At 57.5% G+C, this 69,162-nt stretch overlaps 2 protein-coding genes across 2 annotated transcripts; one reads left to right on the top strand and one right to left on the bottom strand.

Annotated features, from left to right (window-relative positions):
* The first annotated feature begins 1,299 nt into the window (after nucleotides 1–1,299).
* On the top strand, nucleotides 1,300–6,287 carry RGS4 (regulator of G protein signaling 4). Its single transcript, XM_079762103.1, has 5 exons — nucleotides 1,300–1,428; nucleotides 4,255–4,359; nucleotides 4,631–4,692; nucleotides 5,092–5,258; nucleotides 5,551–6,287. The coding sequence occupies exons 1-5, from the start codon at nucleotides 1,385–1,387 to the stop codon at nucleotides 5,788–5,790; spliced, it is 618 nt and encodes a 205-aa protein (XP_079618229.1). The 5' UTR covers nucleotides 1,300–1,384; the 3' UTR covers nucleotides 5,791–6,287.
* Nucleotides 6,288–25,807: 19,520 nt separating this feature from the next.
* RGS5 (regulator of G protein signaling 5) lies at nucleotides 25,808–60,352 on the bottom strand. The gene is made up of 5 exons (XM_079762210.1): nucleotides 60,218–60,352; nucleotides 45,188–45,298; nucleotides 37,258–37,319; nucleotides 32,363–32,529; nucleotides 25,808–30,608 (listed from the first exon to the last, which is right to left on the bottom strand). The coding sequence occupies exons 1-5, from the start codon at nucleotides 60,259–60,261 to the stop codon at nucleotides 30,447–30,449; spliced, it is 546 nt and encodes a 181-aa protein (XP_079618336.1). The 5' UTR covers nucleotides 60,262–60,352; the 3' UTR covers nucleotides 25,808–30,446.
* Nucleotides 60,353–69,162: the final 8,810 nt, after the last annotated feature.

The raw sequence follows: 69,162 nt of genomic DNA, 5'->3' as shown, positions 1-69,162 counted from the left end.
TGCCTTCACATCTCACTGGCACCCATCTCTTCTGCATCTTCTTCCCCTAATCACTAGATGTCTCCGCTTTTGTTTTGTCTTGTTAATCCTCACCTGAGGATATTTTTCCACTGGTTTTAGGGAGAGGAGAGGAGAGAGGAAAGACAGAGGGAAACATCAATGTGAGAGAAACACATTGATTGTTTGCCTCTGGCACAAGCCCCGACTAGGACCCTTGACTGGAATCTAACCCGGGACCCTCTGGCCCGCAGGCCGATGCTCTATCCCCTGTGCCAAACCGGCCGGCCAGGGCTGTCTCTATTTCTTACTCGCAAAGTGCAGCTCATGTGTCCTGTGCCCAGGAGCCTGTCTACTTCAGAAAGCTGCCGGGGCAGACACAGAGACGAACGTCTCCGCCCCTCACAGCTCTGTTGCGTGGGGCAGACCCGGGGGCATTGGGCTGCGACTGTTGAACAGCAGTCCATCCTGCTGTAGACAACCCCAGGTTGTCCGCGTGCTCAGAAGCACCTGGGGTCCAATCGCCTGTGCTCATTCTGAAGACTGTGCTATGCAAGGACACACACACTTTTCTCTCTTTGTCTTTCTCTCTCAATATTTTGAAATCCGGTTTGGAGACTTAGAATGCATAGACATTAGGATATAAGCCATTTACATTTGCTAATCTCCTCCCTCCTCAGGCTGCTGGAGGCAGAGAGGTTGTCACTGCTGGGCTGAATTCTGTCCTGAGCGAGAGTTCTAGAAGAGAATCCACAGCCAGGCGGAGCAGCTGGGGCCAGCCTGCAGCTGCCCTCCCAGCCCCGTGTGGCCACCTCTGCAGACCCCAGCCTGGAAACAGGGAGGTGAGAGCTGGGACCACGGCGTCCGCTACTTCTAATCCAAAAAAATGGAAGGTGAGTCAGCCCCAGCTAACCGGAGTCCTGCTGGGACTCTCCTTGTGGGGGCAACTGCCCTTGGCATTGTTTTTACAGAAAATGAGGGAACCCGACGATCTGCAGCAACACAGAGGTGCCCTTTTCCCTTTTCTAGAAATTCAGAGCCTCGGACGTGGGTAGAGGCATGGAGGAACTGTTTCCTGCGCATCTGCTGTGCAAGAGGCTTTCCTGCGGGTCCGCCCGCCCTGCGCGGTGGAAGCCGCGTCCCGCCTCCTAATCTCTGCGGAGGCTGCAGAGGCCCAAGCGGGGGTGTCACAGCAACGCTGATTGGCCGCAGCGGCATTGTTACAGCGCCGCTGATTGGCTGCCTGGCGGTGGCTGGGCTTTAAATGAGACCCGCAGGCTGAGGAGGGAGCCGGGGATCGGAAAGCATCTTCAGGACCAACGAGGCTAGAGCGCTGCGCACCCAGCCCCTCCCGTCTCCTTCCTGCCTGCGAACTCCAGCAGCCAAGATGTGCAAAGGGCTGGCAGGGCTGCCTGCTTCCTGCTTGAGGAGGTAAGACGACCAGCAGCCGACCCTGTCACACGTGCTGTTACACAGCCTGCTGTGGACCAGTTCTTTGGGGTTAGGATCCCTGTGGCCAGTGGGGCATCGCGCCCCGCTTTCCTCCAAGATGAGCTAGAAACGGTGACTGAAGAAGTGAGTGCTCCCCGATGTGGGCACCTCGGTGTTGCTGAGCTTGGCCTTGGTTTTGAGGACTGAACCTCTGGCCAGGTCAGCTGGCAGTAAGCAGGAGGTGAGGTGTTGGACGACCCGCTGGTCCACCGTATCTCAGCTGTGATGGATGCTGTGGAGCGTCGCGGGGCACCGGACTCACGGCCGCGGGGCTGGCAGAGGGCAGACACTCAGGGTCTTGTTTGGGGGAAGACACCCCAGGGTGCGGTGCGGCACCTCCTGGGCAGGCACTGTGCCGTGTGGGCTGAGGATCCGGCACCGCTGGGTTCCATAAGCAAAGGTGACAGTGCACTGCCCGCTGCGGACCACACCCCCGGAGTGCGGGTGGTCACACGTATTGGTCATCACAGGGCTCAGGGCTCTGCGGAAGGTCTCACCCTACAAACACGGTTTTACCAGGTAGTGTGTCTTTAAAAAGATGTAAGGAAATGTTTCCAGAGAATGCTTCTAGACTAGCCAGCTGAAGTAAAACGAAACCCCGTGTTACATGAGCTAATCTCATCGTGAAGGGCAGGAAGCGTCTGTAGACAAAGCATCCTCTCCTCATCTCCCTGCAAACGGCAGCACCTTAAGTTCAAGTTGGAAATCTCCCAGAAGGCACCGTGTTCTGTGCATCCCAGGAGCAGACTTTTCGGGGCTGGGCCACTCAGGAGGAAGGAGGTCCCTGCTCCTGGGCTCCTGGGGTTTGACGGGAAGCAGGAGGGTCTGGCAGAGAGTGGGATAAGTGACCCCCCCCCCCCAGTATGTCTGACCTCAATGGAGCAAGACTCCAAGCTTCACCAACTCCCGGAAAATTGTGCAAAGCACAGGGGTGGGAGGCAGGTATACCCGCAGAGGAAAGACTGCCTGAGCGCTGCCCCCCAGAACAGCCGGGGTGGGAGGGACGGGTAACCCCTGCCAGAGGGTGAGCTGCTGGTCTGTCCTCTCCGGGAGCCACAGACCAGCTAGTCCAGCACTTCATTCCAGCTCTGTGCCTGGGCTCAAGGTCACATTGGGGTGTGTGTGTGTGTGTGTTTGTGTGTGCGCGCGCAGGGTGGGGTGCGGGCAGAGCAAATGCAGGTGTCCTGGCTCCGGGGAGCCACGGAGTCCTCATGGCTTTTATCCTTGTGGTGGCATGTGTTGGAGGCCAGGCATGCGGCCACCTCTGCATGTGGTGATCGGTACCTGGCAGAGCTCAGCAGGTTGTTCTAGTGAATGCCGTCCACTTAGAGGGTCACCTTAGCCTCAGTCCCACAGCCTCCTCGACGACCTCTTCTGTCATTGCGGAGGAGCCTGCCCCGCGACCAGGTGGGGAGGCAGAGGAGGGAACAGTCCTGTGAGGGAGAGAGGCCACCGCTTAGGGGCAGCCCCAGAACAGCGAGAGTCCCGTTTCCTGGGGAAACGCACCTGGACACGCCACTGACAGCACGGCCGTGAAATGCAGCTCCTCATCCCGTGGCCTTGCTCTCCTCCCTCTGATAGGAACATCGAGCCATGCACTTGTTTTCAAATGACACTTCTCTTATAAAGCGAGTTCTGGGCTTTTATAATAAAGGAGACACAGCAAAGGGACAATCCATATAACAAAAGCCTAAGCGACCATTACAGCCGAATGACCAGAACGACCAGTTGCTATGATGTGCACTGACCACCAGGAGGCAGATGCTCAATGCAGGAGCTGCCCCCTGGTGGTCAGTGCGCTCCCACAGGGGGAGCCCTGCTCAGTCAATAGCCAGGCTCACGGCCGGTGAGCACAGCAGCGGTGGTGGGAGCCTCTCCCACCTCCATGGCAGCGCTAAGGAGCAGCGAGCTGAGCAGCAAGGGGCAGTGAGCAGGTGGGTGGTAAGGAACGAGGGGTCCTGGACTGCGAGAGTGATGTCTGCCTGTTGGCTTAGGCAGGCCTAAGCTGGCAGGTGGACATCCCCCAAGGGGTTCCGGACTATGAGAGGGCGCAGACCAGTCTGAGGGACCCCCCTCCTGCCCCAGTGCATGAGTTTCGTGCACCAGGCCTCTAGTTAAAGAATAAGAAGGTTGAGCTGGAAGGTCTGTCTCTGAGTCCTGTTCCTGTGACTTCGGCTGCCCCCCACCCCTGCCCATGTGACTCTCACTTGCCTCTTCGGGTTCTTTTGAACTCCCAGTGCCCTTTAGGGAGTAGAGTCCCTGCTGTGCAGAGAGCATAGGAAAGCGGTGCAGCTGAGGAGCTGGGGCTCACTGCCCAGCCTCTGCCAACCGCACACCTGGCGTGGCCCAGGCACGGGGTGCCAGCCCCCCTCCCTGGGCTGGAATCACAGGCCACCTTCCCCAGGTGCCTGTGCGTCCTGGGGCCAGCAGCCAGCGGTGGCAATAGCAACTGCTGTCCAGGAGGTGGCGCCACAGGAAGGGGCCCTGTCCGCCCCTGCAGCTTCCCAGTTCCTGCCTCTCCAAGATCAGCCAGGTTTTCAATGGGCTTCTGTTGAAGGTCACACCTTGTGCGACTGGTGAAAAGGCTGCTGGAGGGTCAGCCTCCCAGCACCTGGGAAGGAAGGGTCCTGCTATCTGGGTGCTCAGGGGCTCCTTGTCCTGGGAGTGTGCACACCTCCAGCTCCTCTTCCTAAGTGCGGCCGGCTCTTGCAGCCAGGCGTCTTCTAAGGGAGCCCAGGACCACTAATGCGTTCCCCTTCTGTGCAGCGCAAAAGGCATGAAGCACCGGCTGGGGGCGCTGCTGCAGAAGTCGGACTCCTGGGAGCACGGCTCCTCCCACAGCAGGAGAGACAAGCTGGTGGTCTGTCCGAGGTAAGGAAGGTTGGGGGGGGGGGCCGCCAGGGGCAGGAGGGCTTCGGGGGGGGTAGGGCGGAGGGGGAATCGCCTGCAGACAGGACGTGGTGGAACTGGGGAAGCCACGGCCCCAGTTAAGTAAGAATGTCCTGGGGGGGGGGGGGGGGGGCGGGGCGGTGCTCTAACCAACACCAGGCCGGCTCAGGCGGGAGGGAACTATCTGCACTGTATTTAGGTCTTACGTTCCCTCCCGGGTTTGGATGGTGGCATTGAAACTCTTCTTCTCTAGGGTGAGCCAAGAGGAAGTCAAAAAGTGGGCTGAATCGCTGGAAAACCTGATCAGCCATGAATGTGAGTCTGACCACCCCCTCTGGGTTGGGGTCACGGCGCCCTGGATACACGCATCTCACACACCATACGACAGACTCAGGGAGCCAGCCTGTTAGGCGTGTGACCCCGAGCTTGGTCATCTGCAGTGGGTGGTTCATGCAGACACCGTGGGGAAAGCGTAGAGGAAAAACCTCCAAATATTAAGATTTCTTGCAGAATCAACTTCAGTTTCTCTTTCCCAAACCCCATGAAGCAGGGTGTGCAGCTGGGATCCAATAGAAACAAACAGATTAGGGTTACCTGGCCCCAAGTGACCCCACAAAAGCGGGGTGTGGGGGTGGCTCGAACCCTGCCCTATTCCCTCCAGCGCCTGGGCTTCGTCCCCAGCGTGGTGACAGCTCGGCTCTTTCCCGGTCGCAGGCGGGCTGGCGGCGTTCAGGGCGTTCCTGCAGTCGGAGCACAGCGAGGAGAACATCGAGTTCTGGCTCCGCTGCGAGGAGTACAGGCTAACCAGGCCGCCCTCGCAGCTGCGCCCCAAGGCCACGGAGGTCTACGCGGAGTTCATCTCGGCCCAGGCGGCCCGGGAGGTGGGTGCTCGCAGCAGTCTGGTGGCGGCAGTTCCCTGGGGGTGGCTTCGGCCCTCGGCCCCGCAGATCCCAAAAGGAGGAGCCGTGGACTCACTTGCTATCAGCTTGACATCCCACGTGGGTCGGCTGAGCAAGGCCCTTTGTCCGATGGCAGCGGGTGTTCTGACGGACCTCCCAGCACGTGGGCGAGAGAAGACCCGCCCTGCTCACATGTGCGGGGGGTGGGGGTGGGGGGCCAGGTCTGCCCCCCGCCCTCCCGGTGCAGTGCTAACCGCCCGCCCCTGCCCCTCAGGTCAACCTGGACTCGGGCACCAGGGAGCAGACCCGCCGGAACCTGCTGGCGCCCACCGCCACCTGCTTTGACGAAGCCCAGAGGAAGATCTTCCACCTGATGGAGAAGGACTCCTACCGCCGCTTCCTCAAGTCTCGCTTCTACCTCGAGCTGGCCGACCCTGCTGGCCGTGTGTCTGAGAAGCAGAAAGGGGCCAAGCGCCCGGCGGACTGCCCCTCTCCGGCCCCCCGGTGCGCCTAACCCTCGTCCGGCGGACTGCCCCTCTCTGGCCCCCCGGTGCACCTAACCCTCGCCCAGTGGGCTGCCCCTCTTCGGCCCCCCGGTGCGCCTAACCCTCGCCCAGCGGGCTGCCCCTCTCCGGCCCCCCGGTGCGCCTAACCCTCGCCCAGTGGGCTGCCCCTCTCCGGCCCCCCGGTGCGCTTAACCCTCGTCCGGCGGACTGCCCCTCTCCAGCCCCCCGGTGCGCCTAACCCTCGCCCGGCGGACTGCCCCTCTCCGGCCCCCCGGTGCGCCTAACCCTCGCCCGGCGGACTGCCCCTCTCTGGCCCCCTAGTGTACCTAACCCTCGCCCGGCGGGCTGCAAGGCCGGACTGCTCCGGGGACCTGCGGCCACGGGCTGGTCGGCGGGCAGCGGGTGCCGCACCGCAGCCTGGGCCAGCACTGCCTGCCGTGCGCTCCCTGGATGTAGTGTCTGTCCGTGCTCATCCAGAAGGCGCCTCCCTCGCTGCCGCATTTCCCCAGGCCCTGCGGGCGGGCGGGCGGGCGGGCGGGCTGGCTGGAGAGGCTGCGACAGTTCTCCGCTCAGCGGTTTGGCCTCAGGGCGGCGGGCGGGTGGGTCCACGTCCTGTGACAGCCACAGGCTCCTGGGACTCTGAGCCAGGACCGCCTCCATAGCCAGGCGTTTAGGTGAGGTTCATCTATTGTGTACACGTGTGTGTGCATGTGTGTGTATACGTGTGTGCACGTGTGTGTGTGTGCACACACAGATACACACATGTCCCTGTAGGATGGGCGGAGGGGCCAGGCGCTCATCACCAGTGCGAGGTGCCACAGGCCTCGGCCCTAAGCCAGCCCTGGGAAGGCGACTTTCTAAAAGGGAACACGTTTCTGTAAACCGAAAAGCCCGGGCGTCGCTCCTGAGCCGCATCCTGGTCACGGCGCTGCGTGGGGCGGCCGCTCCTGGGCGCCGGGAGCCGATGAGGCGCAGGATGGAAGGGTCGTCATGGCCGGAACTGCTGCTGCCGCTCTCCGAGGCACAGGAGCGACTTGAAGAGCTGTTATTTACGACGGTGTTTTGTACGATGCGTTCGCTGCTCTGCATCACTCATGGAGGGGGCGGTCACCGAGAGGGTCATGAGCAGGAAGTCCTGTCCTCATCCTCCTGAAACCACTCCCGCGAGCACCCAGGTGCCCCTCCTGCCCGCCACACGCGTGAGCACCGTGTGCTGGGAATCCATGGGCTCGACGTGACGCGCCTTTGTGGTGCCCATGACTCCGTTGTATTAAAGACGCGTGTCTCCGTTGGACCCTCCTTGTCTCTGGCAGTTTCACTTGCGTGTCCCGGGTCCCCCATCAGCGTCCCCGCGTTGCACACACTTCAGGGGTTCTCTAGGCCCCGAGGGTGTGACGTAGACCCTGCGGCGGTCAGGTGGTGCCGGATCGCAGAAGCCGCCTCCCAGGCAGGTGTGGGCCTCGAGCGAGAAGGTAACGTCTAGGTGACATTTCCCGGTGTGCTTTCCAACTGCGTGTGGTTTTACTCCGTCAGCATTTCACGGAGAGCGCCTGGTCGTGACCTGCGGGCCAGCGCCCCGCTGTGCCTGCCCAGGTGTGCCCTGGGTGGGTGCTGCCCAGGAAACATGCATCTTTGTTTGTTTGTTTTTTATGTTTTCATTGATTTCAGAGAGGAAGGAAGAGAGAGAGGGCAACATCAATGATGAGAGAGAATGACCGATAGGCTGCCTCCGGCACATCCTCTACTGAGGATCAAGCTGGCAACCCGGGCTTGTGCCCTGACCAGGAATTGAACCAGGCACCTCCTGGTTCCTAGGTCCCCACTGAGCCACGCCGGCCGGCAACACACGCATCTTACTAACCAGGGTAAGCATGCTCTGCATGCGAGCGACCTGCGTGTGGACATCGGCGCCCGCAGGGGCCAGGAGGAGCGGAGGGCTGGGGTTCAGGAGAGGCAGCGCTCCCCTCTGCAGGCGGGGGAGGAGGCAGAGGGGCTGCAGAGCCCCAGGGGCGGATCCCTGATGCACGGAATGTTTGCCTTCAGGGTCCCGGGTCCCACATTTGACGCCACAAGCCCCCCTTCCTGAATTCTTGCTTCTCACCATGAGAGTCACACGTGGGTCAAGCACGCAGGGTCTGAAACCGGTTAGAGTAACAGACCTTTTACAGATCTGATGAGAGCGCTGGACCTTCTCCGGAGAAAAAGACACAAATAAACTCAAATCTCATAGTGTTGCGGGGAAACGTTCACAGTCCCAGCTCACCACAGGTGCGTGCCGCCCCTCCCCCACAGGGCGCCGGGTGCTCGGCTCGCTGGCCGCTCGGGGCAGACACCCTCTCCGGCCTCACAGGCCGCGCGGAGCCCTCCGCCCCGGCCCGGCCTCCTTCCTCGTGGTGTTTGGCCACAACATGAGTAACAAACACGGCTGACACTCCTCCTGAAGGCGACCAGAGACCACACTTAAAACGTTATCTCTACTGTTAACAGCACTGCACACGCCCCTTTCCTCCCAGTGACCCCTCCAGCCACCCCAGCCTTCACCCCCTATTGCCTATGTTCGTGGCTGTGCATATGTGCACACAAGGTCTTCCGTTCATCTCTCCCCTCCCCCACCCCTCCCCTCTGATAGGCCACAGTCTGTTCCATGCTTCTATGTCTCTGCATCTACTTTGTTCATCAGTTTATTTTGTTCATTAGATTCCACATATGGGTGAGACCATGTGGTACTTGTCTCTCTCTGACTGGCTTATTCCGCTTAACACAATGCTCTCCAGGTCCTTCCATGCTGTCTCAAAGGGTAAGAGATCCTTCTTTTTAAGAGCCGCATTATATTCCCTGGTGTAGCTGTCCCACAGCTTTTACCCCCTCACCTAGAAAGACAATGCTGCCCGCTGTGTGCCAGGTGGTGTCGCAGGCATAAATAACACCTTTAATTGCTATAATTGTCATACATAACACATTTACTTCCCACACTAGCCCTAAGCTGCAGAAGCCAATCACGGGCAATGCTTCTGCAAAGCCTCTGCTGATATTTCCAGAGGAGGAAACTGAGGCACAGAGGAGGGAGGGCTGTCCGCAGTTGCAGAGTTGGGATCTGAATGAAGCGGGTGCGCTCACCTAAACCCACAGGCAGGTGGGCGAGGGCAGGTCTCTGCAGACCCCTGTGGTCAGGATGGAGCCCAATGCCTTGGCCAGCTCGCCCTTCTCCTTTGGGGGCAGCTGTGGAGACCTGGCTCCAGGCTGTGCAGCCACCGAGGACCTCTGGACCCTCCCGAGAACCAAGTGAATGAGGGATGAAGGATGGCGAGCTAAGGCAGGTGACAGGTGCGTGTTTGTGGGGCTGCTTGTTGGCCCCAGGGTCGCACACACTCTGAGAACTGCACTCGCCCCTCCCCGCGCCAGGTTCTGCCTCCTGGGAGGGGCGATGAGAGAGCGTGGACTCAGGACTCACTGCGGTAAGAGCAGTTCACAAACAAAAACTGGACTTTGGGGGACACCCCTCCCCACAGCACCCCAGGCTGCTCTGGCCACTGCAGAGCTTCAATTTTTAAAGTTGGAAATGAGGCGATAGAGGAGAAAAGAGAAAAAAAGAAAGAAAAAAAAGACCTTCTACAAAATAGTCACAAAGATGTGAAGTCCAGCGCAGATAATAGAGTCACTAATCTATATATACAAAAGCCTAAGTGACCATTGCAACTGAACGGATGACCGAACAGCCTGCATGGGGTGACCAGGCCGGCGGGGGAGGGATTTGGGGGTGACCAGGCTGGCGTGGTGAGGTAGTGAGGGGTGACCAGGCTGGCAAAAGAGGGCAGTGAGGGGTGATCAGGCCAGTGGGGGAGGCAGTTGGGGGTGACCCGGCTGGCAGGGGGGGCAGTTAGGGGTGACCAGGCTGATGGGAGGGGGCAGTTGGGTGGGACCAGACCAGCACGGGGTGGGGGCAGTTAGGGGCGATCAGGCAGGCAGGCAGGTGAGCAGTTAGGAGTCAGTGGTCCTAGATTGTGAGAGGAATGTTCGACTGCTGGGGATCAGGCCTAAACCAGCAATCAGACATCCCCCAAGGGATCCCGGATTGGAGAGGATGCAGGCTGGGCTGAGGGGATCCCCCCCCCACACGAATTTCGTGCACTGGGCCTCTAGTATTGTAATAAGTATGGATGGTGCCAGGTGGGCACTGGAAATATCCCAGGGTGATCACTCTGTAAAGTATATGATTGTCTAACTACAGGGCTGTGCACCTGAAACTAATACAAAATAATAGCGATGTGAACTACCTCCACGGGAAAACCCTGCATCTGTCAGCCACAGTCAGACTTAGGGGCCAAAATGTCATCAGAGCAACGCCCGTCAGATAAACGCTCGCAGGCCCAGCCGAACTCAAACAGTCTGAAGCCACACGACTCCACTCGCTTGATTCAGAGATGAGTCAAAGCGGATGTGTGCGGAGGCTATTAACCTCTACATGAGGACCAACAGAACTGCTGCTTATCGCCATCGCCTGTTGTTTCGATGCCCATCGCTCTGTTTCCCCGGCATCTAGACGTCACCAACGATACGGCGTGAAAGGAGGGCACCGGGTGCTCTTTCATGCGGCCGAGGACAGAGGCGACACAGCGAGGGGACGGGGAGAGGCTCAGTGGACACAGAGGCTGACTCTTTAGACGGGTCGTGCACAGGGCAACGCAGGAGCTGGGTGGTGACGGCTGCATCCCAGGCTCCTCCATGGAGGTGAAAAGCGTGAAGAGGGACTGGGTTTCCAAGGAAACCAGAACTTAATGGCCGCATCTGACATTCACGCACATTGATTGCCGAGCCTACGCTGAGCGCTCTACATTATTTATTTAACTCTTAGAACAAATCTGAGCCAAATGCCTTAGTTCTGTCATGGTGGGCGGGGAAGGAGATAGGAGAGCTCAGAAATGTACCCAAGGTCACAAGCGAAAGGCGCGCAGAGCAGTCTGATCGGAGGCGGCTCCACGCACCCGCGGTCTCCCCAAGGAGCAGGTGTAGGAGGACGAGGAGGGGGACGGCTGCCAGGGGAGAGGAAGGGAGAAACAGAGGGGGGTGAAGAGGTAGCAGGAGCAGAGGAAGGAGAGGGAAGGTGAAGGCAGGAACATGGGGACAGGGGAAGGGGCAGAACGATGCGGCTGTGAGGAAGGACGGAAGCCCGGCTCCCTGGTCTGGGTGGGCCCCTCCCCGTGTCCCCGGCCTCGGTTCCCTCTGTCCCTCCTGAGCTGGGCAGGGGTGGTCTCTTGGGGACTCGTGACCAGGGATCTGGCGGCGAGGGTACAGGCTGGGCCAGGCTCCCTTTCAGAATCACATTCCGTCTCCTTTTCTTTCTGGGTCTAATTTGCCAGATCGGAACCATTCTCCAGAGCAAGCCCTTTTGTAAATTGTTTTCAATGCCGGAGGGACGACAAAAATAGCTCAGCTCTTCTTCGGTCCCAGGCATCCTGCGGAGGGGGACAGTCATCGGCCACTGCAGAGTCACACTGAGACAGGACCCCGGCTCGGGGACACAGGGCCCCGGTCACGTTGCTCCGCCTCTCCTCCGGGAGGGACCCAGGCGATGACCGCAGGGCCCGGGTGAAAGGGGACTGTCCCACAGGAGTCTGGTCCAGGCAGCAGCTTGTGCAAAGGAGCAGAGAGCTCGGCCGTGGGAAGGGGTGAGCAGTGACCTTCCAGGGTTGACTGGGGACATTGCTTCTGGAGAAAGTCAAACAAGAGCTTTGTTGATGTCTTTTATGCGTGTTATCTGCCGACCCCAGCTTCCTCCTCGCCATCTGGCCTCCGCTGTCTTCTCAGGACAGCGTACCCGCGACATGGCCGCGGAGGCAGTGGCTCAGGACAGGAAGCCGTTCCAGTCGTGTCAGAGCAGAGACAAGGCGCCCGGCCTCCTGCCACCTCCGTGCCCAGAGCCGCATCCTCCGCCGTGGGACTCTGTGTGCTTGCTGCCGCCTCGTCACTCCTCTCTCGCACCCTTGCAGTTTCAGAAAGAAACTGTCAGGCCACTTTGCAAATTCCAGGTCCAAGTGTCTTCGGTCCCATCTTGGGCGCCTGAGCCGACCTGGTCCCTCCGACGGGAGCTCCAGACGCACACGGGTTCTTTCTCAGCCACTGCACAAGCCAGCGGTGCCCGGACTCCTGGGGGCGCCTCTGCAAGCACCTCCCCCTCCGGCGGCCTGCACCCAGCGGCCCTCCGTAGTGGCCCTGCTTACTGCCCGGGCCTGACTTCTGGTCGCTCAGCCTCCGGACTGGGACCCTCTAATTCCCTCCTAATGACAGCCTTCACTCGAAGGCGCACGATTGATCCCTCCCTCTGCTGCTGGACACGGGCCTGCGCCAGGCTGGGAGACTGGGCTCTGGACTCTGGTGCTGAGCTCCCAGCAGCGTCTGGCCTCGCCCTCCAAGTCCTCCTTCCATGCGGCTCTGGGGCGACTGCCTCTGTATCACCCGCTCCGCCTCATCCGCTCCTTCACGGGCTGATCGCTGGCGCTGGAGACCTGCCCACGTGGGGAGCCTCCCGCGCTGGGCGTGGTTCAGACGCTGCTCCCGGCCTTGGCTCCTGCAGCTCTTCCCATTACAGCGCAGGTCCACTTTCCAGTAAATACCTGAACTGTTGTCTATTTTTTCCTTTTTTAAAATTTGCTTTTCACTTACACTTGACACACAGTATTATAGTAGTTTCAGGAGCACAACACCATAGTCAGACATTTCTATACCTTACCGGTGATCAGCCAGGTACCTGCACTGTTTTAATCCGTGGTTGGGCATCCGCAAATGCAGAGGGCTAACTGTACTGGCTTTCTTATCCCCTAATTGGCCCATTTTTTCTCCAAAATTCTAACTTTACAAACCTATAGAGGATTAAAACCAAGCGACATCCCTCCCTCCCTCCCTCCCTCCCTTCTTTCCTTCTTTTTCTCCTTGGTCTCTTTTTCTTTCTCCCTCTCTTCCTCACTTCCTTTGTTTTATTTATTTATTTATTTTTTTGCATTCAATGTCCTTGGATTCAGAAAGCAAACATTTATTGACCACCTGGTCTGATGCTGTATCAGCTTTTCCAGAAAAGACAATCACTGAGCAGCAGGGGCACACGGAGTCCTGCAGCCGGTGCTCGCGGGAGAAACATCTTCGTTAATGTCGCATTCCAAGTTCTCTGCATGTGAGCAAATATCTGGTACAAAGCACTTACTCAGGACCCTCGCCCATTGCTCAATCGGTTGGAGATCATCCAGCTATGCCAAGGTTGTGGGTTCAATCCCCAGACCAGGGCACACATACAAGAGTCAACCAATGCATGCATAAATAAGTGAAACAATAAACGGATGTCTCTCTCTCTCTCTCTCTCTCTCTCTCTCTCTCCATTCCTTTCTCTAAAACCAAGAAATAAAAAGCATTTGCTGAGCTCTCATCTTTATGCCTACCACCTCTCCTGAGCTCAAGGGGTTCACCACTCAGGTGCTCAATTCCAGTCGGAGGTGTGGTTGTCTTAAGGCAGTTTTAAGTGAGGGAGCAAGTGAGGGAGATGGGATTCATACCCAAAGCTCTGTCTCCGGAAGGGAGGCTTAGCCATGTATTGCTTCTGCCTCCTATTGGGTCAGTTATGCCTTGATTTCTTCTTTGCAGGTGGCTACACTTACCTGGGGAAGCTCGCTCCTCATAGCTGTGTCTGCAAAATACTGAGCTACATTTTAACATTTGGTAAGAATAGCCTTTAGTAAGAACCCAAACCCCTTGTCTTATCTAAGACTATGGGGTACCTAGAAGAAACTTTCTTGAGACTGCCTCAAAAGTCTTAACCTTTTTTTTTAGAGAAAGTAAACAAGAAATCAGGGACATACCAAAGATTGACACAAGCGGTGTGGAACTGACTCTTATTGAAGCTGAGCATGTTGGAGATAAAGTGAATGACTGAGAACAGGAGAGGCCATGAATATTTTCCTATAAGGGCGAGGCTTGTCATGGATTAGCTCTGAATAGCTTTATTAATCTGCGCATGAGTCCACATGTGTTATGTTTAATGTTATGCTGGCGATGTTCCCCAGAAATTATTGGACAGAGGGTCCTCCCCTCATCCCCAAGTACTCGGAGCAGCCTGCTCACATGCCCAGATGCTCACCTGCCCAGCTGATCACCTGCCTACCTGCTCACCTGCTCATCTGCTCACATGCTCAGCTGCTCACCTGCCTAGCTTCTCCCCTGCTCAGCTGCTCCCCTGCCCAGCTGCTCCCTGGCCTAGCTGTTCACCTGCCCAGCTGCTCACCTGCTCAGCTGCTCACCTGCTCAGCTGCTCACATGCTCAGCTGCTCACTTGCCCAGTTCCTCCCCTGCCCAGCTGCTCACATGCTCAGCTACTCCCCTGCCCAGCTGCTCACCTGCTCAGCTGCTCACCTGCCTAGCTTCTCCCCTGCTCAGCTGCTCCCCTGCCCAGCTGCTCCCTGGCCTACCTGTTCACCTGCCCAGCTGATCACCTGCTCAGCTGCTCACCTGCCCAGCTGCTCACCTGCTCAGCTGCTCACATGCTCAGCTGCTCACATGCTCAGCTGCTCACTTGCCCAGTTCCTCCCCTGCCCAGCTGCTCACATGCTCAGCTACTCCCCTGCCCAGCTGCTCACCTGCTCAGCTGCTTACCTGCTCAGCTGCTCACCTGCCCAGCTGCTCACATGCCCATGTTCTTTCATTTGTGACATTTTTCTTTGTCTCCACATTTTGGCTACTTCCCTGTGTCTGTTTCTATGTATTAGGTAGAGTTTCTATGTCTCCTGGAGTTGATAGAGCGGCCTTGTATAGTAGGTGTCCTATAGGGCCCAGTCGTTCAGCCTCCCCAGTCACCTGAGCTGGGCACTCTAGGTGTGCCCCTGTGTGGGCTGTGTGCACAGTCTTGTTGTAATTGAGCCTTGATTGCTGTTGGCATCACTGGGAGGAATTGACCTCCAAGCTAATTGGTTGTGAGGACCAGCTGCAACTACAGTGGGAGAATGCTGCTGTGCAGGAGACACACCTATGGAGCAGGACATGCTTCGATGGGGTTTTTCTGCTCACTGAGTCTTCCCCTTGAGTGTGTCACTTGTGGATGTGTACAGTTCTAATCTGTCCTGGTCTGATGCTGTTCACTGGGTGCACTGGCTCTGGGGCCTCCTGGGAGGTGCAAAGTCAGCCACTGCCTTAGAGCCACCTGTCAGGAGCTACAGAGCAATCTGAAGATGGCTGCTACTTGTGTTGGGCTTGGACGTGCCCAGAAGAGGCCAAGCTGTGAAGCAAGTCAGGCTGCTGCTAGTGCCAGGTCTTGGGCCTCTTATTGAGAGGTATGGCACACACTGATGCCAGCTGCTACTTGTTTGAGAGATTTTAGGAAAGTCTAAAAGCCTGAGGTAGGACAGGTCATTCATATGGAAAAGCCACTGCAAACAGCTTGGGTGGGGCTGCAAATTGGATGGGGCAGGATCTCAGGGAATCACCAGGGCAGAGTGAACAGTGTGGGCCAGGCTGATGGAAACTCAGATATGGCTGCCAGTCAGCTCTGTGATGGGGGAGAGGTCCCAGCACAGGAACAATGACCCCTGCAAACAGCCCTAAGTTCTTGCCCCAATGCCAGACAATCCAGTTCCTCCCCATATGTCCCTGGATCCCCCAAAGCTGCCACCCAGTATTGGAGCTCAGAGGGAGCAAGTCCAAGTAAGTTTATGTCCTGGCCCTTTAAGAGGAATTGCCTGGGGCTCCAGCAACCTCCATGTCACTCAGCCACAATCCCTGCTGTTTTTTATAGCCCAAAGTTATGGAAACTTCTCTTCCTAGCTCTAGAACCCTGAACTGGGGCCTGGTGTGGGGTTGGGGTCCCTTGCTTCTCATGGGAGGCCTCCTCAGCCATGATATCCCTCCTGATTAAAAAACCACATCACACACAGGTATTGGACCAGTCTGTTCCATGCCTCCACCTCTTCTACCAGTCTCTGTGTGCTTTCTTCTTTACTTCTCTAGTTGTAGGACTTTCATTCAGCCAGATTTCAGGCAGTTCTGGATGATGGTTGTTCTGAATTTTAGTTGTAATTTTGATGTGGTTGTGGGAGGCGGTGAGTACCAGTGTTCATCTACACCACCATCTTCCATTTGGCCATTCTTCACTTGAATGAACTTCTCCCAAAAATGGGACCATTCCAAATAATTTTCAGGCACATTGGGAAGTTACATCATTTTTTTTTTCAGGTGACAGGTTTTCCCCTTAATCAGCTCCTTTTCTCCCTCAAGTCTGCTGACTCTAAAGTGGGGGAAACTCACCCAGGAACATCGTCCTCATCAGCAAAAAATGGCTGGTCTTTCAACCTCCTGTCAGCAGGTGACAATGATGACGCCAGTATCTCACCACAAAGACCTAGGTGTACAGATCACCGGATGGCTCTATTTAAGACTTTGAGGCTTTAAAATGTGCCTTCTTCCCACCATCAGCATCAAGATGTATTGAGAGAGAAACAGAGTGGGGGTGGGAGGAGAGAAAGGAGCTCATTTCCCTTACAAGCTGCAATTGAAACTATGCTCCAATATGTCTCTTTTATTGCTTATAGTTCATCAGTTCTGAGTCAGACTGGGGTGGGGCCAGAGATGGAATGAAGATTAGCAGACCTTGTTTAATCACCAATGAGCTGTGTTTAGGAAAAATGCCTGCAACCTGGTCACTTAACCATGAGCAAATTATCCTCATTCAGTTCCTTAAATAAGGACAGAAAGTTCTGGACATTTATATCCACAAAATTATAATTCAAGTGGCGACAGTGTTCTAGAGGCCCCAGATGGAATGTTGATATCCTCATTCCAAAATAGAAAGAGCCCCTTGCCTGCAGCTTATAAAAAAAAGAAAAAATAATATATAACACAAGTCATATTTTCCAGAGACTGGTCACAATTTATAAAGAAAAATATACAGAAATGTGCAGGGAATAGAGTTTTAAAGAATTTTTCAACAATAGCTTTTCATACTGGAATGGAAGAAAGCAGTGAGCATGGAGGAGGGATCAGTGGGGGGGAAGGGGAATCTATAATACTTTCAACAATAAAGATAAATTTAAAAAAAAAGCAAGCAAGCAAGAACTGAGAGGGTGCCCTGAGAATTAAGGTGTCTTTGGCTGTGAAACCCTAGGAGAGCATTGGTGACATACTTACGTAAGGGGCTATTGATGGACCTGTAAGTGGTGGGTGCAGTGCTGGTGACTCAAGTAAAGACACTCTGGAGTCTAAGTACAAACCCAGAGGTGTTACTCCTAGAGTGGAGGCTAACACCATTCAATGCCCAGTAAACTTATGATGCCACAGGCCATCTTTCACTGCAATGAAGAAATAGTTCCTAAAAGAAAACCAGGCACCTCCTGATGGATGTGATTTTGATGCAAGTTGAAATACAATGTCACTCACATTTTACTACTGAGATCCTTGGTAACCTGCCAATGGAAAATATAGAGAATCCTATATAATAAAAGCCTAATATGCTAAGTGTCCAGTTAACCAGTCAGCCGTTCAACTAATCAAAGCGTAATATGCTAATGATATGCTAAAGTCACTCAACCACTCGCTATGATGTGCACGGACCACCAGGGGGCAGATGCTCCTACTGGTAAGTTAGCTTGCTGATCAGGACTGAGCGAGATGGGCTGGACATGCCCTGGAGCCCTCCCATAGTCCCTCCCTGGCTGGCCAACCTCCCACGTCTCTCCCCGGCCCTGATTGTGCACTGGTGGGGTCCCTCAGCCTGGCCTGCACCCTCTCACAATCCGGGACCCCTTGGGGGATATTGGAGAGCCAGTTTCGGCCTGATTCTTCAGGCCAGGCAGAGGGACACCACTGGTGCACGGATTTGTGCACTGGGCCTCTAGTAAGAGAATAAGAACTTACCCAGGCCTTTTGGACATGAGCAGACTGTCCATGATCCATTATCCTACCCTCATGCCATGTATTCCTGGTGGGACTGTCAGTCACGACAGTATGGCCCCTCCCCCCTCCAAGCAATCCTATCTAATAATAGACAAATATGCAAATTGACCGCACCTTCGCTACGCTCAATCCACGCCCACCAGCCAAGCCACGCCCACCAACCAATCAGGACAAATATGCAAATTACCCCAACAAAGATGGCGGTTAACTTGCATATCAAGACAGCATAGAAAGCCAAGAGCTGCAGAAGGGAGCAAAGCTGCAGAGAAGCAAGCAAGCCAGGGGGAGAAGAAGGGAGGAGCGGAGGCGGGGCCGGGGGAGAAGGGAGGAGCGGAGGCGGGGCCGGGGGAGAAGGAAGGAGAGCGGGCTGGCTGGCGGGCCGGGGGGGAGAAAAACTGGGGGGCTGGCGGAGAACACGGGGCGGGAGAGAAGGGAGGAGAGAAGGCTGGGCGGGGTAGAGTGCAGCAGGAAACCCAATTGCAGGATTTTTCCTGCAACAGGAACGCTAGTTTGACATAAGAAACTAGCAGCGCCAACCAGACTCAGGTCACCTGAATCCTGAGCCCAAACATGTTCGTGAGCTTCTACTGCTGAGACCTCTGAGTTGTCCATGGTCTAGAGCTTCTCTGAGGTTGATTGTTTAGCTCTCATTTCAATTCTAAAAGTGGAATTTTTGAGACATTCTCTTTGAGTTTCATTGGCTTTGCCAACGTTTATTTCTATCGTTTAAAACTAGAGGCCAGGACTGGAGGTCACATGGTCACTGGCAGGTGGAAATATCAGATCACTTTTTCAAACTCTCTTTATTTAAATTTCACGTATGTACTTCAGGCAACCTTCTGATTCCTAATCAAGTGTCCTTGTTTCTTGACCCATGGAGGCAGCTCTCCAGAGCATGGTTTCCATTTATTTCTGTATCAGTTAGCTTTTGCTGCAGGAAAAACCACGCCCAGGCTTGAAACCCGTGAGTTAAAACAATGACTACTTATTCTCACCTGGGCGCCTGTGCAAGGCTGAGCCATCTGCTCTCAGCCAGGCCCAGCTGGGCTAGTCCTCGGGCCACCTGTTGGGTCTAGGTCTCCACATACCGACCTTTATCAGCTTGGCCGGTAGGCCATCCAGGCCATGGTCCTCTCATGGAGATGGCAGAGTGCCAGCCAGCCAGCCTGATGGCACAAACACAGGTACGAGCTCGTGTACAAACTCATTTCTGGTCATCCCTCACACGTCATCCAGTACCATCCAACTGGCCAAAGCCATCCTGGGAAGTCTCCTTGGCCTATAGTCAAAGGGAGAAGGAAGCAAACATCGGCTATAAAATCATCTAAATTATCATTTCCACCTTTCATTTGTTATTTTAATGTTTCTTTCACATAATCCCACCCCAAGACACTCTGGCTGATTCCCCCCGCCCCCGCCCGCCGGCTGCGGTGACACCAGGCTCCTGGCAGCCATTAAACGTGTTACTGGTAGATGATCAAGTGCCGCCTTCCGTGTGGAGCCGCTCTGGATGCCCCGGGACCGAGGTGGTTCACGGATCTGTGTCCTCTGGAATTTCCTGCGCGTCTTTATCGAAACATTGATGGCTTCTTGTGCCTCCCACTCAGCGCTGAGCGCCTCACGGCCGGTGTGTCTCCTGCTGTGTGCTTCCTCATCACCCAGTCCCGAGCCGGACAAAGTGTGTGCTGACAGGGAGGAAGGCTGGAGGGAAAAGTGGGGAGGGAGGGAGGGAGAGGAAGGAGGGGCTGGGAGGGAACGTTGTTTATGTCCCTTGCTGTATGCCTTGCAAACATTTTTTTGAAAGGCAGAAAATATAAAACTTTTAAGAAAACATAAAACTGCTTAGAAAACTGTAAACACAAGTGAGCGTTTGGGTGCTGGCAACAAGCAGGATTCTTGATGGAAACCAGCGGCGAGCTGCCTGCTCTCTGCGATAAGCAGAAGTTTTACTCATCCTCCTTCAAATGAAACATCTGATTTTCCTGCTGAGATACCAAGTCCTGGTTCATCTAATTGTTTCTGTCAGATGGAGTAGAAACAAGCTGTTTTGTCTGCTCTGAGCTGCACTTCAAGTAAACGAACCAAGGGTCCGAGAGCCGAACAGTGCTGATCACTGCCCAGCCCACATTCCATGGCTCTGCCACCGACCTCTGACCTCCGACCTCTGACCTCGGGGCCAGGAATCCAGACCCAGGTCCTGCCAGTGCAGTGGCGCCAACAGAGCAGGCGGAGCTTGGGGAGGGCGAGCTGGGGATCGGAGGGCGCCTCTCCTGTGTTTATGGGTTCAGCGAGGGCGAAGGGGTGCCTTCTCCTGCATTGATGGGCTGCCACGCCGCGGGCTGAATTGTCCGGTGCTTAGTCATTCTGCTGTGCTTGCGGCCCTTTTGCACACACTGCCCAGTGCCACCTGAGCAACGTTAGGGTCTTAGAGGACAGCCGGTGACCACACGTTCGATGACAACACTCCCTTCAGGAGGCTGATAGATGGGATAGTGTTATGGCCTTTTTTTGTTGTTGTTCAGAGACTCATTTGTCTGACTATGCAGCATAATTCTTCTAGAACAATGCACTTCCGCATTTAGGGACTTCATCTTACACCTGAGATAGTCATTGGCTTGTGTTTGTCAGCTGTATAGGGACCACCGGTCACTGTAAACCTGTGTTACTTTCAGCAACACCTTTCCTGATTTCTAGGTACACGGCAGGGCCGCAGCTGGAGCGGGAGCTTGGCTCAGGGTCCGGCCTTAAGACAAAAGGTGGGTCAGCGTGAAGGGAGAGGGAGGTGAGCGATGGCCCACGCGTTGAAGATGGAAGTGACTCAGGAGAGGCGGGAAGTTCTCACAATAGATGCTAATGAGGTGGATGTTCGATGACATAAGACACAAGACAACATTTCCTAAGACAGTGACTACCTTCTAGAAGGTTCCCTGCAGTGGCGTTCCTCACAGCAAGTCCCACAAAGTTTAAGAAGCTGAAACCCTGCAGCATGTTCGGAAACCAAGGCGCTGCTGCTGTCGAATGGGGCTCCCCTCCTTGTGTGCGCTCATGGGGGGGTGGGGGGGGCGTTGGGGGGGGTGGTCCAGAGATGGGCAGTTTGGCCAGGGCCCCGGAGCTACCGTGAGAGCCACGCTCCGCTGGGAACTGGGGGACACCCCTCCCCCATGTCAGCCTGCATGGCACCAAGGGAAGTGAGGAGGCCAGGGCGCGGGACCCTGCGGGCACAGGTCCCCCACTGGGTGCCAGGCCCGCGGAGCGCAGGGCGGCTCCACTCCGCTCGCCTCCTCAGCGGCCTGCCAGGACCCAGGACCCGGTGAGCGCGGGGAGCCCACGAGGGCTGTGACCAGACAGGGCAAAGCATCTCCTGCACAGAAGCGGAGCCACAGAAGCGACGGTCACAAGTGGTGAGACGGGCCACCTGTCCTCAGAGACGTCCTGGGCTGGGGCGCGCCCTGCCCTGTGGCCCCTCAGGGTCTGGGAGGCTCGGGGTTGTCATTAAAGCCCGGAGTGACTGCTCCCACCGAGGCGGACCGCTTGTCACCCTGAGGCTGTAAGGCGCGGGCGGGGCTGGGCTGAACTATGCCTGCGGGGGAGAAAACCCAGCTCCTAAGCCCCAGGCCAGAGCCTCGCCCGCCCCGTGAGCTTTGGGGAAACACAGCACAGGACTGGCAGCGTGGGGAGTGCCCTGGCTGCCCCGGGCATAGTGCCTAGTGCTTCAAGAGTCCTGAGGCCGAGGGCCCCGGACAGGCCGTGGGTGAAGACACAGAACGGGGGGAGGTGTCTGAGGGGGTTCTGCATAGATTTGGGACAAAGTGAAAAGGGGGGGGGCACTCTGCTTGCAGAATTACAGAAAAACTGGTGGGAAGGACTCAACAGGAGAGAAAAAGGAAGATAAGAAAAGGACAGGAAGGAATTAATCCCCAGAATAACTGACACCATCTCACCCCAAATGGGGCGGTGCACCCCCGAGACAGAGCCACTAGGACCCCCATGGCTGAGAGGCCGAACGTGGGAGCGGCTGCAATCCTCGAGGGCAGGATTGAAGCTTTGCAGGCAGGTGCAGGGGTGAGGAGCCGGCAAACACCAATGCAGATACGAGGGCAGAGCGGCCGGGCTGGGGCACAAGGACGTGGAAGCGTAACCTCGCTGTGAGGCGAGTTCTAGTTCCCAGGGAAACGTGACGGCGGCCCCGCTGGCTGCGCCTGAGGTCACACAGCCTTACCAAGAAAGGTGAATTTACTGGGCTGACATCGGTTAACAAAGTTACACAGGTTTCAGGTGTACACGTCTGTAACACGTCACCTGTACACTGTGCTGTGTGTTCACCACCCAAGTCAAGTCTCCTTCCCTCACCATTTATCCCCCTTTATCCGCTCCTCTCTCCCTCACCCCTCCCTCCGGTAATCACCGCAGTGTTGTCTTGTCTATGAGTTTTTTTGGTTTTTGCTTAATCCCTTCACCCAGCCCACCACCCCTCCCCTCTGACAGCTGTCAGTCAGTCTGTGTGGACGAGTCTGCTCCTGTTTTGTCCGGCACCATTTTATTTATTTTTTATTTTTAAATATATTTTATTGATTTTTTTACAGAGAGGAAGAGAGAGGGATAGAGAGTTAGAAACATCGATGAGAGAGAAACATCGATCAGCTGCCTCTTGCACACCCCCCACTGGGGATGTGCCTGCACCAAGGTACATGCCCCTGACGGAATCGAACCTGGGACCTTTCAGTCCGCAGGCCGATGCTCTACCCACTGAGCCAAACCGGTTTCGGCTTGTCCGGCACCTTTTTAGAGGAAGGAGTCAGACGGAGGCTTTGTGAACAGGTCTGACCACAGGCTGGGCACCTCGGCCTGTCCACACCCGGCACCTCCTCTCACCGCCCAGCTAACCTGGAGCCAGCCCGTCAGCGTGGGCTCCCGGTGTGTGTGTGTGTGTGTGTGTGTGTGTGTGTGTGTGTGTGTGTGTTTAACAATAAAAGTTGTATTTTCCTATATATTACCCCCCCCACACACACACACACACACATACTGTCATCCACGGGTCTTCCATGAGGAGAGATCACCACTTCCTCAGCAGCCCAGGAAAGAGGCTTTGCTGCTTAGTTTGTTCGCAACACCCTGCAGAGTCCGGTCCATAATCGGAGAACCTGGGCCTGGAGACCGACCCTGGGCCCCTCCTGCCACACGCACTGCAACACTCGCCGCCTGGGCCTGTGAGCCTCGGGCCGGGTGCACATGAATATCCTCCTCCTGCCCCCCTGCCCCCCACGCCAGCGGAGGGGAGCGCCAGGAGGGCGATGCAGGGGTGCTGTGGGCAGAGGCAGACACGCAGCTGCTGGTGTTAGCTCATGGAGATGGAGGCCATTTGGTTTCTGGCTGACCAGTTAGCTGGCCAGGATTCGGTGTCAATTGGTTAAATTCTGTTCTAGACTCAGGACACAAAGATTCCGAGGAATAAGACATAGTGTTTGGGACAGTGGAATGGAAATAAAATAGATTCGTGCTCACTCCCCGGTGACACCTGAGGAAATGCTGACCTCCTCTGACCACACCCCTCTCAGCCAGACACGGCAGCAGGCACGTGGGCCCGACGGCGCTCTAAGAAAAGCGGCCGTATTTTGTAGGTATGAAGTCCATCGATCATCATCACTGCTGCGTGTCGTAGAAACTCTATGTGGCCCCGCTTTTGCAGGCGGGCAAACAGAGGCTCAGGTGAGCTCAGGGAGGGAGCCAGTGCGCGGGGAGTGATGGTTGCAAGCAGAAAAGCCATTCTCAGGCTCTGAAGCCCACTATTACCCACACGTGATTTTCTGAAGTCCGAAATAGCTCTTCAAACAGACATTGATTTGGTTTTTATCACAAAATGCCCTCATGTCTTTGAAGTCTCACCGGCTCCTCTTGTCTGTGTGAGGAGCTACGATCTGAATGAACCCTTTCATCTAGATTTCAAAAGCCCTTATCCTCACGGTGCAGGCGCTCCGCAGACAGCTGATAAACAGACAGAAGCTCCTCGGCGAGCTAAAAGCACACGCCCGCCGCTTCTCCTGCCTGTTCTCAATCATTCCCGAGGGGCGGCTGGGAGATCTGTCACGATAAGAGACCCCCAAATGCCATTAAGCCTCTTTAGAGGATGAAAGTGCAGTTTCAAAGGGTGAGATGAGCCCCCCCGCCCACCTCCTCCGGTGAAATACAGCGGTGTTGTCATGAGAAGTCACAGCAGCGAGGCCTGAAATCATCAGCAGTTCAGTTCTTTGCAGTGGTTAGCAAATAAATTCCGGGGTGCACAGGGATGGAGAGCCCGAGAGACGCCTGACCTACTTACAGGAAAGAGCAAAGGCACAGCCAAGGCCGAGGGGGCAGAGCCGCCCGGGCCGGGGAGCGGGGTGTGCCTGGCCGACCGAGGCCCACCGGCCTGCAGAGAGGGGCTGGGCGGGTCCTGGGTGCTCGCGAGCAGGGTGCCGCCATGCATCCCAGCTCTGTTTCCTCTCCGCCCCTCTCTGCTCAGCGTCAGTACACTTGGCAGCACAGAAGCTGTGGTTTCGTTTGCTGTTTAAAAAGCAGTCAAAATAAATAAGGGGGCACCAATCGAGTCAGCCTTGCTTGTTAAAGGCTCCGGGCACCCATTCCTCTTCAAGTGTCTGATGTTTTCCCGGAATCCTGCTTGGAAGCCAGGAGGGTTGGGCCTGCGAGGCAGGTGCCCATGTGGCAGCCAGCAGCCGCCAGGCGCCCCGGAGCTCCTGGACGGGGCCTGGTTTGGAACGTGACTCATTAACACGCACACGCCTGCCCGGCGGCCAGGGAGCCAGGCTGCCCCTCACCAGCGTGGCTTCCTAACGACGCTCCCGCCCCTGCTTTCATCGCGGGAACAGTTGTCACTGAGAAGGTAGGATCTGACCAAAAGGTAGAAAAGCCTGCGATGTGGTCCAGGAATTTGCCCGATGGGGCTGCGTCAGGTGCAGCACGCACTGGAGGCTGTGGGGAGGTATTCAGTTAGGGCATTTGGAAAGAGACTTGTGGGTGCAGTAACCCGAGAGGCTGCTCACTTAGAACATGCAGCGCGGGGAGCTTGAACGGCCAGCTCGTGTGGCGCTGGCCTCGGGCCGCGCTGCATTGAGCCCGTTTGACTGGGGTCCGAGCCCAGCATCCCCATCCGCTGCCCAGTGCACGGCGTCCCTTTGGGCTAGTGGACCGAGCAGCCTGGAGGGTATTGGTCTGACCTCTACGCCTGCTGTGGATTCGCACAGCGGCCTGAGAGCCTCGCTCCTCTGTGGGCGACACTTCCCACTGGAAACTCTCAGAAACGCACCCACGATCATAAAAATAAAGAGGAAAAGAAGAATAAAAGTGACTCAGGGACCCTGCACCATGGCAATGGGTTGAGAGACGCTCAGAGACCAGTCAGACCCTCGGTCTGTCCAGCCACCCGTGTCCACAGTCCTCGTGGTCCTTCCCCCATAGACCTGCTCCCGTCCCGGCTTCTTTCTGCGTAAACTTGCTCTCCCCTCCCCCATCTGCTCTCAGCCCATCCCCTAGTCCCGTGGCCGGCAAACTGCGGCTCGCGAGCCACATGCGGCTCTCTGGCCCCTTGAGTGTGGCTCTTCCACAAAATAACACGGCCTGGGCGAGTCTATTTTGAAGAAGTGGCGCTAGAAGAAGTTTAAGTTTAAAAAATGTGGCTCTCAAAAGAAATTTCCATCGTTGTACTGTTGATACTTGGCTCTGTTGACTAAGGAGTTTGCCGACCACTGGTCTAGTCCATCAGGGCACCGAGCCCAGGGCCACAGGACTGAGCCCCGGCGCGGAGAGGATGGCTGTGTTGTGTCAGCACTGGAGCCATGTGACCGGGGCTCCGGCCGTCCTGGCTGGGAACAGCAGGGCCCCCAGAATCCAAGGGAAAGCAGCCAGTGGCGTGGAGAGAAGGGGGCACGTGGCACGCGCTGCTCCCGCTCTAGTCTGCCTGCTGGGCCCGGGAGGGTGGCCAGGTGGGAGCTGTCCCAGCTGGTGTGGGGCTCGCCCGGCGGAGAAGCACATGACCGGACACGCCATCCACCTGAAGGAGTTTCCCGTAAAGAATGGTCAGGAGTCAGAAAGAACTCGCATGAGGCTGTGGCCTGGGTACATGTTTAATTAACATATGTGATCGCAGTTACAAAGTCATGCGGTGCCTTATTTACCAAAAAGCAGGAGTCACGCGGTACACAGCGTGTTAGACATAAATGAAATCTGACAAATGGGTGTCCAAAACCTTCATTTCCATTGCTCCGCCGCGTCTCCTGACGGTCAGCCGCCAGGTGCGGCGTCTTAAACATTTAGTTCCCTGAATCCCGACCCTGTGACTTAACTGCTCCCAGTTACTTCTGCCCAGGGACAAGCCCCTCAGCGCCCCGCCGCACACGGCCCTGGCGGGTTGGCGCTTTCCGGTCTTGTTACCCGTAGCTGTGCTCAGACCAACTCTGTGACCCGTCTCCTCGGGGGGCGGGCGGACAGGGCGGCCAGGGCGGGGCGGCCGCTCAGGAGAGAAAGCCCAGGCTTATTACGCTGATACGATGCTAAGAGTTTGACTTGTAGCTTCTCTCCTGGAAATGTGGGTGAGTACGACACGGTGAGGTCAGGATAATAGTACCAAGCAGATCTATGGGGGCAGGACCGCCAGGACCCTGAGGACACGGGTGGCTGGACAGACCCGAAAATAGAAAAATGATTTTGCCTCACTCTCTGCCCGTTTCCATTCAAAGCCACGCAGTGTCCTCAGCCGGGAGAGGCTCCGGGTCCGGATGGACAGCCGAGCAGGGAAGCCTCTCCTGGGTGCCTGTCGCCTGCTCGGCCGCAGGACCCACCGTGTGCAGGCGGCTGTGACACAAGGGGCAGCTCCTGACCTGTCTCGTAGGAGCCTTGCCGCAGGCACACGCCCAGCACAACCCGTGTGACGGGGCGTGGAGAGCGACGGCCAGAGAAGGGTCTGCGACCCGTCAGGACACGCGGACCTCACGCCCAGGACCTGCGGGTGGCCTGGGCCTTGGGTGTGGACACCTGGGTGTCAGAGTCCGAGTTCACCCTTTGCTGTCCGGACAGACAAGCCATACGGGGACAGTGGACTCCAGGTCACTTTTCTCTAAGCAAGACGCCCCAGGATTTCGGATGAGGCTCCTCCCCGGCTGAGCTGTGAGTCTTGCAATGCCTTCCGGCTGCCCTGCACCTGGACCTGGACCTCAAGGGGGGTGTCTGCCTTTCAGTCCCCAGGCCAGCGGCTCTTACCTGTCTCCTAGCAATTGTCACCTCCATCGGCCCACACTCACTTCCTCACCACCTCCTTCTCTCCTCCCCTCCTCTTCCCGACCCTCTCTCCCCCGAACCTGCTCCACCCCCAGAAGCAGGGTCAAGGCCTGCTGGAGGCAAGGATTTCCCCGAAAAACCATCAGCCTGTTACGTGACACTCGAATGGCGGAGCTGGTGAGGGCGGGCAGCGTGGCGAAGCCCGACCGGTACTTGTTAGTTTACCCGACTGGCTGGGGGCGGTCTTTCTGGAAGCTCCTGGACGCCTGCTGTTCACTCTCTGGGAAACGATGGTTGGCTCCCTGCTGAAAGGCAGCGTGTGCACAGCGCCCAGCGCAGGCGCGGCTCTGCAGAGGCTCAGGTAGGAGCGTGTCCTCGCGGAGCTCTTTCCCTTTGCTCTACACCTGGACCTGCCTTCAGTGCGCGCCATGCGGAGCGCCGGGCGCACCGGGCTGCGGGGGGCGGGGCTCCTTCCAGACGTCTGAGTGTATTGGTCTGAAGGCAAAGTGATGGCACTGCCTTAGTGAGTTTCGGATTTCTGAAGGGGTCTGTCTGGGAGAAAGAACGTGTGTGGCAATGTGATTGTGTGTGTGTAGGTGTGTGCGCACACATGTATGGGTGTGAGTGTGTGCACATGTGTGTGAGTATATGTGTGACTGAGTGGCGTGTGTGTGTAGTGTATGTGAGTGGTGTGTGCATGTAAGTGAGTGGTATGTGTTGAGTGGTGTGTGAGTGTGTGTGCACATGTGCACACTCACAGGTGCATGTGTGAGTGTATGTGTGCGCATGTGTGTGAGTGTGTGTGCGGTGTGTGTGTGAGTGAGTGGCATGTGTGTGTGTGGTGTGTGTGAGTAGGGTGTTCATATGAACCAGTACTGCTTTAGTAGACAAACATGGAACACAGAATCCACAGTCTGAGTCTTGCTTTGCTCCCCTGACTGCTGTCCGCACCCAGGCCTGCTGGCCGGGCCAGGCCTCCGACCGCTCTCCTTCCCCAGGGGGTGTCCTCGGGGAGGGGTGCAGAGGGCGCAGCCACGAGAAACAGGTGGTGCAGTGTCTTTCCTGGGAAGGTCACCCCAGTTTTGCTAACTGCCCAGAATTAAAAGAATGTATTTTCTTTGTGTTACCATGGAGACTCCTAGTAACAGTTTTTCTTTTTTCTAAGTTTAAAAATACTTCCAAAAGATTTCAAAGACATTTTCTAGGGCAACTTTGATGTGTTTGCAATTTTTATTGGGGGTGTGATATCTGTATTCCTCATTGTATTCATTCAGTGAAGAGCTTCGTGTGTGTGTCTACGGCTTGACATTTTGGATTGTGTGTACATGTATGTACGCATGTCACCGTGTACCTGGAAGGCGTTCCTTTCCCTGTAGCCTCACAGTGCCCTCGGCACTCCTCCCACCTCTGCCTCCAGGGGTCAGCGTGTGCAAGGTGACCCACAAGTCCACACACGGTGAAGGGCGGGGTGTGCGTCCACCGGGGTCCCGCCGGCCACGTCTGTAACGGGGAGCCTGTGGGCAAGCCCTATCATACCTAGTTCATCCTCTGGGCATTTTCAAACATGTGCAGGAGATATCTGAATTCTTAATTACATTTAAAATGTTCTTTAAAATGTCTTGGCGTCCAAGGGAAAATGAGGGCCTAGCTCCTTGGTTGCTGGCTTCGGCTGCGTTAGAAGGTGAAGGGCTGGCGGATTAACGGCAGGGGTGGGCGCGGGGGAGGAGGTGCCCACGTCCCTGAGCGGCCGCCCTGCTGTGCGCTCGCCTTCATGACCGAGGTGTGGCCTGCCCCAACGGTCCAGGGCTGGTGACAGCGTGTCCTTGAAGGGGCTTTCTTGACAAACGTGACCGCTCACCCCACAGGACGGTGCTGGCGGTGGGCCTGCGCCCCGCCCGTGCAGCCGGGCAGCGGACAGAAGGCTCTGGCCGCGAGGCAGCCTTCGAAGTGACAGGACTGGGAGGAACCTCACAGCACCTCCTGCGGCGGATGCGGTGACAAAACCGCTTCACTCTCCGGTTCTGAGGGGACACCTGCTACATGGGCTGCAAACGCGGGAACCAGGAGCGTGGGAACGACACGGGAGGAGAGGAGGGGCGCCCAGCACTAAGCAAGGGGCCCTCCGCGGGACATTCCAGGGTTCTGTTAGCCTTCCCGGCACCTTCTGTTTAACGCACTCACTGGCCTCGCTTGGCCCTCTGGCAGGGTTTGCTGGGACTCTCCCGGCCACGCCGTCAGGTACATAGTGACTTCATCTATCACACCTACTACGCGAAGACAGCCCACGCAAGGCTCACAGCAGCGAGATACAGAATGAAGCGTGACCTCAGCAAGCACACAGGCGGGGGGGGGGGGGGCGGGGGGGCGGGGCTGCGCGCACTGTGGTGGCAATTCACTAACACGGCACAACAGGGAGGGAATGGGGCAGCTAAAGGTTATTATTTTGCAAAGCGCAGGGCACTTTAAAGCTCTCTCTCACTTACAAACCCCACATCAGACCAGTCCACTTTCCAAAGGTAACGGGGTGCTGTCATCGTCATCTACCGAACAGACAGCGACCAGGACGTCAGTCCCTCCAGGGGATGGCATTTCCCGATTTGGCACCCAGCCCTCTGGACGTTGAGGTGAGAAACAGCAGCTGCTTTAGTTTGCATTCCGGTGTTAAAATGTCAGACTTTGACACGTGCACGGATGGGAAACAATGTGGAATGGAATGTTTGGGCCCACACGCCCGAGACAGAGCTGCAGCTGTGACAGAGCCCGTTGCCGATCTCAGGTCATCGATCTCATACAGAATTTGGTGATTTTATGGGGGCGTCTGGGCGGCACGAGGAAGAATCGGTATCGCTTGTGCGCACATAGATGATGTACAAACACAGCCTGTTCCTGATTGTCTCTCTGGCGTATAATCTCTAGCTACACGAAGATGCTCTAAGGGCAAGATCAACATTTTAAGTAACTCGCTTAAGCAATTGATAGTGGCTGCCTCGTAAAACTCTTATCACCTTTTACTCACCAAGGTCAGAAATAATTTGGCGGGTGACGCCCCTGGACCAGAATTCAAACAACAAACAAGACCCGTGACTCTCCCTGCAGCCAGCCTCCCACACCTGTGCTTGCCAGGCCAAGGCGGGGGCGGCCCCTGACCTTCCAGCGCAGGCGCCGCGCTCAGCGCTGCCCACGCTGGTCTGCAGTCCTGGCCTTGGGCAGAACTCCGGGGGCTGACCGGGTTTGGCAGCAGCACGCCCTCAGGATTGATCTGAGCGGAGCTTAGTGCAGAGCGGGGCAGGACGAGGAAACTGGGAAAGAAGCTTTCAGACAATGATGGCCAGAGCGTGTGAGCCGCGTGAGTCAGCGCCTGGGGTCCCCGGTGGGTGTCGGGGAGCAGAGCCTGGAGGGAGGAGAGTCGTCTGCTGGGAACGCGGGGGGTCGTGGAGGAGCAACTCACGGGACGACTCTCATGGCCGCTACACGGCTACTTCATGAACTCCTGATAGAACTCGGAGCGCACGAAGCGGGGCAGCGAATCCTTCTCCATCAGGGCGTGGACCCGCTTCTGGGCCACGTCAAAGCTGCTCAGCGACGGCTCCACCAGGTTCTTCACGGTGATGTCCTTGGTGAAGTGGTCGATATTCACCTGCGGGCAGCAGACAGCCCGTCAGGGCGGGCGGAGAAGGGGATGTCCCCTAAAGAGTGAGGACGATGGCTTCCACTTTCTAGGTCGTGGGAAAGGCCACTCGGGTTAGGAGGCGGCCCGTTAGACACGCATTGGGCGTCAGCCCCGCCGCTGTGCGCCTGCCGCTGAAGCCTCGGGCCCAGCACTCGCCTTTCCTCTGGGGGGGGGGGGGGGGGGAAGGATGTGCGTGTCTGTGTGAAGGTGAAGTGGCTTCTTTAAGGTCACAGAGCTAAGGGGCGTGTTTGAATCCAGGTGTGCCCCCGTCTCGCCTGGAGGCAGGCCGTTTAATGAGCCCTCGGTCCCTAGACGGGGCCACCCTCTGCTTGTGCTGGTAACTCAGCAGGGTCCTATCCATGCTGAAACGCCATGCCCAGGGCCCCCGTTTCCCTGACAACACCCATGTTTGAATAAGGGACGTGAGAATGTTTTCCTGGGGCTCCAGGCACGAGCCCTGGCCTGGATTCCATGAAGAGGAACGGAGTGGTGGGAAGGCAGGTTAGAACTGGGTAGTCCCGGGAAGTAGGGAACTCATGCCCGTGATGACACCATGAAGAGAGACTCATGCTGGCAGGGAAAGTGTGGCCAGCGCCCTGGCCTCCTTGTCACAGGGAGGGAGGCTGAGGGGCAGAGGTGGGGGGGTCTGCAGAGGAGCCCAAGCTAATTTCCACCGCAGCATGGAACCCCGTAATCTCCAGGACTCTCCCTTCTCCCCCTCGACCCACAGGCCCCTACACACCGTGCTCCTCCCTGCAGCTCCCGGTGGGGCTCAGTGTGGGTAGTGAGGTCTATGCTTGGTCCATACATTCAAACATGCACCTCTGAAAAGGATTAGCGATGACTAATTCATAACCAGAGTCTGGAGAACGTATGGAGGGAAGGGTTATCGGGGGAGAGCCCCTCACTTCACCTAGAGAGATGGCTGCCCACCTTCGGGGCTCCTCGGACCATGTGGGGCTGGCTGCCCATCCTGGGAGAGATTCAATCCCCGACTGGATGAAGGGGTGCAATGTGGTAGTAGAGAGAGCTGACCCAGCACCAAGCACAGCTTTGCTGTGGCGTCCTGAGCCCACAGACCCCAAAGCTTCTCTGCAATCAGCACAAACCTGGTCGTTGGTGGCTGATTGATGGAAGCTGGTCTTCCAACTGTCTCATCTGGCCACAGTCTGACCTCCTGGAGCAGGCACCCCGCTGCCACACCGCCCCCCCCCCCCCCCCCAGCATAAATGCATAAACTGCCGATGGGTGCGGACAAAGGGGTGGAGGGGGGAGAGGGGAAAGGAGTTCACATGGGAAGAGAGCAGGGAAGGGGAGGAGAGAAATGGTAGAGGCAGGGACACTCGCTAGGTGTTAATAGTTGGGATACTGATGTGTTTTCACACCCACTGTTTAATGCCATCCTTACGGCCCTGGCCGTTGTCTTCCTCACCCCTTTTAACGAAGGAGGACGCTAGGTTCAGGGGGACCCGGGGGACCCGCTGATTCATTCAAGCTCACACTCGGGTGTCACTGCTGCTGAGTGAGACCACGCTGCTCGGCGCGGTCCAGGCAGGACGAGTTCCTGGCTGCGTGGCCACACTGCTCCGCCTCTGCACCCAGTAGGTGCTCAAGAAAGGTGGCCACTCCCAGTCAGAGTGGCCGTGGGCTGCAGACCGTGTCCTAGGCGTGGCCCTTCCAGGGGAGCCTCACGGACCCCGCTCACCCCCCTCAGGACCCACCTCTTTCGGGGCCTCGGCCTGGATGAATTCTTCATAGATCTTCTTCGCCTTCTCAGCCATCTTGGCCGCGGACGTGGTCTTCTTGAAGTCCTCGCAGGCCATCCAGAACTCCAGGTTCTCCTCACTGAACTCGGACTTCAGGAAGCTTTTGAAGCTGGCGAGTCCATCTACAAGGAAGAAGGTCATGGAGGAAACAGATAAATTTATGTCGTCTGCCTGTCATCTGTCTCACCCATCGTCATCTACCTGTCCGTCACCGTGTCCCGCGGTGTCGCCTAGGCTACCCGTCTCTGTCACTTACGGAGGAGCCTTACCAATGTGAACGCATGTACTTCCCATGATGACCCCGGAGGCCGATGTAATTAATACCCCACTTCCCAGGTGAGGCCAGAGCGGCGCAGTAAGTGCCCTCGGTAACCGGCTGGCAGGTGGCGGAGCTGGGGTGCAGGCCAGGTGCCCGAGTTCCGGAGGCTGACCAGCGTCCGGCACCCGGGACGCTGTGACCTGTGCACGGGCGCTCGCTCACTAGGATTCCGTGGGAAACTGCACGGGGAACTTGGGTTGGCAGTGGCAGTGCCAGCGCGTTGACTACAATCCCTTTTTCTCTTCCCACAGATGACGTTTGCGCAGGTCAGGCGCTATGATGAGCCACTGGGCGAGTAAACAGATGGTCTGCCAGAGGGAGTGGCTGGGATGTGGGGAGGTAGGAAAAGATGAAGAAACACAAAAACATGCAACATGAAGGGGACACCAGGAGGAAGAGGGACAGTGACGGAGCGGCTGCCTGCCTCCGAAGGGGGGGCCTGCGGGTCCCTCCCTGGTCAGGGTGCATGTGGGAGGCAACCGATCCTGTGTCTGAAGGCGGGTGCGAGGGGCGGGGACGTACCACCGAGCAGTGCCCGGGCCAGCAGTCACACATCAGGCTTTAAAACAAGGTGTTAAAGGTACATCCACACGCAAACACGGGCTCTGGGCATGCCTGGGCCCGATGCTTTCATTTGCTGGTTTGTTGCTTGTGTCCTACCCGCCAGCTGTAACCGCCACGCAGCGGGGCAGCAGCCATGGCCAGCGTCTTCATGCTCTCCCTCCTGTGAAGCTGACTGAATCTCTCTCTACAACCAGATCTGAAACAGACATCCTAACAAATCTGCTCAGAGCCCACGTCCGCTTGTTACCTAAGGAAGGCTCCCGAAGCGGGGAGCGGTGCTCGCCTGCACCGACTGTTCCCAACGGCGGGCTCGGTGAATGCGGGCCCTCCCCGGGCGCAGCGGGAGTGACTGTCCCAGGACCTCGGCCCGGTTTTCCCCTCACTTGTCCCCATTAGCCTTCTGCAAGCTCTCAGCTCCAGTTGGGAACTTTTACCTACTGAATTCATTCCCTTTGACCTAATTCCATCTATTTCCCATTCCCTCGAGTGGGTCTCCTCCTTTTTATAGACTCTAACTGCCCCTGCATTGGTCACTGCCCCGCACGGGGATTTATACCCCAGGCTGCAACTCCGTGATGGTTAAACCAGGACAGGTGGGTCCTTTGGTCAATGTATGGTCTGGGTATGTTCTTGGTCTCCGTGTCCTGTGAAGTCCCTGCAACCGCGTCCACCTCTAACGAGCAGGATGGCTCCGTGATAGGGAGCTGGGCCAGGGTACCAGTGACCTGGATTTCAACAGGACACTGGCATGCCACCCCTCCCTGTGCCGACCCTTAAAATCAGCTCCTACTGAACACCTGGGCGCGGGCAGCTGATAAGCAATTTCCTCTGGAAGCCTCGCTGGAAAGACCACTTTAAATCCACCTCACCTTGTGCACCAGGGCAATCAGACGGGCTCCCCCCGCCCTGCCCGTATGGCCTACGTGCTTGCTGTAGCCCAGGGACATGCTGTCACGTCTGTGCGGAGAGGGGCTAGGCCCGCTTCTCTCCTCACCGTTCAAGTCTTCACTGTCTCCTTTTTGTTTGTTTGTTGGTTTTTGTTAATCCTCACCTGAGGATATTTTTCTCAGTGATTTTAGAGAGAGTAGAAGGGAGACAGAGAGAGAGGGAGAAAGATGCGAGAGACACATGATTGGTTGCCTCCCACATGCACCCTGACCAGGGATGGAACCTGCAACTCAGGTACCTGCCCTTGAGAATCGAACCCTCAACCCTTCATTGTAGGGGGCGACTCTCTAACCACTGAGCATACCATCCAGGGCTCCTGTTTCTTAAACAAAGGTGTCCGGTAGTCCCTGTCGGAATGGGAACCTTCGCAGGCACTTTCCAGCTGCCAGGAAGTGCAGGCGGGACAGCCTGCTGAGTTCTCACCCAACCGGCTCTGAGGCCGGAAGACACAGCCTCGGTGAGTCTGCGGCCAATTCCTGCCGTAACTCCAGGTCTCCATCTGCACTCCGAGTTATTCTGCCCCTTTGTAAAAGGGAGAGAGAATTCCAGGCTCCCACACACTGTTCGTCCTGAGGACCGCATCAGGACTCCCAGACGATGCTCGAAGGAATGAGCTGGAAATACCGTGCAGGCCTGGGCGCTGACGTTGCAGCGCGCACTGAACCCCACAATATTGTCTCAAGGATTTCGATAGACGCACTTTAAGCCCAGACTCATGAAATGGCTTTGTGCTCTGTTGGTCTGGGGTGTTTAAAGCTGTTCTTTGCTCATCTGGCTTCTGAGGGTTCTCTGGGGGCCCCTTACGAGGACCCTCTGACGGCCCCTCCCCTCAGCCCCCTCGCACCTTCCCCTCTTTAACCTCTGGCTCATTCCTCTCAGATGCTCTCTGTTAGTCCTGGGAAGTCCTGTGGGTCTGACTTTAACAGACTCCAGAGCAAACGTTTCTATTCTGCAAGCAACACACGTGTCCTCTTTGCCCCTCCCAGCCCCCTGCCCACTGCACACCCAGTAGAGTCCCCTTCCCACATTCCTGACAATTCGCAGGCTGTCCTCTGTGGAGCCTGCACAGCCTCCGGCCACCTCCTCACACCTGGTCAGGCATTGCTGCCTAGGGAGCCCGAGACCCCGCTGGTCCCCTGTGAACCCTGGGCTGGGACGTCCACGACCGTCCCAGAGCCGCCCTAATGAGTGGGCAGCTTTTGACATCCGTGTAAGTGCAGCCCTGCCACAGAACACACACATGCATATCCACTTTCCCCTCCGAGAAGTAGAAAATATCACTGCAGAATTTCCGGCCTCAAGCTCACACCGGTTTGCAAACTGAAAGACTTCAGTCCCTCAACGGATGCTGAGGTGTTAACACGAACTGCCTCACTCACCGTCCCCATCTTTCTCATTCAGTAGCTTCTGTCCCCCAAAGCCTAAAACATGAACTGCCGCCCTCAGCATTTGCATGGCTGAAAGGGACTGTGCATATAATCTACATCCTTCTCCTCAGTGGTTTTGAAAACATGGGAATCGTTCTGCTAATTCTCAGGTTTCTGGACACGAGCAGTAAACACCCAGCCCCAGGGCACTGAGCTCACATGCATCCCTCTGCACCTGCCAGCTGGCCCCTGACCCCGAGCCCCTGCTGAAGACAAGGAGGAAGTCAACTGGTCAACATAAGTGTTTTTCTCTTAGTTGACCTCGTGGAATTTGGGTTCCAGAAGCAACAGAATTCATTTGTCACCCGTTAGGTCACTAGCATTTACTGGACACTTCATAGGTCAGGGCAGGGCACTCTGTTCAGCACAGAATGTAAAAGGAATCAACAGGGATTGAGGACGTCCGGATGGGAAGAGCTGGTGTTTTGCCTTGAGATTCTGAGCCGGAAAGCAGAAACTTTCCCACCCAAACAAGACAAAATGTCCGTGTGCAGTGGAATACACATTGTTTGTTATGTGCTCTGTGCCCATTAGTCATGAAGATCCTGTGAGAAATGGTTTTTTAATCCTCATTTTTGCAAAGCATCAAACTAAATTCATATTCCATTCTTGCGGTAAAGATGGAGAAATATGGGTTCGATATCTTAGGCAGAATAATGATTAGAGTGAGCTATTCAACAAATATTTATTTTCCACATACTGTGCACTTCCTGTTGTAAAATAATGGGGGTCAAAAGGCCAAGTCCTGGCTGCCAATGAGTCTGTAATCTATAGGAGGAGGGGAAGGACTCTAAACGGAATAAAGTAGCAAATGTTGAGCAGAGTCGCCAGCGTTAAGGGGCACAGAAAAGTACAGACAAGTGTCTCTGGGAGCCCAGAGGGAGGCGGGAAGGGAAGGCCCTCGATGAGCTTTGACAGGAGAGGAGGTTTCCACGGGGAAGAGGTGAGGCACGGCAGTGCCCGCAGAGGGCTCGCCGTGGAAAGCCGGCAGGAGGAGCGGCAGTGTGATGGCAGACCAGCCGCAGAGCACCATGGCACGTCCTGAACATTGGAAATGGCACTCGATACCGTCAGCCTTGGGAATGCTCAGGATATGGGTCAGGGCAGTGTGCCACGTGGACTGGCGTGGCCTGGGCAGGAGTTCTCGCTGACACCTTAGTCCTGCCTCGAATGAAGCTCTGAAAGGCATGCTGCTGGGGGAAGCCAGGCTGGGCCATCACACCCAGGCCAGAGGGTCACAGAACACTGGCAGCCCCACAGCCCAGTGGCGCTTACACGGCTCTCTCAGTCCTTATCAGCCCACCGCGAGGCTCAGCCGGCAAGGGCGGGCTTCCACTCCTGACGAACGTACTAAGGGGCACACGGCGAGGACACGTGCACACAGGACAGTGGACGTGCCATGAGCCGTAAGCTGGCTCTCAGGACGCTCACCCTCCCGTTCTCACCACACCCCCGGGGCACCTTCCCTTGTTGAGGGCGCTTTGGAAATTTTAAGAAATGACCACGTTATGGGAAAGGACCCGGCCACGAGCGGCGTCCCCTCCTCCGTCCCTCCGCCGCTCTTGTCAAACCCAAGACAAGGGTGGACTCACAGCTGCTCTGCAGGAGCTTGTCCAGCGAGCCGCGCCACTGCAGGGCCTCCTCGGGCGACGGCCTGCGTCAGGGAGGAGACAGAACGAGGCGACAGCGTTAGTGGGTTACCCAGACACCAGCAGCCACGGCCCATCCTCAGCCCGAGGGGCCAGAGCTGTCTTCCTGCCCACGATGGTTTGATGAGGGGCTGCCTTCAGCATCTATGTGTACACGAGCACCTCTTTTTGGACAAGTGGGTTAGGTCTGTCCCTTCTTAGACGCGGAGTCTATTCGTCATGGAGCTGTGTGGTGGTTCTCGTACATTCACAAAAGTGTTTTTCCTAAACGTAACAATGACAGCCTGGGTCCACGCAGGGATGAGCCCACGTTCTCGTCTCAGTGCCCGCCGCCACCTGGCTTGGTCCGCGAAGGGCACGGCCGCCACACGCCCGGCCGCCGCCACCTCCTCCCTAACTGTGCCTCTGCAAGATGGAACGTCCCTGTGGCGAGTCCACATTGTAGAACTCTGGGTGCGTCTTCCCTGCCCAGTTAGGACAGGCTGGTGACTTGGGCAGGGCCCCTCTTTCTGTGGAGAGTGTGGTTCCCACGAGAGCAGGAGCGGCACAGCCCTCCCGGCGGACGCCTCAGAGACCAGCCAGTGCCTGACTTCCCCGCAGGTGGACCCGGTCAGGCTGGGCTGGCTGGGGCCTCCTGGCTGTGACCTCCTGGCTGTGACCTCCTGGCTGGGGCCTCCTGGCTATGACCTCCTGGCTGGGACCTGGCTGGGTTTCCTGGCTGTGACCTCCTGGCTGGGGTCTCCTGGCTGGGACCTCCTGGCTGGGACCTCCTGGCTGGGGTCTCCTGGCTGGGACCTCCTGGCTGGGGTCTCCTGGCTGGGACCTCCTGGCTGGGGTCTCCTGGCTGGGACCTCCTGGCTGGGGTCTCCTGGCTGGGACCTCCTGGCTGGGGTCTCCTGGCTGGGACCTCCTGGCTGGGGTCTCCTGGCTGGGACCTGGCTGGCTGGGACCTCCTGGCTGGGGTCCCCTGGCTGGGACCTCCTGGCTGGGGTCTCCTGGCTGGGACCTCCTGGCTGGGGTCTCCTGGCTGGGACCTCCTGGCTGGGGTCTCCTGGCTGGGACCTCCTGGCTGGGGTCTCCTGGCTGGGACCTGGCTGGGGTCTCCTGGCTGGGACCTGGCTGGGTTTCCTGGCTGTGACCTCCTGGCTGGGGTCTCCTGGCTGGGACCTCCTGGCTGGGGTCTCCTGGCTGGGACCTCCTGGCTGGGGTCTCCTGGCTGGGACCTCCTGGCTGGGGTCTCCTGGCTGGGACCTCCTGGCTGGGGTCTCCTGGCTGGGACCTCCTGGCTGGGGTCTCCTGGCTGGGACCTGGCTGGCTGGGACCTCCTGGCTGGGGTCCCCTGGCTGGGACCTCCTGGCTGGGGTCTCCTGGCTGGGACCTCCTGGCTGGGGTCTCCTGGCTGGGACCTCCTGGCTGGGGTCTCCTGGCTGGGACCTCCTGGCTGGGGTCTCCTGGCTGGGACCTGGCTGGGGTCTCCTGGCTGGGACCTGGCTGGGTTTCCTGGCTGTGACCTCCTGGCTGGGGTCTCCTGGCTGGGACCTCCTGGCTGGGGTCTCCTGGCTGGGACCTCCTGGCTGGGGTCTCCTGGCTGGGACCTCCTGGCTGGGGTCTCCTGGCTGGGACCTCCTGGCTGGGGTCTCCTGGCTGGGACCTCCTGGCTGGGGTCTCCTGGCTGGGACCTCCTGGCTGGGGTCTCCTGGCTGGGACCTGGCTGGGACCTCCTGGCTGGGGCCTCCTGGCTGGGGTCTCCTGGCTGGGGTCCCCTGGCTGGGACCTCCTGGCTGGGGTCTCCTGGCTGGGACCTCCTGGCTGGGGTCTCCTGGCTGGGACCTGGCTGGGACCTCCTGGCTGGGACCTCCTGGCTGGGGTCTCCTGGTTGGGGTCTCCTGGCTGGGACCTCCTGGACTCACCTGCTCTAAGGCTCAGCTTACAATGTGACTTCCTCATCATCACATCAAGGCAGACTAACCCGGCCTTCATTGGAACAGTAAAGCCAGTCACAGGCATTTTTCCTCAATCGGAGTTTCCCTAGCTCTCAGGTACCTGTTGCTCAGACAGTCAGGAACCCTCCCGCTTCTGGTTTGTACACAGTGCCTCGGTCAGGGCTCTGATTGTCAGACCGGCCGGGGCTGCCCAGAGGCGTGCTGCCCCTCCTGCGCTGCTGGGCTCACACCTGGCCCCCATTCTGCTGGGAGTGAGGTGGCCGTGGAGTTTGGAGCGAAAGTGCAAGAATAACTTGTTCACGTCTCGCTGCCTCCGGCAGAACATGTACAAATTTGGAGTCACAATTCTGTGACTTTACATAGAGTTTTAAGTTTTTGCTATTGGGAGTAGCAATCCTGGTGAAATGCCGTTAGGGCAGTGATGGGCAACCTTTTGAGCTCGGTGTGTCAAACTTCGCCAAAAAACTGAGCATAACTCGGGTAGTGTGTCACTTTGAGGAAAAAACATTATTTCGCAAATGTTTCATCCTCAGGAGCAGCAAATGTTTCATCCTCAGCGACCACGTGTCATCAGAAATGGCTACGCGTGTCAGTGCTGACACGCGTGTCATAGGTTCGCCATCACTGCGTTAGGGGTTTCCTCTTTTTTCCTGGCAAGAAGCGTAGGTATCATAGATTAGAAAGCAGTGCTCCTTCCTGGGAATTCAATTCTGCACGCGAACCCCCTTCCCGCCCCGGGTGCCAGAGCACAGGAGGGGACGGGACAGGAAGCGGGGTTACCAGAGTGTCCCTTTATTTTTCTGCCTTGTTTTTTTTCTACCCAGAAAAGGACCTGGTTCTAGTGGCCCTGAACCCTCCTGGCTCTCTGTGCTCCCCCGCCCCCCCCCACCCCCCCCCAAGAACCTGTTCTGTTCTGCTTAATTTCACGCCGACATTTCTGACCGAGGTTTCCACACCTTCCCTCCCTCCACGTGGGTGAGGTTTTGCATATTCTAGACGCCCCCGAGCCCCCGTGGACATGAAACCACTGGATGAAAGGAACAGGCCTGCTTCACACCGGAACCTCCCTGATCATATGAATATTCTCGTGAAGCGACATCACCTCCCCTGTCCTTGTCCGTGTGATTAAATGCTTGTAAAGGACATGTGCACAGCCCACTCGGGGGCTGGGTTAGTGTGAACTGATCTGAGGACACAGCCAAGCAGGACGCACACCCGCAGCACGAAGCCCAGGCTGGGAGGGAACGCAGGTTCGTCCTGCCCGGTTCTCAGAATCTGCGGCCTCGTTAAGTCTGACTTCTTCGGAAGCGAGATGGATGCAGCTCCAATGACGACTAAGGGTGCTGGTGTGCAAGGCTGTGGTTGACGGCAGAGCTGCCTGCAGGTGTGGGGCGGAGGGCCGGTCGCAGTGAAAGAAACAGGCGTGAGAACCAAGTGGCCGGGCGAAGGCCACGCTGTGCTCACGGGTCTGACAGGCAGGTGCCGCTGCCCATCCTGAGACCCCCCCCCCGCCCGACCCCCGGGTGTCTGCAGCACTAGCCTGGCCCCGGCCACTAGGACATAAATGAACAGGGTTCTGTTTGCCCACAGGGAGTCTGGGCGAAGAAAGCCACAGACAACCCAGAACTCCGATAGGAAGAATGTTAGCCCAGAAGATCCTACAGCTCTGCATGGACGAGGTGGGGCCCAGGGAGTCCTTCCTCCTCTCTGAGCACCAGGGTTCCTCTCTGTGTTTTCAAATTCAGTCCCTACTGGCCTAAACCCTTCTGGCGATGTGCCCACAGGCTCCTGCCCTCGACAAGGAAAGGACCTCAGGTCACTCGCTGGCACTGGGCAGCGCTCGCTCTGCTCTCACGTGTCCCCGCAGAGCGGGCTGCGCAGGACTGGTCTCCAGCCCGTGATCAGTGACCGAGCCACCCCAGAGCCGGCGGTGACCGGCACCGAGAACGGGGCACAGGTAAAAGCACCTGCCACTGTGGATGTCAACCTGGCCGGCACAGTGTGCGGACGGACACACTCCAGACCTGTCCACGGGCTGCGCGGCCTCTGTGCGTGGGCTCCGTCTGGAGCAGTGGTTCTCAACCTTCCTAATGCCGCGACCCTTTAATACAGCTCCTCATGTGGTGGTGACCCCCAACCATAAAATTACTTTCGTTGCTACTTCATAACTGTAATTTTGCTCCTGTTATGAATCATAATGTAAATATCTGTGTTTTCCGATGGTCTTAGGCGACCCTGCTAGCGGTTCTCAACCTGTGGGTCGCGAAAATTACAGTTATGAAGTAGCAATGAAAATAATTTTATGGTTGGGGGTCACCACCACATGAGGAACTGTATTAAAGGGTCGCGGCATTAGGAAGGTTGAGAACCACTGGTCTAGAGTTACTAAGCAGGAAAACAACAACCCGAGAAACGGAGTTAACAACCGGTGACCCGGCAGGGAGAAAAGGAGCCTGGAGAGTATAAGCTAAACGGTAAGATGGTCACACCCCTCTGAGCAGGTCCCGCTGACGCTGTAAGCCACGATGAGAGATAAGCGTGACTGCAAACTGCATCATGCGGTTTTTAATCTGAGGGCTGTTCATGGTGAGGACCCGCGGCCGACGCCCAGGGATGCTCCAGGAGACAGCGGGCGGGAGTGGGGCCTCGGAGGAAGAGAAGTGGGGTCCCGGGGAGCCAGTGAAGGAGTGGTGCTAAGGTGGCCGACAGCGGGCAGAGTCAAATGCTGGGGGGCGGGGAGAGCAGCGGGTGCGGTCTTCGAGCCGCAGTCTCAGTGGGTGACTTTACACCTGACGAGAAGGAGTAGAGGAGAGGCTAGAACAGCGACTTTCCAGGCCCAGAGGCGCCCAAGAGAAGAGAGAACGGGCCGGCGCGGAGGGCAGAGGGGCGGAGGGCATTGTTCAGATGGACGGGCACCTGTCCCAGTGGGAGGGCCCAGGGGGACAGAGCGATTGGCCATTCTGGACCAGGCAGGGGAGCCAGCTTGGGGGTCAGGACAAAGGCAACTTTTTTCTATTTTTTTTTCCATGATTCAATATTTTTTTTCCTAATGAGAATAAAGATATATCCAAAAAATAGAAAATGCTTGTTTAAAAAAGGATTGCTTTTTTTTAATAGATGAAGGGGTTAAAAATAGCTTCAGGTTTATTTTAGCCTCTAAGGTTTATTTCTTCTCTGGGAGAAGAACATGAGTGAAAACAATACAGAGAAATGTTACAGTGGGGGCAGAGGTCGCGGGAGGACACAGAGCAGTCCTGTCCCGTTAGCTGGGAATGCGCCCCCTATGAGATGGGGGGAGGGGGGGTGGGGCTGGGAGCTCAGTGGGAACGGTCTCCGGGGACATGACAAATTTTCCAAAGCAATTCCCACTTCTGCAAAAAGAAGGGTGGGAAGACAGGAAAACAAAGCCTCAGGTTTTCTTCTGAGGCTGCTTCTGCCTGAGCCCTGTGCACCGAGCGATTCAGTGTCTGCGGACGCTAAAGCAGAACATGGAGGCGGGACTGTGGTCCTCGGCTTACTTTAAAACTAGAGGCCCGGGGCATGAAAACTCATGCACTGGAGGGGGGTCCCTCAGCCTGGCCTGCCCCCCTCACAGTCTGGGAGCCCTCAGGGGCGGGAGGCGACCCAGCAATCAGGGGAAGGCGACACCCCCATCACACCTCTGCTGCTGCCACTGGCGGCAGCTCAAGCCTCAGCCAGCCCTGGTTGCTTGGGCCTTGGGTGGCCCTGGGGGGCTGAGGGGCTGGGGGAATGGGCGCCGCCATCTTGTGGCTATTGGCGCCGCCATCTTTGAGGGCGTGGCATTCAATTAGCATATTCCCTCCTTATTGGCTGTGGGCACCGCCATCTTTGCGATGGCATGAGGGTCAATTAGCATATTCCCTATTTATTAGATAGGATGAATTCCAGAGATCAGTGAGCACCATGTCACTCGCTTCAAAACACTCTCTGGCCCCAGCTGGTGTGGCTCAGTGGATAGAGCATCGGGCTGCAGACCAATGGGTCTGGGTTCCATTCTAGTCAAAGGCAGGTGCGTCAGTTGCAGGCTCCTCCCCGGCCCAGGACCTGGTTGGGGCGTGTGCAGGAGGCAGCCAGTCGATGTGTCTCTCTTGCATCGATGTTTCTCTCTCTCTTTCCCTCTCTCTAAAAATCCATGGGAAAATATCCTCGGGTGAGGATTAACAACAACAACAAACAAACCAGACTCCCTGACCAGTTGCTGCTGTGGAACGTGGGGCTCACGCTGCACACGGAACCAGCACCCCTTCCTATGAGCAGGAGACAGCCCCCTACCCCCCATCTCTGCCCCCCCCCCCCCCCCCCCCGCCGCGGCTGGGAGCGGAGGTAATGAGCGCAGGAGAAGGGAAACACCACGCAGGTGAGGGAGGATGGAAAGGAAGGACCTGTCTGCCTCCCCACCAGGCCAGCTGTGTTCAGTCCAAGGTCATCTGAACAAAGAAAAGCTGGGAGAACTGATAAAGATGAAAAGAAAGGGCGGTTACAGGGAGTCCTTTACTTGTATACACGTCTGCGATGCCTCCAGTGTCCGGGTGGAGGAGTGACGGGCTTTGAGTCCCTCTGGCTTACCTCCTCCGGGCTCACCTCCCCACGCCTCCCTCTGGGCGCTCAGAGGGAAGGCGCTGGGTGTCCTGGCAGGACAGGCTGCAGCCGCGCGAGGCCAGCGCGTGAATGCTGTCCCGCTGAGCTACTGAGGGGCCAGTGCCGGGGAGCCGGCGTCCCCGCCAAGATGCCTGTGTCTGCAGACTGTTGTGTCCCCCTAACCGAGGCGTGTGTGGGAGGTGGGGGCAGGAGGCCGCCTGCAGAAGCCCAGGCGGGGACACTGGGTTCGGGCGGGGAGACTGCGCACTGTGCGTTACATGGAGAGCTGGCCCGGCGCACGCCTCCAGCAGGGAGCAGTCTCTGCCCCCCAGCTGTGCCTGGCACTGGCTGCCCCCCCGCTGGGCCTGGCACTGGCTGCCCCCGCTGGGCCTGGCACTGGCTGCCCCCCGCTGGGCCTGGCACTGGCTGCCCCCGCTGGGCCTGGCACTGGCTCCCCCCGCTGGGCCTGGCACTGGCTCCCCCCGCTGGGCCTGGCACTGGCTGCCCCCCCGCTGGGCCTGGCACTGGCTGCCCCCCCGCTGGGCCTGGCACTGGCTGCCCCCCCGCTGGGCCTGGCACTGGCTCCCCCCGCTGGGCCTGGCACTGTCTGCCCCCCCGCTGGGCCTGGCACTGGCTGCCCCCGCTGGGCCTGGCACTGTCTGCCCCCCCGCTGGGCCTGGCACTGTCTGCCCCCCCGCTGGGCCTGGCACTGGCTGCCCCCGCTGGGCCTGGCACTGGCTCCCCCCGCTGGGCCTGGCACTGGCTCCCCCCGCTGGGCCTGGCACTGGCTGCCCCCGCTGGGCCTGGCACTGGCTGCCCCCTCCCTGGGCCTGGCACTGGCTGCCCCCCGCTGGGCCTGGCACTGGCTGCCCCCTCCCTGGGCCTGGCACTGGCTGCCCCTCCCTGGGCCTGGCACTGGCTCCCCCCGCTGGGCCTGGCACTGGCTGCCCCCCCGCTGGGCCTGGCACTGGCTTGGAGAAGAAACTAAGAGGCTACAGTTGTCTGTCTGGCCGGAGCCTCTTCCTCAGGGGGAGCCCTGGCGTCTCCCTGGAGGGCAGCAGCAGGTGGGCGCCAGGGCCCAGCAGTAACTGGTCAGAGAGGGTCACCTGCCCCTGGCGGCTGGAGAGCCGGTGACGAGGCGGCGGCTCCTGCTCTATGTAGGGCATGGTCTGTCTCCCCACAAGGTCCGAGGTTTGTAACCATCCTGCCACACGCAGACGCACTCCGGCTCAGGCGGCCCAGAGAGGCGCCAGCGAGTGCCGGGCCTGCGGTGAGGCGGGGAGCACGCAGCCGCCCTGCGGGGCGCGGCGGGGACCCACACCAGGACTCACTTCTGGGTCTTGGCTGGCTTCTCCGGCTTCTCGTTGTAGGGAATGACCAGGTCGGCAGCCGGGTCTGGCTTCTGCAGGAGCGTCCCCAACTTGATCTTAATCTCCTTGGCCCTGAGAGGAGAGACAGAGGCTGAGAACGGCCACGGACCGACAAGGACGCTGCTTTCTGTGTCGGAAACACAGTGAACAAAGCCCCCCCCCCCCCCCCCCGCACCCCACTGCTGTGGCGGGAGGGACACTGCAGACTCTGGGCCCAGCGCTCTGGCTAACCTTCGCGCTCACACTGCCCTCCCTGCTTATGCGCTCTCACCCTGACCTTGTCTGTGTATGTATCTTTCATGCTACACATGGCGGGTCCTGGAGCGTTATTCCCATCTACAGGTGAAGAGACTGAGGACTTTAAATAGCTCACTCCGAGGCCAGCAGTGAGGGATGGAGGAGGCGCGCTGTCGGCCTCGGGCGCACAGACGCCCAGTGTTGAGGGGTCTGCCCAGCGCTGAGGGGTCCGCCCGGCCCTGCCATGAATTAGAAGCGTAACTTTTGAAAAGATAATCACGTTTCGCTCAGAGCTCAGTTCCTTCCTCTGTAAGATGAGTCAGTACAGGCGTGTTCTTCAGCCACTGCAGCTGCAGACACGTACACGACCCGCCGGCCGGGCGCCTGTCTGCCACGGGGGCCGTTCACCGGGCTGGCTTCCCAGCCCTCGCCGTGCTCCCAAGGGCCGTCGCAGTGTCCTCCGCACAGTGAGCCCACGGGCGGCCCTCCGTGCACCCGGCCCTCCACGCCCACGCGGGGGTGGGTCTGTGGTCGGGGTCTGGGCTCGGCTCCAACCGTGTTCATGCCCAGTCTCCAAACAGACCTGCTAAGTTGTCCGTTGTTTTATCACGAGTCTGAGCTCAAAAAGGCACCCAGCAAATCTTGGACATTGACCCGCGAGACAGGCGTGTGCACTGTCCCGCCGCCGGGCCTCAGCTGCCGGTGGTGGAGTTAGAGTATTGCAGGGCGGCGACTGATTTATGTGTCTGTTTTCCCAGCTGACGGGGAAACTGAGTCTTAAATACCTTTACTTCCTCTGCGTAGAGCCGTGCTTGGTAACATAATCAACAGACAAAAATATTTGCCCAAGTGAACTAAAAATATCTCACTTCTGTTGCTCACAACCCACTCGCATTTATCTCCCGGTCGAGGCCCATCATAACCAAAGTCTTAAAGGGCCGGACGGGCCTGTGCTGTGGCCAGAGAGGCTTAGTCATGTGAACACTCCTCACCCGTTCCCACGGAGATGGCATGAGGCCGGGTGAGGAGCACAATGCACAAGGTCAGCGGTTACGGATGATCAGGAGAGAAAGATAAGGAAATCCAGTGTAATTTACAAAACCTCCATGACACTGAATCGGGACCCGTGGCCCCCACACCGTCTTTCCCTTTCAGTTCTTCCTGCTCTGTGCTGCCCCGGGGCCTTCTCATGGCCGAAGCCGAGGGGCCCACACTGCAGCCACCAAGCCTCAGGGCTGTAGGCAGACCCCGGGCCGCTTTGATTTCAGGCTCTGTGTGCGGCTTAAACGAGCCGGTCCGCATTTTTCTCTGCCCAGCAGCTGGGACTGAACACCCAGCCCATCCTCACAGAAGTCCCAGCGCACAGGAGGCCCCGAGCCCGGAGCCCACCCCACTCAGCAGCTGCTTCTGTCGCTCCAGCTGCAGCCGGGCTCCAACCAGACTCAGCCACGTGCGCACGTCAACACCAAGTTCAAGCAACCGGAAAAGCCCCAGCACTAAGGATGACACCACCACTCCCATGTTGCACCTCTGGAGAGGAGCGTCGCCACGTTTGACATTTATCTAAGACAAGCAACATTTGTGCCACGCCGCGGGCCAGCGTGCAGGGCAGCCCGGCCACGGCGCCCACCTCTGGGAGAACTCCCTCCGCCCCCTCCCCGGCCCCTCCCCGGCCCACCCCGGCCCCACCCCGGCCCCAGCACAGGTGCACCTGTTTTCACATCCAGCCTCAACCGGAGTTCACTCTCCAGCGTTTAAAGAATGATCCACTACTGAACACGTCCCGTAGGCTTGGCCTCGGTGGGCTGGTCCTTCGGGTTTTCATTTTGCTTTTCCCCTCTGTTCTGTTTCTCCTCTCTCTCTCTCTCTCTCTCTCTCTCTCTCTCTCTCTCTCTCTCTCTCTCTCTCTCATGCTCCCTTTGAGCCGATGGCGTTTGTAAGGGGCAGAGGGATATGTGTGCTCCTGCTGCGAAGGGAAGGTGGTGAGACTCTGGAGCAGGGCTTGCTCGGTCGCTGCGCAGTCAACGAGGACGGCACGGGGCTGCGTGCCTCCCAGGAGCCCAGCGTCCACTGAGGCTGCAGCTCTCACCCGGCTCAGGCTTCCCCGGGGCCTGTCCGCAGGCAGCGGAGCACCGGGCGGCCTCAGGATCCCCAGCGGAGTCAGGGCCTTCTCAGAGGAGGCAAAGCCGGAGCAGCAGGGGGCTGGGGCAGGAGGGGTGGGCCCTCGGGCAGGGGAGAGGCCATGCCTGAGGGTGGGAGGGATGCAGGAGTGAATCCGTGTTGTCCTCTGCTGCCGAAGGGGTGGGACGGGGACCCGTGAGTACCAGGCTACAGAAGGCTGGTTGGAAACTGCCGACCGCTGCCTTCAACGTCTGCGTCCACCAAGAGGCTCCACCTCCACCTGCTCCAGGTTTTCCGGGGTCACTTCCAGGATGCCATGTCCTTCAGAACAGTGTCTGTGCATGGTGGTGACATGACAAGATGGCCCCAACCTTTCCACGTGGAAATGAGCCGCGCCTAGAGCAATTTCTCCTGTCACTGCTCAAGTGGGTTTTGGGGTGACCCATACCCCCACTGGTACTTGGAGCATCACTGACAGAAGCCAGAGCCCAGTTCCCCCAGCACAGACCCCAGAGCCCCGGCCTGCCCTCAGGCCTGCCCGGGGTGGGGCACTGAGGAAGGCGGTCCTGGGAAACCTCTCTCAGGGTCACCTCCAGGCCCGGCCAGGTTCAAGGTCAGGCGTTAAGGTGGGACGTTCATTAGGAGTTTGCGAGAATACAGAGTGAGTATTATTATTGCGTCACACACAACAGGAACACGTAAAGGCTGAGGAACTGACAGACGCTGAAGCATGTGAAATATTATGCTTTTTTTTTTTTAAACGAGGATTAAGTGTCACTGTCTTTGCTTTGCTGCTCTAGAGCTTCTGGAATGGATTTCATCCCCCCCCCCCCACCCCCCCCAGCCTCCCCGACAACGCGGGGAAGGAGAGCACCAAGGAAGGTCGGCCCAACAGAAGCTCCCACCGACCACTGTGTTTCCCCTTGAACGTGAACTTGCGAGGGTCTGACAGAAGTTAACGTTCAAACAACTCCATCCGGGCAGAGAGCCTCCCAAGGAGTTGCAAGTTAGCTGGTCGGCAGGTTGGAAACCGCCTGGCGCTTCCCAAGGGACATTGATGCTTGCAAGCGGCAGGCGGTTCCGTCCCCTCGTCTCAGCCCGTTCCCTCTGCTCACAAGGGAAAGCTTGTTTTGAAGTAAAATCAACTGCAAACGCCTGGGTGGGATTTTAATAGAAGGCCAGAGGCCGATGGCTCACAGGCGGATTTCACACGGAACAGGGCTGGGTAACTGCAGCCTGTGCAGTGTTAAACCCGCGCCTGCACGTGCCCCGGCTGGGAAAGCAAATTTCAGGAGGTTCTGGGCCGCCTCACTCCTTCCTGCTAATGGCAGACCGAGTGCGCGGAGGAGTCCGGATGGCTAAAAGCAGACACATGGCTGACTGTTGAGAATATTGTCATAGTCAAGCAACACTGCTCACCGCCCAACTATTTACAAAGGCCTGTGCTCGGCGTGTCACAGGGACGAAGACACCCCTCGCCTTGGAGCCTGGGAGCTGGCCGTTCCCTGTCATTGATGCGAGCGGACGGGAGACCTGATGATACCGAACAAGGGCCGGAGCTCCAGGGGCTGGGACACACACTCTGGGATGACCCTGCAGCAGGACGGCCCCCCACTGTCCCAGCCCCCCCCTCCTCCGCCCTCCCGCCGGGCATGAGACATTGGGGGGTGCCGTCAAGGACGAGGTGTCTCTAATGGGACAGGCTGGGGCAGAGTTTCAAACAGACAAGTGGGCTCCAACTGGGCGTCTGCCTCGGTGCCTCCCCCAGCAGGACGGCTCTGCTGGGAAGAGGCCGGAGGTCAACACAGGCCCCGCCCCTGAGACCAGGTCCGCCAGGACTTAAGCAAGTGGCTCCGAGGCGCCAGGTGTCCCCCGACAACCACCTGCGCAGGCCTCGCCTGACCCCAGCCGCGAGGGGACAGGCAGGAAGGAGGACAAGGAGGGGGCTGGGAAGCTCAGGACGTGTAACCCATTCCCAGAGGAGGTTCCCGACAGGGCCCGCAGGGACCACCCGATTCAATCCAGTCCAGCCGCCCCCGGGCTGCCGGCCCTCTGGCTGCGGGCGGTTGGACTGGATTGAATCGGATGAGGGATTGAATCAGTGAGGAGGGAGCTGGAGAGCGGACCTGCCCGGGGCTGTCTGCCTCTGCAGAAACCCCACAGAGCTGTTCCCACAGGAGTACAAGGGCCATTCTAGGCTCCCACAACATAATAAATACCCAGGAAAGAGAAATGAGATGAAGAAAATGCAAAAAAATGTGTATGGTATTATTATTATTAATGTACTATGATATAACTCTCAGAATGATAGCGGTGAGTCCAAACAATTAAATCATAACCTGGTGGAGTTTTAGGTTTTGCTCCTAGTGGTGGCTAATTACCTAACGGGCCATGTCGAGCTGTAAGATGGCTGGGGAAGTACATTGGCAATGGCAGGTGTAGCCAATGTGTCCACGTTGCTCTATTATAACCTTCCAACTCTTGGTATCGCCTAACCTCTGCCTTCAGCCTTAGTAGCTTCTCCTTTTGCTCGCTTATTTACTCAACAAATAAAAATATGTTTATGAAATACTTGTCAAGTGCCACACACTGTTACAGGTTTGAAATCCCCTGTGAAACAAAAAGATAGGGTCCTCTGGTGGGGTTTATATTTTAGTTGGGCAAGACAAACACCAAACAAAGAAGGAGGAAGGAAAGAAGGAAGGAGGGAAGAAAGGAAGGAAGGAAGGGAGGAGGGAGGAGGGAGGAGGGGAGAGAGAGGAGGGAAGGGGGAGGGAGGAGGGAGGAGGGAGGGGAGCACAGGAGTCCACACGCTCAGGTTCATATCCCAGCTCTTACTGACCAGTTGAGTGACTTCAGTGACTGACTTTAATTCTAAGCTTCCATTTTCTATGCAAAATGGTGACATATGGTTTTCCCTCATGTGTGGTGTGTGTGTGGTGTATGTGTGGTGTGTGGTATATGTGCGTGTGTGTGGTATATGTGTGTCTGTGTGTGTGAGGAGGCTAAATGAGACCATGACTGGAGTGTAGAATAACACTTGGCATAGTATAGATGTTCCCTATGCATTATCTCATGTACATTGGTCCTACTCTCCCCACCCCAGTGTCTTGCGCATGGGTGGTGGTGAATACATGCTTGTTGAACACATGGATCAATATATAGAACAGAAGAGGACACGGATCTGTGTGACGGAGGACACGCACGGCGCTGAGAGCCTGCAGGAGCGAGGAGCCCGCACAGCGAGCCCCGTGTCCTCAGCCCGCCTGTGCTGCCAGGGAAATGAGGGGAACCAAAATGAGGGTGATTGTTTCTCAAGTACGGCCACGCCCCACGCGGATTCCCATGGAAATTCGCTGTTTCCCATGGTGCTCTGGCCTGTCCCCTCCTCCCCCCCGTCAGTCGGGTGGGTGATGGGGATGAAGGGAGAGCCAGGAGAGCAGCAGATGGGGCAGAGGCCTTAGGCCCTTCGACCTCAACGCCCTGTCTTCGTCCAGACCTCATTGGCAGCGTTTCTGGGTTTTGGTAATTCAATTTGGAAGCTGGACAATGGCTAGTGGGAAAATGGTCCTCATGCTGAGGAAGACAGAACCTTGTGGTTTATTTTGAATTCCCGAGGCGGAGGGGTCAGGAGGCGTTCCCACGGGAGCCCGGGAGCCTGGCGGACGCCCATGTGCTCAGTCCCGGAGGGCTCCGCAGCCAGGGCCTGCGGCCCCTCATGTACCCTGCGGCCCCTCGTGTACCCTGCGGCCCCTCGTGTACCCTGCGGCCCCTCATGTACCCTGCGGCCCCTCGTGTACCCTGCGGCCCCTCATGTACCCTGCGGCCCCTCGTGTACCCTGCGGCCCCTCGTGTACCCTGCGGCCCCTTGTGTACCCTGCTTTCTGCTGTACAAAAGCAGGGCAGGGGGAGGCCAGGTGTCAGAGCAGGAGGAGGAAAGGAGACCGCTTCAGCTCACAGCACGGCTGAGCTACCCCTGGAGTCATGCCATGACAGCGATAGCTGCTGCCTTTTCATCAATTCAGTGACTACACACTGTCCCGGAGGCCGGGGAGGGGTCAGCGTGACAGCATCGAGGAAGCCCCGAAGGAAGGTAGGCAGTGTTCACAGGAAGACGCTCATCTCCTCCTGAGAGGATCGCCCTCCGGGCCACCAGGTTCTGCCCACAGCCCTTTGGTCTTGTCCCCAGGCTCGGTGGGCTCTCTGTGCCCCTCTCTCGGGCCCTTGTCCCCAGTGTCTCATTGACTTTCTAATGTCGCTTGCAAAGGACTGATCTGTTTGAGCCCGTCCGGCTGCCGGGTCTCCCAATACGAAGGTAACAGGAAAACCACATGCAAAGAGAAAGCACACACTACCGCTTACTCAGCACGCAGGATGCAAACCTTTATGTGCTCATGTCAATCCGATGAGGCGGGTACACATGTTACCTGTCTTACATGTGGAAAACTGAGTCACAGAGGAGTTAGGGGATTTGCCCCACCCAGCCCCTCCCGGCCCCTGGCTCTCAGTTCCATCCACAATCCCCTCGCGGGCGTTGGGACATGCTAACTGCAGCTCGTGCACCACCCGGTATTGGTGAAGGGCAAAGTCCTTTCTCCTTAATGACTGTAGTTTGGTCATCAAAACATTTTGAAAGAGCCCTCGCTGGTGTGGCTCAGTGGATAGAGCGTTGGCCTGCAGACTAAAGGGTCCTGGGTTCGATTCTGGTCAAGGGCATATGCCCGGGTTGGGGGCTCCATCCCCAGTGTGGGGTGTGCAGGAGGCAGCCGAACAATGATTCTCTCTCATCACTGATGTTTCTATCTCTCTCCCTTACCCTTCCTCTCTGAAATCAATAAAAATAATAAAAACAAAACAGGAACAAAACTTTTTGAAAGATAGTAGAATAAATATTTTAAAAGACACACAAAATTCACTAATTGAAGTTCACCAGAGAAAACAAAAGGAAGGTGGCACGTGGAGACTGGAACTACCTCCTCGCTCCCTGGGTCGGGCCTGCTCTTCCTCGCACGCAGAAGGAGCCGCTCGGCGACCTGCTCCTTGGTCTGTGGCCGGAGCGCTGCCGGAGAGGAGGACACGGGCCCGCCGCCAGAGCCACCGCTTCCCGCGGTCAGACCTCTCCTGTGTGCCGGGCGGCAGGGACCCAACGGCGCGAGATGCCCGTTTGTAGGTGGTCCCGATTGCCAATTGTCTCTGCTGCTCTTGTCTTCTCTGAAGAATGGAGCCAGTGTCTTGAGCCAGCAACCGCTGAATAAAATGTGTCCCTAAGTGGCTGACCAGAGCTGCAGCCCAGCCGCCCACCCTCCCATTTCGGCCTCGTCGTAACGCCCTCCGTCTGGACCAGGAGGGACACCGAGCTCCGCTGCTCCCGGGGAGCCTGGAGGGCAGGAGCCAGGGGGCAATTAGGGAGTTCTGGGAGCCTTTCTGAGCCCGTGGCTGAGAGTGGCTGAGAACGTTGAGAAATCCCCGCTTACAAAGAGCTCTTCCCAGGAAGCGCAGCTAAAGAGAAGGTGCAGAACGCGACCGAGGATGCGGGAGAGAGCCCCGCGTTCGCCTGGGGAGAGGGATCCCGCCACCCGCTCCCGCCCCGCGGAGGGAAACGGCTTCCTGAGAGCAGCTCACCTTCCGTGCTCCATTTGTCTGCGTGGATCCTAATCCATCTTTTCCACGTCATAAAAACAGCAGGGGCATGTGTGTGCACGTGTGTGAGCACGCGTGTGTGAGCACGTGTGTGTGTGAGCACGCACATGCATGTGAGTGTTCAAGGACGTCTGTGCTTGTGACTTGAGGGATTCAGAAGCAGTCAGACTGGAAAGCACCTGCCCAGACCTCAGGGACGGCTCTTCTGAGGAAGGCCTCGGAGTGACCTGCACTGTGACCTTGCCCTGAGCACACGGGCCAGCGGCCCCATGTCTGCTGACTCAGGTGTGTCTCATACACTATGAAAATAAGTTGCCAAGAGACAGCCAACTACATCATTCATGAACATCCCGATTCTTCCCAAGCTTCCTGAGTCCCCCCAGACGCGTGTCTCCTCAGAAGACACATGTTCTGTACAAGCAGAGGTCAGGAGGAGCGCGGGCCACACGCAGGCCCGGGGCAGGGCACGCCCTTTGGCAGGTGTGTATCTCATGCTGCAGCTCTGGCTGCGAGATCTGGCATCTTTCTAGAATGCAGAGTCGTGGGACCTGAGACTGTCCAGAGGGGCTGGGTGTTGCTCTGGGCGGCGTCTGGGGACTGATCTGTTTGAGCCCGTGGGGAAGGAGAGCGGACCCCTGTGGGAGGCGGGGGGACCTGCGCCTGGGTTCGGGAACCTACTGTCGGATCAGTCCTACTCCTTGGCTGAGTCCTTTCCACCCGATGGGCTTCCTTTAGGAAGGGACACCATTTCAAGCCGAGCTATTTCTTCTGGACGCGGCGACTGGCAGGCCTGGCAGAGAAACGCCTGTCGGGACTTAGCGGGAGCGCTGTGGTCGGGGGAGTGAGGCCGAGACGCGTGAGCATCGGCTGCGTGGACACCTGCCTCCAGCGATGGGGTGACCCTGGAAGGACCTGCGTCCCAAGCCTGGTCTCAGGCAGGCCTGTGTCCTCCTCCAGGCAGAAGGAAGCTGCTGGGGTTACGGTGCCTGGCGTGGACTCCTGCCATCAGAGCCGGCTCCACGCACGCCAGGGTCTGTCTGCCCAGCTGCTGGGTGAAGCTGCTCACTGTGCACCTGCTGCTGCTCCTTCTGGCCTCAAGGACGGGGACTCTCACCCTGGAGGCAAAGACTGGGTCTCCTGGGTGTGAGTGGCCCCCTTCTCATGGGGTGAAAGCAGTCGGGGCACACCCCCAAGGTCAGGTGTCCGTGTCCTCACCTCACCTTTGTCCTCCTGCCCACGGGGGACTTACACTCTTAAGAGGGAACTAGAGTAACTGTGAGCAAAGCATAAGAATCTCAGACTATTAGGAGCCACGACGTCTGAGCCGATGGAGGGACCTGGGACGCCCTTCCAGTCTTGGGGGGGTGAGTGCATGGGTGCCAGCTCGGCAGGCCCTCGGGGCAGAGGGCTGGCTCCTCCCTGCTGGGAGGCAGGTGCAGGAGTTCAGTACACAGATTCCTATGGAGAAGACTGGGGGGGGGGGTTAGAGGCTCTGTGCAGTCAGTAAGGGAGCAGAGAAGCGCGGTCTGGTCTCTGGCCCTTGGGTCTTGAGCGTGTTTGCATTTGCGTGACTGCAGCCAAGCTAACTGCAGGAAGAACACTGGTCAGGGCTGGTTCATCGCCTGATGATAACAAATCCGTAACAGCAAAAGCAGGGGGACCGCGCGTGGATCCTGGTCAAAACACTCCGAAAGCCAAGACCACCGAGGGCTTTAGGATGCTGACGGATGTTATGACATTAAAGAATCGTTCATGTTTCAGTGTGAGCATGGCTCTTAACGTCTCCTCATGTTTCATAAGGAGCTGGTATGGTTTTTAAAAACAGATGCCTGCCAAGGGAATTATGGATGAAATGGTAAACATACTGTACCTCTTACAATTTCACCTGTTACTTTAAACAATGAGGTTATGAGGAAGAAGCATAAAAAAAGTCTTATCGTCATTTCATGTATTTCTTACGGCAGCTCTCCCAGCAAGACGCGTCCCCTCACTTGCAGCCGGAAACGAAGCTGAGAGGTGGGGTGACCTCTCAGGCTCTCCCCGCGAGGAAGGAGCAGGGCAGCGTCCCGACCCCGTGTCCCTCCTCTGCCCACTGCTGCTCCCGGGCGGCACTGAGGCAGCAGGTGGACTGGACCCACATCCCTCCTCGCTCTGGGCTTCTTCAACATCCCTAACGCTGCCCTAACGGAAAGCAAACTGGATGCCTTCCCGGTCCTGCCGGACGAGGCTCTGGGATCAGGGTTCTGAGTGCGTGTCTGAAGGTTCAGCCCTGCCCGGACACGGGCCCCGCCCGGACACGGGCCCCGCCCGGACACAGGCCTAGAGGAAAGGTGAGGACACAGGGGCCGCGTGATAGGGGCTGCGTGTCCGGGGCCATGTGTCAGGAGCCGCGTGATAGAGGCTACATGACAGGGGCCACGTGATAGGGGCCACATGATAGGGCTGAGTGCCAGGGGCTGCGTGCCAGGGGCTGTGTGTCCCGGGCTGCGTGTCAGGGGCCATGTGTCCGGGGCTGGTGAGAAACAGCAGTTCAGTTTGCTGACGCCCGCCAACAGCTGCAGGCCTGCCATCCTGGATTATTCAGTGCCTACTGCATGCCAGGCACAGGCTGGCTTCTGGGTAATTTCATTTTTTAGGCAATAAAACTCTTTCCCCTGAGCACCGCTCTGACTCTTGGCCTGTGCCTGCGGTCTGGGCCGACAGGCGCCCAGCAGGGACCAGCGATAGGGAAGCCGGCGACCCCGGCCTGCCGGGGAGAGAGTGTGGATTGTGCAAAGATGCTGAGCAGCGCCCCACGCTGGGCACCCCCCCCCCCCCAACCCCGCTGCACACGGCTGCCTTGCCCGATTCGCTCCCTCTTTCGGGCTGGACCTGGCCGACTGCCCGGCCTTTTCAGGGCCGTCCTGAGCCTTAGGTGGGCATCACCCCCTGTAACTCGGGCAGAGTTCTCCCTGAACCGAAAGCTCCCTGAGCCCCATGAGCCACCCCCCCCCCCCCCACTGCTTTCTTAGCACTGGGTGCCTTTACTCCTTCACAGGGATCCCAACACAGAGGGCGAATTTCTCCTTTTTCTCCCAAACTGGGCCGACATTTCCTTGCAGGGTCTTTTGCCCTCAGGCTAAGACAAGTATGAAGGTTTGAAAGGCAAGCCAGGAAACCATCAACGTTGTTTCGTCAATAAGGATCGAAACAAAGGGTTTCTCAGTGACTCCCCCCCCCCCCCCCCAATTTCACCCAGCAGCCCATCACGTCTGCACATGGCGAAGCGTCGCTGAAATATTCGCCACTGTCCTCCCGGCAAGGCTCCCCCGCTGCTGCCCGCTTCAAACTCGCTGAGCCCACAAAGTGTGACGCGGACCCAGCTAGACTCAGCCACTCCGGGCCTGCGCTTCGGGTGACCCGGGTCTGTCCTCATGCGCTTCCGTGAGCCCAAGTTCATGGCCACAGCCTGTAACTCAGCTCACCTCACTGCTGGACGCACGCGTGCTGGAGACAAAGCAGTGTGTGTCCACCCCGCAGACCCAGGAGCCGTGGTGCCGCACGGCTTAACAGCCTTAAAAGAAGATTCCTTAGGAGGGGCCCTGCTTACAGGCTCCGCTCCGCTCCCGGCTGTCCGCGCTGGACCCACGTACGTCAGCGAGGGGGACGGGACGTTTATGAAACGAGAGCCAACGCCACCGGCCCCGTTACTGTGCGCAGCTCCGGACGCTCCCCGCGTCACCGCCCGCGGCACAGCCGGAGGCCGAGTGCACGAGGACCGAACACACCCACCCCGGCAGCCTCTCCGGTGCCGCCGCACAGGGGGAGGGCGTGGCCCCTCCTCAGCATCCCGGGGACAGCCTTTGTCCGAAGCCGCGTCTTCGTTAATGTTTGAGTATGAGCGTGGCTTACCACCCCACCTTGTCAGCTGAGACTGTGAACTCGCGTGGGCAAAGCAATCATAAGCACCCGGCCGCTGCATGCTATGGGGACGTTTTGGGGAACACTCTCACCTTTTCCCCAAGAGCCATGTTCACTTTAAAAATTAGACTTATTCAGAGAAATTCAAGGGACTCTGGAAATAACATGAATTTTCAAAAGAAGGCTAAACCCGAAGGTGAAAGTCACTGGGGAGTGAGACTTCGGCTCCCCCGCTCTGTCCTTCCCACACAGGTCCCGATGGCCACAGGAGCAGCTGGGCGGGCCCTGCTTGCTCACATGCCTGGACTCTTTAAATATTTACAAATACGTGAGTTCAACTTTGACTTTAAATAGGCAACAGTCTCAAAAATCTGAACGCCTGAAGAAAGGATCATTTCCATAAACACGTCAGGGCTGACGGCGGGTTGGCGCTTCTCCACGCGCCGGGCCTGGAAGGTCCTGCAGGGCTACAGCTGCCCACGCAGTGAGCCCGCCCCGTCCATCGGCATCGGACTTCCTGCGGCCACAGCCGAGACGGCAGCACCAGGTGGTTCTTGGCCATTTTTCATTTATCGACTCTTTTCTGCTCCAAAACTTTGAGAGAGAAATTTAGGAAAATTCCCCTTTAATCACATCTCTTGCCAGTCAGTCACTGGGTGTTTCTCACTTTATTTAAATGAAGTTAGAATTGCCCGACCGGCATGGCTCAGTGGTTGAGTGTCAACCTATGAACCAGGAGGTCACGGTCGATTCCCTGTCAGGACACATGCCTGGGTTTCGGGCTTGATCTCCAGTCCGTGATTCTCTCTCATCTTTGATGTTTCTATCTCTCCCTCTCCCTTCCTCTCTGAAACCAATAAAACTATTTAAGAAAATAAGCGAAGTGAGAATTGGAAAGGACATTAGTGAACAAGTAACCGAACTGCCCTTGTTGCATCAGGAACTGGAATCCTGGGAGAAAGAACTAACTGGCCCATGGGTCAAGTTCAAATCGAGCCAAACCGAGCCCGTCTGCTCCCCACCAGCGCACCTTGCACGGTGGTGAGGGACCATGAGCTCATCGGGTTTTAGAACTTGTAAGCGAGTTCTATTTCCAGGCAATGGAGAACTTGCCATGGAACGCTTCAGTGGAGCTTGCCATTGGAAACAGGCTGTTTCGTAATGCATGTATGCTGTCCTGATTCGTCTCATGTGGATTTTAAATACCTTGAAGCACGGAGCCTCACCATGTTCCCTTAGTACTTGGGGAGAAGGAATGACAGGTGGGAGCAGTGGGGCTGTGGGGAGGGGAGGCGGACAGCGGAGCCAGGAGAGGCACGTTTGGTTGGGAAGCATGAATTCAAATGCCGCCTTCCCGTTAGGACACACGGTCGTGGTTCTCCCAGGAGGACCGTGTGCTAATGGCTCACCACTCCACGTTCCCCAGCCCCGCTCAGGCAGCATTGCCATCACAACGATGAGTCCGTTTACAATGGTACCAGGTGCTGAAAGGACATTCAAGGAATAGGACAGCGATGGCAGAGTCTACCACACCCCAGGAAATCGGAAGGCTCCGGAGACCAGTACCTCCACAGGGTCCTACGTGAGCGTTAGCGTGTCCTGGGCGTGAGCGGACTGCGCACTAAGAGGTACAGAAGCGGCACTGGATGTTGAGTGAATCAGACAGGAAAGGAGGGCGGGTCGGCGGGAAGTGTTCCACCCGCACGCCTCGGGGAGCACGGTGCATGCTGACAGGAACATCGGGCGGCATCAGTAGTACCAAGGCCAGCCGTCTGCAGGCAGCTGCTGGTGACAGACCAACGCCAGGCGGGTGCCACGGCCCACACAGCGCCCGGCACACCAATGTCCCAACCAGTCCAGAGCCAACCGCTCCCCAAACAACACGGGCTGCTCTAGCCACGGCAGGAAGGCACAGGATTTCAAACAAGTGGGCCGTAGGCAGCTGTTTAAAGCTGTGAGAGGCAGGTTGCGATTCTCAGATTTGCAAAGATAGAAAAGGAACTAACGAGGCATCATCTCATCTTCAGGGAACTCTGGGCTCCCTCGCCTGCGCCTGTTCCCCTGTCCCCGCCTCTCTAGAGAGAGGGACAGGCAGGGCACCACAGCAGCCAGCGTTGACACCTGGCCAACACCAGCCTCCTTACAGCCCATCTCCCACGAGGTCGCTGCTGTCAAAGACCATCTGTGCTCCGACAACAGGAGTCAGAGCAGGTTTCATGTCCGTCCCAGTGTCGTGGGGGCCAAGTCCCTTTGCTACAATCTTCTCTTTACACAGCACTTGCAGGTTATTTTTAGGATAAAAGGCATCAAAAAGAAGACCTGAGCTGAGAGACAAGAAGTCCCCGCTGCCCCCCGGACGGCAGGGCCTTCCTAGCCAGCGCCCAGGGTGGCTCAGAACGCACAGGGACCGCCTGGTACCACTCCTGGGGAAAGTCCTCCTGGTCTGCATGGCCGGGATTGTGGGTTAAATTTTCCAACAAGTCAGACAGGTTTTCCAACTGCTGAGCCCAGACAGTGGGATCCCCCAGAATACTGTCCAGCTTAAGGGGGACCGGGGCTCACAGGTGTCTCGGTCTACCTAAGAAGAATGGCAGCCAATAAACGACCGCCGTGGCCCGAGCGCTTTCTGTCCGCAATCCCGCTGCTTCCTGCTATGGAGCAGTGAGGAGGCCGGTGCCGCAAGCCCCTGCTCCCTGCCCCCTAACCAGGCGAATGCAGATGGTCGGGGCGCAGTCACCCACCCTCACACCCAGATGCAGGCAGGCGGCTTGGTCCATTTCACCGGGAGGGGAGCTGAGACGCAGAGAGACCAAGGGAACTGCCAGGTTCACGCGGAGGGGAGGGGGAGCCAGGCTTGGAGCCAGCAGTGCGGGGGGAGTTGTGCTGGACCCGAACTCACAGCCTGGCAGGCGCGCGGCTTCTGGGCAGACGCTCCAGGGCACTGGGTCCCCAGGCGTCCTGTCCTGGCTCCCCGCTCACAGCGCAGACAGCTGCCTGGGCCACCGCACCTGCCTCACCGGCTCCCACCCTCAGGGCCCCTGGGTGCCTCCCGGGCAGATTCCTGTCCCACCGCTTAAGCCAAGCCGGGCTCACCTTTCCAGGCAGGAGTGGGGCAGGGCGGCCAGTCCTTTGCACATGTTGCCGGCTGGCGCTTCAGCTGTGAGCACAGCTTAGCAGAGGCGTCTGCGAACCAACTTCGGAAGTGTCTCCAAGTGTCTGGGCCCGCCGGCTCCCCCTGGACTATAAGGGGCCCGAAGTTGGGGCTGGCGGCCAATCCGGAGCCCGCAGGGGCGGGGCTGCGGGGCGGGGCGGGGCGGCCTGCAGACCCAGGGCTGCTGATCTGCAGCAGGGTCCCCTGTTCCCACGGGGTCTGGAGCCCCTGCAGCTGCGGGCTGTGCGTGAAGCCTGAGGAAGCACCTGAGGTCCGTCCAGGTCACGCCCTGATAGGACTTCAAGGGCCCCGTGGACACAGATCCCAAGGTTCCGGGGACGAATGATAAAAACTTAGACTAATGGAGCAACACTTGGATACTGCCTTGCTATTTCGTTAGAGTATCTTTCTAACCCAGGATTACTAAGAGATTGGGGGTCTTGTCTTTGTAGTTTTCTTTGGAGAAGTATAATTTTTAAAGTAAGACTTTCCACTGTGAACCTGTGTTTAATTGCATTACAGTTGAGATAACGTGGTCTGGAAATTTTAAATGTGTTATTTTTTTGGTAAACATCCCTCGTGTGCGTGAAGTGTATGCTCTCTGTTGGGGCAGGCATGGCCCTGCACATGTGCAGCCACCGTGGCTATTTCCTTCGTCTCCACACTTTTTCTGTGTCAGTTCCTGATGGAAATTCTTTAATATTCTCAATGTGAGACGGTTTTCCAGCATCTTCTAGTAACTGAGACAGTATTTGCTTCGTACGTTTTGAAGCTTTATTGTTAGGTCCCTACAAGGTCATGATCTTTGTACCTTTTAATTGAGTAGGCTTTCTAAGAATCTGTATCTAATACTTACGATTGTCTCTCTCAATGAATTTTGCTCTCAAATCTATCTTGTCTGATGTGAGTATTTCCACCTCACTTGTTTTGGTTAGTAGTGGCCTACGTTAGTGATTTCTGGGTATTTTTAAAATTAAAAAACCTACCTCCATGTTTCAAATCCAATAGTCTACGTCCCTTCATGGCTGGTAAGTGTGATTCCTTTTCCATTTGTTGACCAGGCATGTGGGTATATTCTGTGTGGACATTTTTATCCTTTTCTAAACATGGAGCTTATTTAATCCTTTCTGCTAGGCTTGACTCATTTGATGGTTACACATTCCATTATTTTAATGGCTGCCCATACATTTTTAATATGCTTATTAAATTAATCTTAAGGCTAAACTTGACTCAGTAACTCTCTCCTCTCCCTGATAAAACAGAAGCCTGGGCTCCCACACGGCCTCCTCCTCCTCCCGCTGAGGAGAACACCACCCACAGCGACTCGCTGTTCCTTCCTCCTTACCCGGGCTGGCCCTCGCCCCGAGCTAACCTCTGGCGCTCTCTGTCTCCCACTTCACTGTGTCCGTTCATGTTCCCTCTTGTCTCAGGGTTTCTGTCAGTGAGGACCTGTGGCTGTGGACTTCACAAATCCTTGTATTTCTAAAATAAATAAATAAATAAAAATAGGCTGGTTGCAGTCTTAGTTGCAGAATGCAGTGCTGTTCGCTGAGCAGTTTGATTTACTGCTTCTGGCCTCTGGGACTGGCTAACTGTCCGGTGGCCGTGGCTGCGGGGGTGAGGTCTCTCTGGGGCCGTGGCTGCGGGGTTGAGGTCTCTCTGGGGCCGTGGCTGTGGGGGTGAGGTCTCTCGGGGCCGTGGCTGCGGGGGTGAGGGCTCTCTGGGGCCATGGCTGTGGGGTGAGGTCTCTCTGGGCCGTGGCTGTGGGGTGAGGTCTCTTTGGGGCCGTGGCTGTGGGGGTGAGGTCTCTCGGGGCCGTGGCTGTGGGGGTGAGGGCTCTCTGGGGCCGTGGCTGTGGGGGTGAGGTCTCTCTGGGCCCCTCGGGGTCCCTCCATGGCAGTAGAAAGGGCCTCGTGTGTCTTGGTGTCTGGCCCTGCCTGGGTCTCCCTCAGTTGCAGAGATTCCAGGTGAGGTTTTTGTACGAGGCTCCGTTCTCAGGGTCTCTGTTCGCTCTCGGAGCTTCCAGTGGGGCGCTGAGCCACTGCCGGCACCCGTTCCCTGCCTCACTGGATGTTTTCACGTCTTTACATTTCTGAGTGATGTTCGGAAGGGTTTTCTCGATGTTATCTGCCAGGTCACTAATTCTGAATTCAGCTGTGGCAAGTCTACCCTTTACCCTTCAAGTGAGGTGTTCACTTTCTTAAAATTTAGAGAGCTGTAAATTTAACTTCTTAGATTTCTACTGGACCTATTTGAATAACTGTCCTTGTCCCAGTTTTATGAATATAACGTGCTGCTTCATTGCCTTAACATTTTTTTTTTTGCATTTGATACGTTATCTTCCCCCAATACATTTGACATTCAGTATTATTTTGTGTTAGTTTCAGGCGCACAGCATCCTGTTAGACAATCGTACACCTTACGCAGTGCCCCCTGGTGTTCCCGCACCCACCTGGCACCACGCATAGTTGCTACAATACTTTTACTATATTCCCTGTGGGTGCTCGACGGCCTGCGACTGTTCTGTAACCGCCACTCTGCTTCTCACTCCCTTCACCCTTTCACCCAGTCCCCCCTCCCCCCCGCCCCCCGGCAACTATCAGTCTGTTCTCTGTATTTATGAGGCTTTTCCTCTTCTGTTTGTTCATTTATTTTGCTTTTCAGATTCCACATAGAAGTGAAATCGTGGGGCATTTGGCTTGCCCTGTTGACTTATTTAGCACAATGCCCTGCAGGGCCACCCGTGCTGTTCCAAATGTGAGATTTCATTCCCTCCGGTGCCGAGGCGTGATCCGTTGCAGATCTGCTGATGGCACTTGGGGTGCTCCCGTAGCTTGGCTATGGCTCACAATGCTGCGGTGACCATGGGTGCGTGTATCTTTCTGGATTTGTGTTTTGGTTTCTTAACACAATTGGTTAATACTCCGTGGGTATTTATTGCATAAATACCCACGGAGTGGAGTCGCTGTGCCTTCACATGTTTAAAACACGCACCTGAATTTTAAGGGATCTCGCTAGCCGTCCAGGAGGGCAGTGTGACGTGGTTGTGAGCAGAGACCGGAGACGGAAAGGACCTCCTTGGAGCAATAGTGTTGCCACTGACTCTAAGCAGAGTCCTTCAAACCTCGCAGCTGGTGCCTTTTACAAAGCGGAGCTTAGGAGATGACGACTATTACGAGTTTGCGCCGGGCAGGATCTCACTGCAGACTCACCATCAAAATGACTCCCTTTGTCTTTTTAAAATTTGTCTCCCAGGACCCTGAAGTGTTCCTGGTCTTGCATTCCTGTCTGGGATGTTACGTTTTGTGGCTTCGCCTCCTGTGGCACAGCTTTCTCCCAAGGGTGTCCTGCCCAGGTTTCGGACTCTGCCCAGGTTTGTGCTGGGTGGTGGCTGGAACCCGGAGGGCAGGGGAGGGCCCAGCTAAAGCACCGGGGCTCCTGAGCCCAGGCAGGAGGCGGTGGAGGAAGAGGAGTGGACGTTAGGGGTTTATTCCAGCTCTCTGACCAGAGAATGACTTGAAGATACAGTTTCTGCGACGTGCGGGTGAGAAATTGTCAGGAACTTGCTAGTGAGTGGAAGTGGAGGACGGTGAAGCAATATGTGAGGCCCAGTCTTCCTGGAAGTTCGGGGCGACTTGGGGAGAGCAGCGATACGCTGACCTGAGCAGCGGTGCCGCTGGGGATTCTTTTAACAGAATGAACGCGAGGTGAGCGCGTCTGCGGGTGGAGGGGGCAGGCTGACGCCGGAAAGGGGGCAGCCCACCGGAGGCCATGGAAGGTCAAGGACAGGCTGGTGGTTCTGAGGGAAGCTGTGGGGATGGGAGCTGGGGGCGGGGGGGGGGGGGGTGTTCTCAGCTGAGGCGATGCAGCAGGGAGGCTGTGGAAACGCGCACGCGCTCTTCCCATCTGTCAGGAAGAGCTGGAACTGGAGACCGTATTTTGTTAAATTATTAGGTGTTTTGATAGAAGGATGGCCTCCTGTGTCCAGGCGCCACCAGGGGCAGGACAAGAAGACCCAGCGCCGTTCCCAGAGCCCCGCACAGTGAGAGAGGCGTCGGGCGGAGCTGGTGCAGACTCCACGTCTCTGAGGGGACAGACAGCAGAGCCGGGAGGTCCGGTGCGACTCCCCCGGGGGCCGTGCTGCGGGAAGGCCCGCCCTGGAGAACAGGGCCCCGGTGATTTCTGCCGGAGAACCTTCTGTGAGTCCCTGTCCTCACTGCGCACACCATCCACCTGGCACGGGAGGATTTTAAAAACAGAGCTTTTCTCGATCTTTCTGAGCCCAAATGCTTGGAGCTCATTCCCTCCCGCAGAGTAAGCAGGCCTCAGGGACAGAGGCTGGTCTCTGACCCCCGCCCTTCTCTCTGGGTTTGGCTCCCACCTGACGCGGGCAGGGGGGTGACCTCTACCCCGCCGTGTCTACCAGCGGGCTCTTTGACTCGGGTGATCACAGCCTCTTGAGCCGTAAACCCACAAGTGGAAGGTCAAGGACAGCTTAGCTTAAGCTTCTTGAGGCTCCAGAGGGACCACGTTTTGCCTTTGGGTCCCCAAAGCGTGCAGAATGGAGGGCGTGCGCCAGTAACTCTGCTACCGACATCATCAGTGAGACCATTCCACAACGGCAACGCACCCACACTGTCCACCCGAGGACCGCCTCCCAGAGAGTCCGCGGGAACGCCGACCGCTCACCCGAGGGAGCCCTGGCCAGGCCCGTGCTCATGTGTGGGGTACAACGTCCCATGAAACGGGGGAATCGGGCCCCCAGAGCCCCCAGTGGGTGCCGGGCCCTGAGGGAACAGCTGTCCTGGGAACCACGCCCCCTCCCCCGCCTCTGAGAGGCCCTCGGAGCAGCCCCACCACCCACCGGGCCTCATGCTCCACCTCAGGCCCTGGGCTGACCCCTCCCCGCCCCCGCGGGCACTGGCCTGGCTCGGGCTCCACAGGGCAGCTCGCTCTCCCCGCCTTCCATTTGCCCTCCCCACCACCTCCCAGACCCCCAGGTGGAATGCTCCTCACAGGAGAGGAGATTCTGTGTTTGTTTGCTTCCTGTATGTTGTGTATCGTGTCCCTAGATCAGGGGGTGCGGGGCTTTCCCTCAAGGGCCTCTCACTTCACGAAAAGTGAGCATCCTCACGGGCACGGCGCCTTCCCCGCGGATTCTGCTGGTTGCCTGCGTGTCATTCACTCTCTTTCTAAAATAGAAAACTGGTGTTGAATGGAGCAGCAATACATGCCCAGATTTTTATAAAATTAAAATTAAATTTCCCTTGGAGCTACAATCAGTCACATGGTTTGATCGCGTGTGGAGGAGGCGGAAGCCCCTGGGTGGGGTGGTGGGAAGTCCGTCCCTCCTCCCCCGCTGCCGGGCAGGGACAGCCTCGGCGTGGGAACTGGTCTGGGTGACCGGGAGGCAGGGGCGAGCAGGCCAGAGCCACAGGGAAGGCGGGTCTATAGGGGGAGGCTGCTGGGAGCCAAGGCCGCATCCGGTCCTGAGATGCGAGAGGACGTGGAACCCTCGAGTGCTTGGCCCGGCTGGGGCGAAGCCACCCTCTGACTTTTCCAGTTTCTCCTCCCGAATCTCCCAGGGCATCAGGGCATCGAGTTCGGGGTCAGCCTTCCTCCAGCTCTGCTCCTGGGTCCTTGCCACCATCACTGTGATGTCAGTGGGGGAGGAAGGGGGTGTCACCGCTGACACAGAGAGGTGTTGTCAGCTCATTTCTAATTTGTGTGGTTTCTCTCCCTCCAGGACTCAGGATTTTGTCAAAACCAGAAACTGCACCTCCTCCAAAATCTCAAATCCACACCCTTTTCACACACCAACTCCTGTCCTTCAAGATGAATCGCTCAAGTAACCCATCAAAATCATCGTCGGGCTCACGTCTCTCGGACTCTCGCCTCACCTGGCAGCCCTTCCTCCAGGGACCGGCCAGGTGAGACCCTGGAGCTGTCCAGGTGAGAACACCAAACGCCACGTACGTGACCGGGATTGAGATCCTTGCATGTGCTGTCGTGTGGACATCGTCACAGGAAGCTGCGAGTCCCTTTGTTTGTTCTGGACACATCTCTGTCCGTCCCCAGAAAACCATCAGGATGCCCCACATCACGGCTTATTCTTTATCGCATGTAAACGTCTTTTTATTTGACACATTTTACTATGTAAGTGTGTGCATCTGTAAAAACAAGATAACCCGGTTTTGCATATTTATTTTAGAATCTACAGAGAATGGAATGATCCTGTCTGAGGTCGTCCACGTCGGCTCCCGCCTGTCTGCGTCGCTCACGGGAGATGTGGGTGTGTTCTGTGCTGAGGGTTCGGGTCCTTCACCTGAGAGGGCGCGTGGTGCGCCGAGTAGCAGCAGGGCCTGGGGCTCGGCTGCTGGGTTTCATCCAAGCCCTTGTCGCTCACCAGCAATGAGACCTTGTTCAGTCTCTGATGTCAGCCACTTTATCCAGAAATGAGGTTAATGAAGGGAGCTGCGTTTTTGGATGCCCCAGGGATTAATCCAGTTAGCCTGTGTGAAGCGCCCGCACCCCTCCTGGCCCGCAGGGAGCGGCATGCGAGGCATCCCTGGGAGATCCGTGCCGACGCGACGAGGAAACTCGGCAGAGGGCTTGCTCTAGCCGGCCAGTCACCAACGTGTAGGCAGCGGGGAGGCCTCCTGCACAGCCACCCAGGCCGAGGCCGGGGACAGGGGCTGGGAGCGCCCTGGGCCAGCGGAACCGGGCTGTCACAGGCACAGGGATCCGCCGAGGGGCTCCGGCCTGCCCCTCCCGCGGGCCTTCTCCCCGGAGCATTGCCCAGCGTTGGTGTGAACGCAAACTAGACCTCAAAACCTTTATGCACACAATTTTCAACACGAATAAATCAACGTGCGTTCAGGGTGTCCATATTTTAAACCCACTCTCAATTGTTTGTGAGAGATTGTTTTTCAGCTAAAGAAGAGGTGTCAGTGAACACAGGTTTCTGGTGATGACACTGTAAGATACAATAAGAAAATACGGTGGGGGTCCCCGCTTCATCACTGGTGGGATGTCAGGCAAATTCTTCAGTCACAACCTGGCGGTAAACCCTTTCTCGGACCCTTGCCCTGGCCAGGAGCTGCTCAGTGGTCAGAGCATTGGCCCATGTACCAAAGGGTCTTGGGTTCAATTTCCAGTCAAGGGCTTGTACCTGGGCTGCAGGTTTGATCAGCCGCCCTGGTTGGGGCATGTGTGGGAGTCAACCAATCGATGTGTCTCTCTCACATCCATGTTTTTCTCTCTCTCTCCCCCCATCCCTTTCACTCTCTCTAAAATCAATAGAAAAATATCCTCAGTGAGGGATGAACAAAAATACATGTATATTTCTCTGACCCGACCCCACCTGTGGTCCTCCAGCCGGACCACGCCTCCTGCCCAGCCCGCTGCGCCGGCACAGAGGACAGTTTGGAGGGAGCACATGGTTTACTCTGTGCAGGAGCATCCAGAGTCCAGAGGACCTTGGAGTGTGGCCAAGCCTCCGTCCGGGTTAGCTGGGCAGGTCAGGGGGAGCCTGGCTCTCAGGCCGGATGTCCTGAGGTCAGGCCAGGGAGGTCTCTGTCCAGGGACCTGGGCCGTGAACCAGTCTTTAGTGGTGACAGAGCTCGGATGAGGAGTGACAGACGGGTCAAGCCGGAAAGAAGTGTCACTCTCAGGAAGCAGGAAGCCTGGGTCTCGGGCAGCGTAGCTGCTGAAATGCAGGCCGGACTTCGTGCGGGAGGGCCGGCTCCGAATGTGACATCCGGGCAACAGCAGCTCCCACTGCCCAGGAGCCTGGGGAGGCCTCCGCACCATCCTGCACGTGAGCGGCCACGGCGCCTGCTGCACCAGCCGCTCCTCACATACATGTTCGCCGCGTTCCAACCTGTGCGAAGCAGAAGTAACTGCAGGGTCTCCAAGGCCACCCAGCACCACAGACACACATGGCCCCTTTGGAAGTGTGGACACATGTACATGCGTTTCTTTTTTTAACTCACTTCTCCACTCCCAAATCTCCGAGTCAGAGAGAGATTAGTTCTCTCAATTTCCTGAGAAAATTTCCAAAAGATTTATTGCTGTGCCTTGAATGTTTAGAGAAACAACAGCGTCATAAGCCTTGTCCAAGTGCTGAATGCCAGGACCGCCTGGGGGCGGATTGAAATGAGCGCTCACCACAGAAAGGAGCCTGTGGAGGTCAGTGCTCTTCCTGGCTCAGTCCCAGGAGACTGCTCTCCGCCCCCCCCCCCCGCCCCCCGCCCACGCTGAGTCCCACTGCAGGCTTGCTTCCCCCCGACACTGAGTCCCCTGCAGGCCTGCTCTCCCCCCCCACGCTGAGTCCCCTGCAGGCCTGCTCCCCCCCCCCCCCACACTGAGTCCCCTGCAGGCCTGCTCTCCCCCCACGCTGAGTCCCACTGCAGGTCTGCTCTCCCCCCCACACTGAGTCCCCTGCAGGCCTGCTCTCCCCCCACGCTGAGTCCCACTGCAGGTCTGCTCTCCCCCACACGCTGAGTCCCACTGCAGGCCTGCTCTCCCCCCACGCTGAGTCCCACTGCAGGCCTGCTCTCCCCCCACGCTGAGTCCCACTGCAGGCCTGCTCTCCCCCCCCCCACGCTGAGTCCCCTGCAGGCCTGCTCCCCCCCACACTGAGTCCCCTGCAGGCCTGCTCCCCCCAACACACACACTGAGTCCCCCTGCAGGCCTGCTCCCCCCCACACTCACTGAGTCCCACTCAGGCCTGCTCCCCGCCCCCCCCACGCTAAGTCCCCCTACAGGCCTGCTCCTCCCCCACACACACTGAGTCCCCCTGCAGGCCTGCTTGCCCCCGCCCCCATTCCCACTGAGTTCCCCTATTGGCCTGCTCCCCATGCTGAGTCCCTCTGCAGGCCTGCTC

This window comes from Cnephaeus nilssonii (assembly GCF_951640355.1).
Source record: "Cnephaeus nilssonii genome assembly, chromosome: 21".
Lineage (NCBI taxonomy): Eukaryota > Metazoa > Chordata > Mammalia > Chiroptera > Vespertilionidae > Cnephaeus > Cnephaeus nilssonii.
Note: the sequence above shows the minus strand (reverse complement) of the source record. Positions and strands in the feature narration are given on the sequence as shown.

What these genes read in the sequence shown, in the direction of transcription:
- RGS4 (XM_079762103.1), top strand. Translation starts at nt 1,385, where the DNA reads ATGTGCAAAGGGCTGGCAGGGCTGCCTGCTTCCTGCTTGAGGAG. An exon ending in CCTGCTTCCTGCTTGAGGAG is followed by an intron (nt 1,429 to 4,254) that starts GTAAGACGACCA and finishes CCTTCTGTGCAG; the next exon opens with CGCAAAAGGCATGAAGCACC. An exon ending in CGGCCCAGGCGGCCCGGGAG is followed by an intron (nt 5,259 to 5,550) that starts GTGGGTGCTCGC and finishes CCTGCCCCTCAG; the next exon opens with GTCAACCTGGACTCGGGCAC.
- RGS5 (XM_079762210.1), bottom strand. Translation starts at nt 60,261, where the DNA reads ATGTGCAAAGGACTGGCCGCCCTGCCCCACTCCTGCCTGGAAAG. An exon ending in CCCCACTCCTGCCTGGAAAG is followed by an intron (nt 45,299 to 60,217) that starts GTGAGCCCGGCT and finishes CTCTCCTCTCAG; the next exon opens with GGCCAAGGAGATTAAGATCA. An exon ending in CAAGCTCCTGCAGAGCAGCT is followed by an intron (nt 32,530 to 37,257) that starts GTGAGTCCACCC and finishes TCTTCCTTGTAG; the next exon opens with ATGGACTCGCCAGCTTCAAA.